We start from the raw sequence: 72089 nt of genomic DNA on the forward strand, positions 1-72089 counted from the left end.
TGTACACATTAATCTTACACAGTGCTGTATGTCAATTATATCTCAATAAAACTGGAATAAATAAATAAGTTAACTAATTTTTAAAAAGTACTTTGTCCTTTGCTTTGCATATAGTATTAGTTAGGGTTCTCCAGAGAAACAGAACCAATAGAATATACACATATACACATATATATAAATATATAAGAGGAGATTTATTGTAGGAATTGGCTCACACTTATGGAAGCCAAGAAGCTCCACAATCTGCCATATGCAAGCTGGAGAATCAGGAAAGCCAGTGATATAACTCAGCTCATATCCAAAGGCCTGAAAACCAGGGGGCCATTAGTGGAAGTCCCACAGCCTAAAGCCCCAAGAATCAAGAGCTCCAATGTCTGAGGCAGGAGAAGATGAAGTCCCAGCTCAGAAAGAGAGAAAGAATTCACCTTTCTTTCACATTTTTTTTCCATTTGGGGCCTCCAGTAGATTGAATGATATCACCCACTTTGATGAGAGCAGACCTCTTAACTCAATCTACTGACTCAGATGCTAATCTCTTCCAGAAAACCCCTTACAGACACACCCAGAAATAATATTTACCAGCTTTCTGGGCAACCCTTAGGCCAGTCAATTTAACAAATAAAATTAACCACCATGTATAATATTTTTAAATGGATAAAAATTTTTATCAGAAATTTTGCAAAAGAAGATACATATATGGCCAATAAACACAAAAAGATGCACAATATCATTAATCACCAAGGAAACACAAATTAAAACCTCAGTGAAGTACTGCTTCAGACTCACTAAATGGCTAAAACTCAAAGACTGACAATACCAAATGTTAGTGAGTAGGTAGGGCAACTAGAACCTCCATGCATTTCTGATGGAGGATGACAAATTGTTCAACCCCTTGAGAAAACGGTTTTGCAGTTTCTTATAAAATTAAGTATACATTTATTTTGTGACATAGCAATGCCTAAGTATTTACCCAAGAAAAAAAGCATGGCCACAGAAAGATTTGTACACAAACACACTAGCGTAAAAATGGAAACAACCCAAATGTCCAACAAAGGGCGAACAGGTAAACTGTGATACATTCATGTGATGGAATACTACTCAGCAATGAAAAAGATTAAAACTACTAATACATGTTACAACATGGATGAATCAGACACAAGAGAAAACATGCTGTGTGAATGCATGTAAATGATGTTCTAGAACAGACAAAATTAATCTAGAATGATACAGAGCACATCAGCGGTTGCCTGGAGGGAAATTTTGGAGGACTGCCTGAGAAGGGGCACAAGGACACTTTGAAGGAAGATGAAAATGTTCTATATATTAATTGATGTGGTAGTTACACAAATGTATTCATTTGTCAAAACTCAAGTGGCTTTATTGCATGTAATTAATTTTCTCAATAAAATTTATTTAAAATATATATACATGTTACATGTATGACAGAAACATGCTGTATGCCAGACTTTGACACAACATTGTAAATTGACTGTACCTCAATTAAGAAGAGACACAAATGAAAAAATTTTAAGTAAAAAAAATTTTAATAAAAACTTCTATATATATAGAAGTATATATACATGTTGTAGGGTTCTGATAATTAATTTCCCTATCATCCCCTAAAGAAACTAGTGAAAAGTCACACTCACATTTGGACACGAAGATAAATTCAACTCAGATTTTTCTTTTTCTTGTGTTGTTCGCATAGAAGGATCCTCTTCCGTTGGGTTCTCCCCAGTCTCTGTCTCCCGCTGGCCTGCACTGGCACGCCATGCTCTTGGATGAGGGACTTTATCTAATTCTGAAAACTCCCAGCCTCTGCTTAGGACAACTTTTGGATTTGGGAGAGTGAGAGTCACCTTCTGCTCTGAGTATAGAATCAACTGAGAAGAAGATACTGGAATCAGACAAACAGAGCTTTGCTAAGGCTGAAAAAGGTTTAGATCAGTGATCAGCTGAGGCTCCTAATATTTCTCCCTCCATCAAGTCACGAGCCAACTAGATGGTCCTGGTCTTTTGCACAAGTGCAGACCTGCCCCTTAAGTTGACCCCATAGAGGAAGTAAGATCTCTGGGTCCTAAGCAAAGCTGCTCCAAAAGAGAGAGGACCTGGATGGGGCTGAGCTGTGCTCTGTCTTCATTACAAATTATCCAGATTCAGGTAAATCCTGGAGAGGAAGAGGAGGAAAGGCAAGAGGCCAAGACCGCAAGTTTTGCCATCTGTAAAATATAAGGGGTCATGGCCAGGGGAGCAGGGAAACAAACTAGCAGCAGTGCCTATCTCTGTGGTAATTCCGTGTTCTATTCTTTCAGAGACAATCTCAGTTTAAGTCTTCGGTCATATAGTAATTACAGACGGCACCCCTTTACACCCTCAAAGGGGCCCCTGCTTGGACAATTAATGGTACAGTCATGCTGCTTACCAGTCACACAGAAGGGAGATTGCTTTCTTCCAACGCTAACTGCAAGTGCCTCTGCTTCTTACCGATCACTTTCTTATTTCTGAGGTCCCACAGCTCTTTCTCTCTGGGCGGGCACGCAATCGACTGCCTCCAAGTCCTGCATGCCCTGCAGGGTCAGGAAGGGTTTGTAAGTCTTATTTTAACCAGTCATAAGGAAAGTCCTTTGGCAAATTGGATCCAAGCTGAAAATAAGTGACCTACTGGGCAAATTCACAAACAACCTTGATCTTTTTTTTTAAAATTGAAATAGAGTTGCTGTACAATAGTATGTTAGTTTCAGGTGTATTACAAAATGATTTGACATTCGCATATGTTATGAAATGATCGCCATGATAAGTCTCCTGATCTTTCGTGAGCATTACCACGCAATGATTCTCTGTTCAGGGTTTTGCTGTTTCACTTTTTCCCTGTGCTGCAAGGAGGGCTGCACTGGAAGAGCCACAGGGATGCAAGTGACAGGGGTTCTGTCCTTGCAGAGCTTCCAGTCTGGACCGCTGTGGCAACTGGGTAACTCACACCAGAGGGCCTTGGAGCTCAGAGAAGAAGGGAGATGTTCCAACAGTGGATATGGAGTCTGTTTCTGTTTTGTAAATAAGTTCATTTGTGTCACTTTTTTTTTAGATTCCACATAAAAGTGATATCATATGGTATTTCTCTTTCTCTTTGAATATGAAAAGGAAGATATATATGTATAACTGAATCACTATACTGTACACCCGAAATTAACACATTTTAAACTAACTATAATTTAATTTAAAAAAATATGGCTATGGAGAGGCAGCGTGAGGACACAGTATGTGGGCAGGGCCTGAGAGGTGAGAAGGCTTTCTGGAAGCAGAGAAGAGTGGCCTCTAGACTCACACGTTCAATATGATGGCAGCCCCTTGGGTCTTCCCTGCTACCCTCATCCTTGTCCAGGACTTCAACCCCTCTCATAGGATGTGCTCCAACAATCCAAGGTACCATCCTCTTGTGCATTCTCTGCACTGCTGCCAGAGCTATCTCCCTGAAAACACGTCTCTGGACATTCTACTCCCCAGCTCAAGAACTTGCAGCAGATCCCCTTCAACAAAATGGTGAAACGCCCACCTGTTGGTGTATGCTCCTCCTTCCAATTAAGGAAGTCCTCACTCTCCAAGAATCAGCTCAAATGCTCCCTCCTCTCTGCAGCCCTCTCGGATTTCTCCAGGCTGCAGGAGCCTCAGCCTTTCCCGTTCCCTTGTTCCACTTTAGTCATACTTGTGTTTGGAACTCTCACCAGGCTGCTTTGTCCTGTAATTCATTGGGGTCGTATGCCTCCCACTCTTTAGTGGGTCTTGCAGACCCACTAAGACTGTGTCTTTCATCTCTTCATCCCCAGGGTCCAGCCAAGGCAAGACTCAGAGTAAATCATTAGGAATTTCTGCTTTGTCATGTAGAGAGATCCCATGCGACAGCCACCCACGTCTTCTCAGCACATTACTGTCTCCTTGCCCTGTGCCCCATCCAGGCCCAAGGCCCCAGGATGGTGCTGTCAATGAACTGCCAGGCCTTTCTTTGGAGATGTTTGTAGGAGAGCCACCTGGCCCTCCAGTCATCATTTTGTCCCTTGGATGGAACTAGAGGAAAAAAAAAAAAGAAATATATTAGTTTACTCCTTGATCTTTGCTCCCCTTAAGCACAGCCAAATCTAAAGTGAATATTGATGACTCTACAAAGCCCAGTGTTTGGTATTCACTGAAAACCATTGTGTATTCCCTAAATAGTTCGTTTTGTTTTCAAAAGTTCTAAAAACTCGCTGTATTGAAATGCATGTTGTTGCATCGATTTTTCTAAAATACACCTTGTTATCTTTTCTTTGGTAATTGGTGACTGGTAATGACTTTGGCAATTTAACATGTTCTCGCAGACACTTTTTCCATTCCCCTGGATAACTGAAGTCAGGAGCGAGGGCCTGTCTGTCAATCTCTGACGCCTGTCAGGCGGCGTGATTGACGGCTTTTGGTCCCACAATAGAGACCATTTTTGCAGCCCTCGTTCTGTTATTTTCCCCTCCTTTAATACTTGTGGGGGATGGTGTTTGCTTTATAATCTGCGTTTAAAATCCAACTTGGAATGAGGCCAGCTCCAGAGAAATTATCACAATGTCTTGTTAGCTTTGCATCAGGAAAATTCTCCAGAGGGTTCCTTAAGCTATGATTCCACCTTCTGAAATTACCTCTGCTCAAAAATCTAAGCTTCGGCCTTCATCCTGATCCCTTCAAATTCCTGGAGAAAGGCCGAGGGGGGTCTGCCCAGCCATGCTCTAATAGAGGCCATGACCAGGGGGCCGTGAGCATCTGGAGTGGAGTCGGGCCAGCTCCCTCTCCCGGGACCTCCGTGTATAAGCCTCCACATAATGAATGTGGGTCTGAGCAGCGGAGCTCAGCAGAATGGAGAGAGCTCTGGGTCTGCTGAGCAATTAGATTCCTCAAAAGCCAGAGCAGGCAGGAGCCTCTCCCAACTAAGAGGAAGCTACATTTGGTTTTTGCTTGCCACCATCAGGTCATTGGACCATCTGAACCTTTTGGAGAAGCCACTGAAAAGCAAGAAGTGTCAAGGATTTAAGTGATGACATGTTTTTCAGTGGTTGTGATTAGTTTGGGGTTCACAGATCCATCTTGGTATCTGATGAAAACTACAACCTTTGTCCCCAGAAAAATGCACATCCCTTCATGCTCAGATCTTGCCTACAATTTCATGCGAAGCCACCTCTACCTCCAGGATCCGTGACCATCTCAGGTTAGATCTCCTGCCCTGCGTGAAGGTGGTAGCTCGTGATCTTAGAGAGTTTCACGAGTCTCTCCTGTTGGATACTGATCTGGAGGCTGACTCCTCGGGAAAAGTCTGTATGAAGCCAACTCTTGGAGTCAGTGTCCTTGGTGGGAGCTGCCTGTGAGTGAGTGTGGCTGGCAGGAAGCCCAGACCTGTTAGCATCCACTGCCAGGTGATTAGTCTATCGAGACTCTGGGCGGTTAGGAGAGCACTAACCAGATTCTATACAGCAAAGAAGGAAGACTGGAAATTTGGTCAAACTGAGAACCAAACCAGTGTTGGGGAACTGGAGAAGGAAGAGGCTGGGTAGGTCAGACGATGGCCAGTTTCCATGTCACTTACAGAAAGAGAACTTCAAGAACTAATTTGAAAGAAGAAAGAGAGAGAGAAAGAGAAAGAAAGAAAGAAAAAAAAAGAAAGAAAGAAAGAAAGAAAGAAAGAAAGAAAGAAAGAAAGAAAGAAAGAAAGAAAGAAAGAAAGAAAGAAAGAAAGGAAGGAAGGAAGGAAGGAAGAAAGAAAGAAAGAAAGGAAGGGAGGAAGAAAGAAAGGAAGGGAGGAAGAAAGAAAGGAAGGGAGGAAGAAAGAAAGAAAAAGAAAGGGAGGAAGGAAGGAAGAAAGAAAGAAAAGAAAAGAAGGAAGGAAGGGAAGGAAGGAAGGAAGGGATGGGAGAGTAAGGGAGGAAGAGAGAAAGAGGATGGGAAGGGAAGGGAAGAGAAAGGAAGGGAAGGGAAAGGAAGGGAAAGGAAGGAAAAGAGAAGAAAAGAAAAGAAAGAATTAACTCTGCAAACTCCTTCTGGGTCCAAGCCTCCCTTTTCTGTATGGCCTGGCACATCTTGGGAAAAAAATGGCAAGTCTTTTATTTTTTTTCAGTTAAAAATGCTTCTTTATGACATAAAGCTGGCAAGTCATTCTCAAAGAAACCGAGCCTCATTGTAAAAAAAAAAAAAAAAAAAAAAGTCCAAAATTTAGTATCTTTCCCTTCCTGTGTTCCATCCCAGCCAAACTAGTGTCTACATGTTGTTCCAGGTCTTAAAAGCTGGGAAGTTTTTAAGGGAATGGGTCTCCCTTTACTCCCCATACCTCCCAGCTTCTTGATGTGGGTTCAGAACTCTTTGTAAAAATAGTAATGTAGGTCATACCTAGCCAGTACCATGAGCTAGGCATCTCATCTTCCAAACTTGAAGCAGGTAGGTGCGGAAGGCAGAATAATGACCCTGCAAAGACGTCTGCCTTCTATCTGCAAAATTTGTAAATGTGTTACTTTGCATGACAAAAGGGATTTGGCAGATGACATTAAGTTAAGGCTCTTGAGATGCAGAGATTATCCTCATTGTCTGGGTGGGCCCAGTATCATCTCCACCACCCTCATAAGAGGTGGGGAGAAGGGCCAGAGTCAGAGAAGGGCATGGGATGATGGAAGCCATGGTTGGAGTGATGTGGCCGTAAGCCAAGGTATGTGGACAGCTGAAAGAGGGAAGGAAGGAATTCTCCCCTAGAGCTTCCAGGAGGAATAACTCTGCAAACATCTTGATTTTAGGCTCGTGAGACCCATTTTGGACTTCTGAACTACATGATAATAAATGTGTGCTGTGTTAAGCCACTCTGTGGTCATTTGTTACAGCGGTCATAGGAACCTAATACAGTTTGATAACACCGCTCATCCCGCATCCCATATTTTTACCCCCATGGCCGAGGCCAGGTCTCAGTGAGGTTTTATGACTTGGCCCAGAGTTATGGTACTTCCAAGCATCCACGTCTACACTCGGTTCTAATCTATCTGGCTCTAAAACCTCTTAACCACCCGACCACACTGCCTCAGTGAGCTCCGAGCTCACTGTCAGCCGCATCCTCCACCACCTCCTCCCCGACCCTCTGTACTCCAGCCAAGTTCATGTCTTTCCTCCCTCCATTCCCTCTGCCTGAGCATCCTTTCCCACTCGCCTTTCCATTGTTGACATCTCTGGACCAGACTATGACTACCCATCAGAAGCGCCTTCTCTCCCCGTCTTAGTGAACCAGAGTTCTCTCTACCCCTACTTCATCACAGCCCAGGTCACATTAGTGTCAGATCAAGAGGGGCCTGTGGACATTCTGCCTTCAAATCAAAATCCCCCAGGGTATGGCTCTGAAATCTGCATCTTTATGCACTAGAATGTACATTTAAGAACCATTTGTGGTTATTTGCCTCCCTGTTAGAATATGAATTTCACAAGGATCTTTCTTTTCCAGTTCTTTTCTCTGCACTGGCCTGTGGTGATGGTTAACTTTACATGTGAACCTGGCTGAGCCACAGTGCCCCAGTGTTTATTTGGTCAAACATTGTTCTGGATGTTTCTGTGAAGGTGCTTTTTGGATGAAATTAACATTTAAGTCTGTGGACTTTGAGTAAAACAGATGCCCCTCCATAATGTGTGGACCTCAGCCAGGCAGCTGAAGGCCTTAATAGAACAAAGACTGGCCTCCCCTGGATAAGAAGGAATTCTTCCAGCAGACAGCCTTTGGATTCAAACTGCGACTCCCTTGGGTCTCCAGTCTGATGGCCCATCCTGCAGATTTTGGATTTGCCAAGCCTCCACAATCATGTGAGTCAATTCCTTAAAATGAATCTCTCTATAGACATAAATCTATATAGATAGATAGATTTATATGTGTATAGATATATAACTATGGATACACACACACATACACAAACATGTACACACATCATGTAGGTTGTTTTTCTGGAGAACCCTAACTAATACACCCATTAATAAGCGTTTGTTGGATGAGTTCAGGGTGGGGTTTATAGATGGCCTTTGTAGAAAAGCTCCAGTAAAAATTTCTTTTAGACCCAAAAGACTAGCAAGAATTATTTCACAGAAGATCTAGTTGCCCAAAGTAGATGGGCACCTTCCGGTGAATCAGGATGCCTGAGAAAATACATTTCTTTCATTGTAAGGAAGTGTCTACAAACCAGGGCAAAGCTGGAGGCAGATGCTCAGGGATGCTAGTCCCTCTGGTGCGGGCAGAGGGGTGGCTCAAAAGTGAGGAGGAATTCTTGCTATCTGTGTGTCCTGGTGCCAGAGTCCATGAAAGCAGCTAAAGGATGGTGGAGACTGAGGTCTGGGACACTCAGAAGCCCTGGGATCCCTGATCACAAAACAATTCTCACCATGTATTTCAGAGTTTCTAATGATGCTTACTGAGTGGCTGCTCAAAAACCGGAGTTGCAGGCACCCTGAGAAGCCATCTCAGGTTTCTGGTAGATCTCAGAGCAGTTCATTCATTGCTTCAATGAGATATTTATGTGCCTCCTGTAAGGTGGCACTAGGAATACAGAGGTGACCCAGACACAAAAGGTCTCTTCCTCCATGGATCTTATTTCCCAGTGAGGTGGGCATGGGGGGGAAAGGACAGATAAGAAGCAAGTCAAAAATACACAATTAAGGCAGTTTCAGGCCCTGTAAGCCTCACAGGGACCACACAGTATGGCTGGTGGTAGCGTCCAAAGGTGACCCCGCCAATCTCTCTGGTCCCACATGTCCTTCTAGAACCTTGCCACAGCCCCAAGAAGAATTAGAGTCGAATTCTCCTCCCCTTGAATCCAGGAAGGCTTGTGTGAAGGTGGCAGAAGAGAAGCTGTATGACCTCCAAGGCTAGCCATAAAGACACTGCTGCTTCCACCTTGTGTGACAAAGCGTTTGCCCTGGAGCCCTGAGCATCATGAACGCAGACCACCTACCCTGAGGCTGCCATGTGGTAAGGAAGCCCAAATCAGCCTCCCGCAGGAGACCACATGAATCAGCCCTCAGACAGCACAAACAGAGAGGGAGGGAGGCCCAGCCAGCCTCCAGCTGCTCCTGCCCTCCGCTGTTCCTGCTGCAGCCCCGGTTACTACAACTGCGTGAGGGGTCCGCAGCCAGACGGCCCAGCCTAGTCCCTTCCAGCTCCTGACAGACAGAAACCATATGAGATACTGGAATGAGCTGTCGTTTGAAGCCACTAAATGTTGGGTTTATTCATTACACAGAAATAGACAACCAGAACAGAGAGTGACTGGAGGAAAGGGACTACCTTATATCAGGAGGTCAGGGAAGCCTCTTTTGGGAGATGATGTGTGATCTGAGACCTGAACCATGAGAGAGCAGCCCTGGGAAGATATGAGGGAAGAGCATTCCTGATGGAGAGTGTGCAAAGGCCCTGGGGTAACAATATACTGGGAATTTCACAGAGGAGCAGGAAGGTCAAGGTGGCTGGGGCACAGTAAGTGAGAAGAGAGTGGATGGGGAGAGGTTCAGAGAGGTAGAGAGGGCAGATCACGAGGACCTTTTAGGCAGGGGGACCTTGTGTCCCAGTTTGTCTGGGACAGTCCTGGCTTAAGTTATTGCTATAACATAATTATATGGCCACCCAGCTTGTAGGCCATTGTAAAGAGCTTGGACATTCAGTATGATGGTTTGGCTTTTTGGGTTTCTCTTTTTCTTATGCTTTGCAGTCGCTGGGCTAATCCCTGTCTTCCCCCGCCCCCACCCTCACACACTCCGTCCTGAACCTGAGATAACAGCTGTTTCCCTCTCATGCATCCTCTCCCAGCCTTGCTGTTACTCCCCTTTATTCTCATCGACTTTGGAAACAGCCGCGTCTGATTCTTCCACGGTCCCGGACAGACCACCGTGCCTGAAACTTAACGAGAGGTGTGAAGTGACTGGCTGGAGGGTCCATTTAGAGGCCAAGATCTAGGGCCAAGTTCTGGACCTGCTGTCTCTGGACTCTGTGGACTTAGGGGGCTTGCTCTACCTCCTTGGGCCCTGAGAGTCTTATCCATTTAAAATGTCTACTTCACAAGGTGGTTGCAAAGAGAACAGGGGACTCTCAAGAGTCGGTTTCAAGTCTGAGGAAGCCCAACAAACAAAAGGGATATTAAATCAAATTTCAAAGGTCGTGATTGGACACGAAGAAGAAATGCCTGATGTTTGGGGAAGGGGTAAAATCCCTGGCGTGGTAGAAGGGAGGTTCATTCTGGAGACATTTAAGTTGAAAGTAGCTGGCTGCCTCCCTGGAGTGGTGTCTATACTCCGCATCTAGAGGCTGAAGTCTGGAGAAGATGCTCTCAAGACCCTATCTGTTAACTAATAAGTTCGTGTCTTTTTTCCAACAGGTCTGGATTCAAGTCCCAGTTCTCTCTCTCTTGCTGGCTTTGTCAGCTTGGGCAGAGTACTGCCTCAGTTTCCTCATCTGTAAAATGGGGGAAATAATAGTACTTACTCTTGGGAGGTGTTGGGAATAAAATGAAAACGCGAATCTCTGTGTGTCACATATATAAGAGCTGCAGGGTTGCCAGCTTTCTTTTTCCTGCTGACAGCATGCCAGGCCCTGGTTTCGACCCTGGGCAGGGTTCAGGGAGAGGGGAGCAAATACGAAAGTATTTCCAGTGTAGTCATGAAAGGGAGGCAAGCACTCTACATCAGCTGCCTTCACACATTTACATCAATCAGAGGGTTGCGGCAGGAAGGCAGGTACCCGCTGGGAGATGGAGAGTCACTCTCAGCCCTTCATGACTCGCTAGGACTCAGTTTCAAGTCCCATGAAGTCTGGCTGAGTGTAATTTCCCTGAGACCTCCATGTTCTTACAATAACCACCATTTCTACCTTATCTGTGCTGGATTTCTGCTCCCTTGTAACCAGTGATCCCTGGAGAACACAACAGTGTTAGAAAGTCATCTGCATTTTTAGGGAGCCCCAGGGAAAGTGCAACTGATTACTTCCTGTTGGAGCTGAGGGAGGTTGGGGGCCAGGAGCTTAAAGCTCAGGTAGGAATTGGACTTCCATTGTTTGGGGGTGAGACGTCTGTGGAGTTAAGAGCATAGTCCAATGGATGGAAGTTGGAAAATGCTGGTCGTGTTCAAAAACTGAGAAGTGGTGCAATCCTTCAGGAATTTGGTATGTGTGATAGATAGTGGGGAGCCCCAGGGCTGGAGAGGTGAACAGGAGCCAGGTCCTGCAGATCTAGCTCACAGATTAAAGAGCTAGGACTTTGGGAGAGGATGATATAGCTCAAGTGGTAGAGCGCATGCTTAGCATGCAGGAGGCCCTGGGTTCAATCCCCAGGACCTCCTCTAAAAGTAAATAAGGAAACCTAATTAGCCCCGAAATAAGTCAATAAAGAACAAAACTTTATATAAATATATGAAATAGGACTTTATTCATAGGAAGCAGGGAGTCACTGTGGATGATTTTTAAGCCTGGGAATTAGAGAATCAGGGGTGGTGAGCAGCCACTGAGGCTAGATGAGGGCTCCACAGCCCTGGACACAAAGACGGCAGAGAGAAGGGTGTGGCAGGGGCCTGGGCAGAGTCGGCGAGCCTGGGGCTAGTGCAGGGACAATGGACGTGGACGGTGGGAACGGATGGGGTTATCACCAAGGCCATTAGGAAAGGGTGCTCTGATAGGCCACCTGGTCATGTGACTACCCCCTCCCTGCTGGGGGAGAGCATCAGAGCAGCCCCCCAGGATCACATGGAGCGAGGGGTGAGTTTCCCAAAAGAACTGGAAGGAAGACCGTGGAAACATGTGCTGGGCAAAACCCAAACAAACACAAACCAGCTGTGTCAGCAATTTTGCTAGAACAGCAAATCTCGGGGCAGACCTGGGGCAGGTGGACAAGAAAGAAAAGGCGCAGAAGCTCAGCTTTATAGAAGTGATCACTGCAGCGTTATTTTTAGTCAAAAAAGCTGAAAGGCACTGGAATGTCCAGTAGCAAGGCACAGGTTAAATAAGTCATGGCCATCCAGTAACTGGAGCTGACCCCTTGAAAAGGAAAGGGCATATTCGAATGCACAGGCACGAGGGTACATCCATGAGACAGCAGAGCGTGAAAAAAGTGGTTACCGAACCATGTGTGTCACACGATCCTACTTATGCCACAGGGAGATGTGGCCTTTCTTTTTTTTTTTTTTTTCCCTTAAAAATTCCAGAAGGGCTGAGTCTTACAAGAACGACAATCACAGAAGAACAGCACTTTCTGGGAGCTCGGCTTGGGGTGAGGGCCCTGTGTTTAGACGGAGTTCAGGAGGGCACAGCCCAAAGAAAGCAAGGATGAGTGGGAGGGAAGCGAGAAAAAAATTTTCGCAGCTGCTGGGAGCGCGATGCTTGCGGGAGGAGAGATGTCTAAAGCTGCCTCTCCCAAAGCTGCAAAAAGCCCCAGTACCACCTTTTTAAGGAAACCAACAATAAAGATTCATGTTGCTCTTCAGGCTTCTGGAGTCCAGTCTGGGTTATTTTGGATGCACTGCTGGGCAGAGACTGGCCTTAAAGGCGTCTTAGGTATATTTGGGTCACATTCATATATATTTATATAAGCATTAAAAAAAGTCTGAAAGGATATACACCAAACTGTCAACAGCGGTTATCTCTGAAGGATGAAATGTCAAGGGACTTCTATTTCCTCTGCATTGTTTATTTTATTTTTTTTAAATTCTACCTGATCATGCATTATTAGGATAAACAATACAGATGTAAAGAAAGGAAAAAGGAGAACAAAAATCTAAATCAGACAAAGTGCACAGTAAATAAATACATGTTAGCTACAAGCATGCTCAGGAAACAGTAATTAAGTGACAAATTAAATAAAGCTCCTAACAGAGACCGAAATGAGGAAAACTCAAGACAATGAGGGAGCTCCCTCCCCACGGCCAGCCAGTGCCAGGCAGGGTCCTCGGGGCTGGGGGCGGAGGCTGGGGCTCCACTTCCAGGAAGGGCCTTTGGGTGGAAAACCTTTTCCCACAGGCCATGACCTGTTCCAGAAAAGGCTGCTGGGAGAGGAGCCCCAGGGCAGATTCCCCAGACATACTGGGTGGTTAGCCTGGGACCCAGGCTTCTCTCTTCTTCCCTTCCATCCTCTGCGCTCCCCTCTCCTCCCCTCCCATCCCCTGCCTTCCTCCCTCTCTGTAAATCTCAGTTCCGTTCAGTCAACATCCTGAGAGTCAGCTCTACGAGAGACCCCACTTCTCTCAGGAGAAGCACACTTGTCTTTAAGGAGCCCCCAGTTCAGAGGAGAGAGAGGCTCCACGAAGGCCCCGGGCAGCCAGATCCAGAGGACAAGGAAGGTGCCCAGAGAGTGTTCTGAGAGCACGATGTAGGTCAAGATCTCTCCCCGGAGGCCACGGGGACACTGGAGCAAAGAGGGAGGGTTCAGGCAAGTACATGGCAGACAGAGAGCGTGGCTGGGACCAAAGTTCAGGGGATGCCAGGAATGATGTGGGGCAAGGAACAGCAGGATCCAAATCCCAAGGTGAAGGGCCTTGAATTCCACACTAAGAGCTGAGACCTAGAGATGGTCATAAGTGAAATGAACCAAAGATAAATGCCATATATCACTTATACATGGAATCTAAAAAAGTGACACAAATGAAATTATTTACAAAACACAAACTCACAGACAGAAAGCAAACTTATGGTTACCAAAGTGGAAAGAGTTGAGGGAGAGAATAAATTGGGAGTAGCAGATACAAACTACTATGTACAGAATAGATAAACAACAAGGTCCTACTGTACAGCACAGGGAACTAACTATAATCAATGGCTTGTAACAACCTGTAATGAAAAATTTATGAAAATGAATATATATATATATATATATATATATATATATATATATATATATGTATACATGAGTGAATCACTATGCTGTACACCAGAAACTAACACAACACTGTAAATCAACTAGATTTCAATGTAAAGAAATAAAAGAGCTGAGACCTTATCTTCTAGGTCTGGGGGAACCTGAAACAGATTTAAATGGAGGTGACAGAGTCAGGTCTGCTTCGGAGAATAATGTCTGGAGATGATGTAGAGGGTGGTTTGGAGTGGGATGAACGGAAGCAAGCAGAGGGTCCCAGGGCTGCAGGACAGACCAGGTGTGATAAAATGAGGAAGTGAAGGCAGCAGCAGTGGGGATGAGAAGATGCGGAGAGAACCAGGCAGACCCTGGGCAGGGCCAGCTGTGATCTGGGGCAGAGACCAGAGCACTCCCGTCATTTAATTCACAGGGAGAACTCCTTATTGTGTGTCATTCATTCATCCTATTGTCTATCGTTCATTTATTTGAGAGACACTATTGAAGCCTTCTCTACGCCCAGCCCAGGCCAGTCACCAACATATGCAGGAACGGGACACAATCTCTGCCGTGGAGGTGCTCAGAGTCCAGTAGAGAAGGCAAATGCGATAGACTGAGTGTAAAAATGGCCCCAACTCTTCCTCTCCATATGTATCTTTTCGAAGTGACTTTGGAGTTCCTCTCACATAAGGTAGGGTCTGTATCTCATGCCGTGAACCCGGGCTGTTGTGTGATCTCCCATGCATGAGATCATGTGGCAATTCCAAGCCTAGGTCTTAGGAGCCGTAGGGGCCCTGCTGCCCCATCTCTTGGACCTTTGTCATAACAGCCCACCTGGAAAGAAGCCAGGTCTGCTCAGTTTCCCCGCTGGGGTTGAGAGAGTGTAAGAAAGCACAGCCAAGACCAGCCGAGTCCAGTCCCAACCAGCAGAACCTCCTAGATGACTTCGATTCATAAGCAACAATAAATAACTTTTTCTTTAAGCACCAAGTTTAGGGTGGTTTGTTATGCAGCCGTAGCGAACTGATAGAGTAAATCATAAACGGATTCTTTGCAGAAGCAGAGTGCAGAAGCTCAAAACCCGGATTCACTGAGGCAGCATGGACAGCTTCTGGTCTCATCCCATATTCACTTTCGAGCAGTGATCAGCACTTGATCTTACTCTAGGGAGACGATTCTTTGTGGGTCTGCTGCATTTCTGCCCACGTTGCAAGCCAAGGTACTAGCTGCCTTTGTTGGGGACGATTCTTTAAAGTCTGTCTGTATAGCAGACAGCCCTGGAAACCAGAGACAGTCTCTCTCCAGAGCCTAGGGAAGGTTTGATTGTTGCCCAATGGAAGATACAGCTCTCTCTGGGGAAAGTTCGATGAGACTTACTGCTCATTATAAAAGACTCGGGGTCTCTACGCTAGGGGTTCATTTCTTGTAATGAAGCCCACAGCACGCACCGCAGGTGCTAGCGGACTCTGTGTCACCCCACAGGAGCTGGAGCTTGGGAAACCAGCATGAACTCTGACACTCAGGCTACTGCTGTTGCTGTGAGTCATAAAGTTCTTGTGTCATCTCCCAGGGTCTCCTGTGCTCTGCCAGCATCTGTGGCACTGTGGCGAGCTCACCAGCAGGCTGAATCGCAGGCTCTTCATAGCTCTCGGTACTTATCCTTCCAGAAATATTTTCATTCAGTTCCACAAAGCCTTAGTGAGTAACAGGTTTTACTGAGGATGTCATGGGGAGACATCAGAGAGGTTTACTGCACACCACCACGAAACTTAACAAAACCCCCCATGACACATTTATTGCCTCCCCTCAGCCCCCCAAACTTCCTCTTTGGCCATCAGCTGCCTCTTCTCCCCATGGGCCAACCCCCTAGTCTGCCCCTTAGATCTGCACCCAATCCCACCCCAAAAGTCTTTCTACAGCTCTTCCTTTGCTCAAACAGGGAAATTAGGCACAGCCTCCCCCAGTTTTCCCAGCCCAGCCTTCCCACTCCCATCACCCACCACGACAAAGAAAGGACCCAGCTTTCTTGGAAGGTAGGTGGATAGCACAAATAATAAATCACTTTTTTTTCCACTAATATTTTTTCTAACAAGGGTGGAAGAAATGTATCTATATCCATCCCTGGAGACCAAGGGGACACCTGAGTATAGAGGGCGGATTTGGGCAAGGACACAGCAGACAGAGAATGCGCCTGGCACCAAAGTTCATGGGCTGCCAGGATAAGAGTAGGAGGCGTGGCAAAGAGCAGCCAGATCCAAACCCCAAGGTGGAGGGCCTTGAACGTCATGCTCCAGGTACAAAGGAGGGAAAAACTATCTCTGCCTGGCAGATCTAGTAAGGATTTGAAAAAGGTGACACTGATCCCTGAAGGATGAGTAGGTTTTCCAAAGACAGAGAGAGAGAGAGATTGAGATTGAGAGAGAGGTCTGGGATGGGAGGTGCAATCCCAGAAAATCGCTGGGAGTTTGCAGAACAGAATGGCCCATTGAAACCGCCGTGAAACGTAGCCCGTCTTCGCATGCTGGGCACATGTGTGAGGTTCTTAATATTCACACATGAAATATCAAAGCACAAGGACTTGTAACCAAAGGAAACACCCACTAATCATAGTTTTCGCCAGGAACACCCTAACTGACATTTTAATTAACAAGCTGTTCTCCCCCCACCAACTCCGTTTTTAATATAAGGACTTCTCGTTGCTTTAAATCTAAAATTAATTAAGTGAGAGTTCTCCTCTGGAGTGGAGTCTATGGCTCATGCTAAATGGACGGGAGTGATAAGGTAAGATATATAGCTGGAAGCGGGGGGTGGGGCCTGGAAAACTCTTGGCTTCCGCAGCTGAGGCAAACCCAACAGGCGCAGCCCACCTCCTGCCTGAGGACCTGAGGATCCTGGACTTTTTCCAAGAACTATTCCATTTGAATCTGTAGCCCAGCTAAGACTTGGGCTTATAGAAGCTCAAAACCCAGTTACAGATGATTTGGCCCCTGCCTGCCTCACTAAGCTTCATCTGACCACATTCCGCCTTGTTCACACAGGCCAAGCCACACTGGTCTTGCTGTTCCGCAAACCTGGCAAGCTGGTTCTCACCTCCAGGCCTTTGCAACTGCTCTTTCCCAGGTTTGGGACACTCCTTGGTAAAATTACCCCAGCAAGTCTCAAGTGAGCGGTCATCTCTCTCTCTCTCTTTCTTTCTTTCTCTCTCTCTCTCTCTCAATACCTTTTCTAACAGCCCTCTCTAAAGTTCTAACCAGTCCCCCTCCCTGATCGATGGTCTTCATGGCACTCGCCAACACCTGAAACCAGGGGTCATTTTAAGTGTCAACACTCTGGCTCCCCCTGCTGGGACGGCAGCCTCCGGAAAGCAGGGGCTTGCTCCTGGTTCACCTACAGCACGGGGATGCTCAGCCACCACTTGTCGAATCAGCGGAGGGAGGGACACTCTCCCTTCTGCCTACAATGCTCTCCCCCCTCCCTCCTCCTCTCCTTTCTCCCCAGCTCTACCTGGCTGGCTCATGCTCATTCTTCGGGTTTCCGCTTACATATATCTTGACCCTTCTAGATTGGGTCAGGCCCCTCTCTGGAAGCATTTTATACCGTTATAGCAGTCATCATAACTACAATTAACAATGGTTCAAATTGATTACTTAAGGTGTATCTAGAATGTAATCATCATGAGGGCAAGGAGTTGATACGGAGTTGACTCCATATTATCAGTAGCTGTTATTTTATTAGTATTTTAATCATCATCATGATGCAGGGTTTTTCTGATCCAGACGAACAGAGGGAAGATCTTCCAAGAGAGCCTCAGACACAGCCCCGCTCTCACTGGGACATGTGATGGTGTTTGGAGACGCCAGGGGAAGGCACCTGTGTGATCTGAGTTAAGGCCTATAGTACAAGGGCTCTTGACAGAAGCATCCTTAAGTAAATGCTCCCCCGAGGTCCCTTCTTGCTATTGAAATTGGTTCCTCCAGGCAGTGAGTCAGCCACAGAGGAGCTCATCATTTTGAATATAACATATTTTATTTACCTATTCTTCTCCTGATCGACATTTTAGGCTGTTTCTAACTTTTTGCTGTGACAAATAATTTGGTAATTGTCCCTTCACTCTCCTGCACCAGCAGATCTCTTCTCCTCCACTGGATTGTTCCTACCAGCCAACAAACATGTTGTCATTCCTCTCACTGGAAAAAAAAATGGTAATAAAAAAACCACTTAGTCTTTCTGTGTCCTGTTCCAGCCACCACCCCTTTTCTCTGCCCCTCTTTAGAGCATAGAACCTCAAAAAGTTGCTTGGGCTCAGGGTCTCCATATTTTCTCCTTCTTCTTTTCCCTTGAGTGCACTCTCATCAGGTTCTCACCCACTACTCCACCGACACAACACCTGGCAAGGTTGCCAGTGACCTCCACGTGGCTGAATCCAACAGGCAACTCTCAGGTTCACCCATCCTCCTTAATCATCAGTGTCGTGTGGCATAGTGGATCGTGACCTCTTCCTTGAAAACTCTGTTCACTTCCTTTCTTCGTGGTCCTTTTCCTAAGAAGGGCTATTTCTTCTCAGTCTCTTTTTCTGATTTGTCTGTAATTCCTCAGGCTCCAAACAATGGCAGGTCCAGGACTCCTGAGACTTCTCTTCAAGATCTACTGGTTCTCTGGACGGTCCATCTATCCGTACTAGCTACATCCATACTGTCTACACACTGAGGACTCCCAAGTTTCCACCGTCCACCTGATCTCTCACCTCAACTCCAGCCTTGAAAGTCCAGCCCCCTTCTCAACACCAACACTTGAATACCTAAGAGGCTTATTAAAGGTCACATGCATGCGCGCGTGCGCACACCCACACACACACACACACACACACTCACAAATCCTGTTACCTGCGCAGTCTCCCCCACCTTCACAAATGGCAGTTCCATTCCTGCAGGTGTTCAGGCTAAAAGCCACGGGTCAGCCTGGACCCCTGTTTTCCTCTTACACTCCGTGTTCAACCCCCCAGCCAATCCTGTCACCTCCAATACCTACCCAGCATTGATTCTGGATACATCTCCACTGCGAGCTGTGTCATTCCTCACCCGAGTTATTGTGACAGCCCCTCATCATGCCCTCACCCTAGTCTATTTCCAACACAGCCATGGCAGCTGGAGTGATGTTTATAAAGCAAAACTCCCCAAGGACTCCCCATCTCACTCAGAGTAAAAGTCAAAATCCTTGTGGTGACTGACAGGGGTCTACATGAGCTGGGCCCTGCCTACCCGCCCACCTCATCTCTTACCACCCTGCCCCTGCTCTCCCCAATCCAGCCACTCTGACCTACTGGCTGTTCCTCAACACCCGCTCCCACCTCAGGGCCTTTGCGCTGACTGGTCCCTCCACACGTAGCCATATCCACGTGCTTCCCCCTGCCTGGATGTCTCCTCATCAGAGAGACCTTCCTTAACTGCCCGATGCAGAATGGCAGCCCCTTCCCCGGGGCTCCCTTCCCACCTTACCTGTCTTCACTTTCCTCCACGGCCCTTATCACCATTTGACATACTCTTTAACTTATTCATTCATTGACTGATTATCACCAGTCTCTCCCCAAGTAGAATGTAAGCTGCATGAAGGAAAGTTTTCCCGTGAATTTGGTTTACTGTTCTATCCCCAGTACAGCCCATAGCAGGTGCTTAGTGAGCACTCGTGGAATGAATGAATGAATGATCATCTCTGTGTGCATCTTTGGGCACAGACGGGTTTCTCCAGCTCAGATGCAGAATAGAACTGCCCATTGACAGAATTCATGCATTTTCAGCTTTCCTGGATACTGCTGAGTTGCTGTCCAAAGTACCTGGCAGTGAACTTCCCATTTTCCCAGTTCTTCTCCAACACTTGAAATTTTTGCCAGACTGGTGGGTAAAAGTGGCATCACGTTGCTTTAATTAGCATCCTCCGATGATGAGTGTGAGGTCGAGTGCCTTTTCTTGTTTCCTATGACTTGATTTTCGTCTTCTTGCCTCATTTTTTTTCCCTCGGGTTGGCCTCAGTGCCCTTCTGACAACTGAGAAGTTCTGTTCAGATGCTCCCCAAAGTCCAGGCCCACCGTGTCCTCTGATGCAGTTCAGCAGGCAATTATGCATCAAGCAGCTCCATAGGCCTGGCCCTCGTCTAGGTCCTAAGGCTGTTCTGTGAACAGCAGAGATCAGGTCTTACTCTCATGAAGCTGTGTGCTAGGAAGAGGAGGCAGAAAAAGGAACAAGGATAGAAGTGAAGGCTATAAATTCAGCCACACTCAGTGCTGTGAAGAAGAGTGACAGGTGGGAGGGGTTGCTGCAGAAAGCCTTTCTGAGGAGAGGATACTGGAGTTGGCATCTGGACGGTGAGATGGGGCCAGCAGTGGGAAGACCTAGGAAAACACAATGCAAGCAGAAGGGACAGAAAGCACAGGGACCCCATGATAAGCTTGGCAATTTTGAGGGAAAGGAAGAAGCCTGGGGGTGCTAAATCAAAAGGCTGGACATGCAATAGTCTAGGGAAGAACAGTGAAGGAACTGTGGGTGCCCAGGCCATCAGGAGGGTGGAGCCAACAAGGCTGGTTGGAGGGACGGAAGGGAACCACTGATGCTGGGAAGAGGAGGATGGGGCATGCGTGGAGCAGAGGAGGGCAGAGGACAGGAGCTGCAGAGCCTTGGGTGGCGTTGTAAGGCTTCTGGGCTTTACCCTAGAAACAACGGGCAGACGATGAACGCTTTCGTGTTGGGGAGACACATCCTCAGATTTGCTCCTTTAAGAGAAGCCACGTGAAGCATTAACTGGAGGAGGACAAAGGCGACTGGTCATGGAGACAGGTTAGGAGGCTGGAGTAGACACTGGCTAGTTCTACGAACCTCTGAAAGCCCATCTTGGATTTGGGGGTCCACCATTCTGAGCTCTGTGGGGAGGCAGGGCGAGGTCTGCACGCAAGAAGCTAAAACGATAGGGACTTACAGGGGATGAGCTGGGACAGCCACCTTGCTGCTCCTGCCAAGGGTTTGGGTCTGGAACCAGTGCCACAGAGCAACCAGGGCCACTCAGAAGTCATTCCACTGCGGGGGTGTGGCGTCTGGTGACATTTATCGAGACTATCAGAGGAGGTGCTTTATGTTCTAACACAGGCGTGGGCTGGAGGACACTGGGCGATTCGGGAAGGCCCGGCCCCATCTAAAGGGGCAAACACTGCTCAGCCCAGCAACTGGAGCCAGGCTGGAAATCAAGCCCCGTGTGGCCAGATCTTTCCATTTTCCAGAAGAAGCTGGGAAGTCAAATTTTTATGTCAATCTCCCAGTTTTTAATGCTGATTACAAATTAAAATTTTAAAAACCCTGCAGATTGGGACAGAAAGGTCAGACGTAACTTGTGGGCAACCAGTTGATAACCTCTCCTGATGTTTTAGCCTTTTGAGATCAGGAAGTCCCTCCTTCCTTCCACCTCACAAGGTGAAAAGGAGAGCACTTTAGCAGGGGACTGGGAAACAGGCAGCTGGTGATAGAAGCTTCTTGGTAAAAAGGAAGCAGCTGACCTGCCGCTCCCTACAGTATGGAAGTTCAAGGGCAGAGGCAGAGCTGAATCCAGAGAAAAGGTAATAAGTTGTGGCACCTCTAGGTTAAAGTACTGTAGCTACAGAAGGCCAGGGTGGAGGAGGGGAGTAAGGAAAACCCGGCAGGGAGACAGCCCTCATCTGTGGGTGGCCCTGCCCATCCCAGCAGCATTGTGGTTCCTCTGGAGAGAAAAAGGCAGCATCAGGCAGGAAGAGGCCACGACCTGCGACCTAGGCTTTGCCACCAATGCATCAAATGACCCTGGGCCTGTCGCCAGCCTCCCTGGGTCTCAGTCTGTCCCTCTGCCCCGTGAGGGGGTGGGGTTGATGAGCCCTAGGGGCATGTCCACCCCTGCCACCCTACGCCGCTGGGATACCCCCCCCCTACAGCTGCGGGATGAGCAGCCTCTATAGAGATGCCCTACGGGGTTGTGGGGGCAACAGAAGCATGCTGAGGCCCCCACCACCACCACGCACTGAGCAATCATTTCTGGAATAACTTCAGATTCAAGCAGCTTTTGTAAACTGCCCCGTTTAAATTAAAACAAATCAATATGCTTTCTAAAATTTAGTCTCAGCTAAACAGCTGTGACAGTTCATAGCAACCTGAACTTGAAATGAACCCACCCTACGTATAAATAAAGCCTTTGATGTCTTCATTAGTTTCTCACATGCCATTTTTTCACAGTCTATCAGGCTAAGTGCTTTGCAACTTATATATATTTTTGCAGAAGGAGTATTTAACCTTCTGATTAGTCACCGCAAGCAGCACAATGACAGAAACCCTGATTTTGCACACAATGAATTTATTGATAGATTTAGCCCATTAGCTGTATTTACCTGTCAGTTCTATGGACACTAATGAGTTGTTTTTCAAGGACTAATGAGAACTGTAATGGCTAATGGATGTTTACAGCTTCACCGCGCCGCACCATGTGATGCCGTGAGCACCAGCTCCCGTCCCTCTGAGTCTTTAATTGGCACCATCAGAGGACTCTTTAATTACATTTGAGCAGACAATAAAGATCCTGGCCAAATCAATGGGAGGAAGGCAGTGGGATTCCGCAGGAGACTGGTCACTCCGACGGGCACCAGCCCAGCGCTCCAGCCAGTACTCTGACTTCCCCTGTAACAAGCTTTGGCGGGAGGAGGTGCTGCAGAATGCCCAAGCAGGATGTGTCTCTACAGATCTGTCTCAGGTCATCGTCCCGCCAGGGGAGGATCGTCCACAAAGTGGTGACCCCTCCAGGCGTGGGGAAATCAGGCACGCTTGGAGTTAGTTAAACTTTTTATTCATCAAGGGCGCATCTTCAAATGGGATTCACCCAAAGATCGGCCCTAGCTAAGCCTTAGCATTAGCAAGGGAGAACTGGCTAATGATGAACTTACAAAGGCAAACCTGGTATTTGGAATACTCATTCACTCATTCGTGCATTTATCCATTTAGTCAGCATTTAGCAAGGACTCACTGAAGAGAAAATGCACCAAGAAAGGTAAAAGTACAGTGACATCTCACCAAGTAGGTGAATAAACAGAAAGAGCACCAAAATTTATGGAACGCTTTTAAAGAAGTGTACTGTACTACTTTCAATTGCCCAAAAACTCACTGCAGAGATACTATTTCTGTACCAAGGTCCCATACTTTCTGGACCTACTGCTACATGTTTCTGAGCAGAGCACATGCCAGATGGCTTAAGAACATCTTGTTCCTTTCAGTAGATAAAGCTGCTGTTGACCAGTTCTCCACAGAAAGGGCAGGGACCAGCCTGGCTGATCAATCAAATTTTCTATCAGATGAGGCTGATGAGAATGGGAGGAGCCTGTGGTTGGTTTCATAACAGGAGCAGGTTATGGGAATGTGAAAGAACTGAGGATGTTAAGTTGGAGAAAAGGGAACTGGTGTGATGGGTGGGTTGGGGAGATGCCACAGAGGGAGGACATCTGTTTGTTGACCCAGTGGTGTCACACAAAGATCACTGGGGAAAAGGCATAGGGGAGCAGCTATTTGAAGACCAACCTACCTGCAGGTGAATCTACTGCTGGATGTGCTTACCTACCAGCCTTGATTTTGCCCAGTGCCCTAGCCAAACCTGGGAGGGAGGCATCACCTTTCTCAGGGCTTCCTAAGGGTCATGAACACACTCAATTTGGTGATGAGGATGCTGCTCGAGACATTAGAAGAGCAGTTTCCATAGAGAAGTGGGGGCGGAAGCCAGATTGCACAAGGATGAAGGAAGGAGTGGGTGGTGAGGAAGTGGCAGCAGTGTGACAAGTTGAATGATGGAGAAAGATAGAGCAGTCACTCAAGGGGGTCAGGGGGACTGGAGCACGTTTATAAGTTTCTACGAAGACATCAACTAAAAGGGAAAGGTTGGAAATGCAAGAAAGGGGAGGTGACTGACGGAGTAAGGTCTCAGAGGTATCAGGAGTGGGGTGAGAACAGAATAACAGAAAGAGGAGGAGGCACTGGCCTCAGAACAAGAGAAGGACCCTACCTCCAGTAGCAAAGGGAGAGCACCGAAGATGCCCAGCATTTCTGAAGTGGAAAAAAAAAAGGAGAGAGAAATGAAGGACTCTTCACTCTCTCCTCCTTTTGCTCTTATTTCAGCCCGGAAGAGAGTGGAGAAGATGTGGAGCAGCCATCTAAAGCTCTCAACCAGAAGTCAGTCGGAAGAAACAGATCAGTGCTCCCCATAGCCATCTTCAGGAGACTCAACTAGCAAGGCTGCCTGGCTCCACGAAGGAAGGAAAAGAACCATCAGAATGGTTTTTCCAGAGTTCAGGACGATCGGGAGCCATGGGCAGTCAAGGGCACAATGGCTGCTTGGAGGCTGTGAGACTGTTGATGGAAAAGCTGACCATGGAGTCAAGGTTGGGAGTCTAGAGGAGGAGGATGGGTGAAGAGAATCAAGAAAAACAGCGGAGCAGTATAGAGCTTGTTGAGGAAGAAGAGAAGGTTTGGGAGGAATGAATCAGGATAGGGGAAAGCCAAGGGAACTGAGGGTTCAATAAAATTTCAGGACAGATCCCACTGAGGCTGGTTCAGTAACCAACAACTCACCCTTTCTCCAGGGCTGGGTTCCTCTAAGTTCCTGAGACCACCCTGATTGTGGCCAGGAAGCCATAAGCAGGCCTTTCCTTCCCTGTAGCAAACAGAGGTCAGAGTCAGTTGTCTTGACTCACTCGACCCAATATCTGGTGTTCTGGGAGTAAATTTCTGGCTTCCTTGTACCCCTAAATCACAGCCTTCCTCCAGGCTATGGCAGGGCTCCCACCTTAGTTTTCATGACAAATGCCCTGAGTCCTTGTTAGAACAGAAGAATTCCCAGATCCTAGTCTGTAGAAATAGACTTGCCTTGACCCTTTCTTTGCCTGAATCTTGTGGGTGTTTCCCTTAAGGAGATGCGATCTTATGCTAGATCCTCTCAGGCAGATACCAGAGAGACCCAAGGCCATTAACCAAATCTTGGAGCTCTCCTTGAGAGAACCTTTCAATAGTGATGTCCTCAGCTGCATCAAGCCAGAGTTCACATCTCTTTGTTTCTAAGAAGTCCCTGTGGGGATGATGAAGTCATGAAGGGCCATGTTGGAGGCACTGGGGAGGAAGCCTGAGCTGGGATTTGCAGTCACTAAGGAAACAGGAGGATGGTGAGCCTGAGGAGCAAGGGGCTTGGGATGGCCCATTCAGCCCTTCATTTGCACCTTTTTTTGGCGAGGGAGGTAATTGGGTTTGTTTACTTAATTATTTCTTAACGGAGGTGCTGGGGAACGAACCTAAGACCTTGTGCATGCTAAGCAAGCACTCTACCGCTGAGCTGTACCCTCCCCTCCACCACTCAGCAAGCACCTATTGAGCAAATACCACTGGGTGGCAAGTTCTGTGCTTACCGGGGGTTGGGGGAAGGGACCTAGGCAAGGGAGACGCAGCTCTGAAGAAAAGAACAAACTATATACGATGTGGGTGCTGTGGTGATGAATGGAGGGCAGCTATGGGAGGAGAGGGTGGGCTACTGACCCAGCCCAGTGAGGTCAGGGAAGGCTTTTGGAGGTGGGGGAAACAAGGGGAAGAGGAATCTCCACAAGAAAAGACAAGGTGTATTCATTCATTTATTCACTGGCTTTCTGTGTGAGGCACTGTTCTAGGGGTGGGTTCAACAGTGAACAAAGAGCCCCGAATCCCTGTCTGCACTGAGCTTACACTCTAGGGTAAGGGTGACCATGCTGTCCTCAGGGGACTGCACGTTTTCCAACACAATTAGAACGCAAGGTTTGACTGGGTTAGTAACAAGAGACAAGGGTGAGGAGGTGTGAGGGCTGAAATTGTAGGGACCTCGTATCCCATGATTGGGGTCCTGGGAAGGACTAGTCCCCAAAACAGGAGAAAGCTCACTGAAGAATCTCACACAGCTACGATCAGCATTTTAATTAAGCAGTAGTCAGAAAGGTTGAAGGTAGGTTAGCACGTGACATTGGAGACTAGTTAAGAGGCAGCTGGACTCTAAATGAGAAATGAGCAGGGTGGCAGTGGGGAGGGAGGGCACTCAATGATTGTGAGGGATTTTTAAGAGGTAGAGTCAAGAGAAGTGGGTGATCTTTCAGAGGAGAAAAGCAAAAGGAATTTGGGGTAACACCTGGGTTTACTACGTGGGTCCGTGGAGGGATGCTGGGACTGAGCAGAATTTAGAAGGAGGTGGGGAGTCAAGGGTAAAAGGATAACTTTTCAGACCTATTGAGTTTAAGCTGCTGAGCATTGCCAAGGGCCCATGATGGTCTTCAGGACGGAAGCCGGGGTTGTTGGGGGCTGAGGCCCTGGGAGGAGGGGGATGAGAGCACTAAGGGAGAGGGGTACAGGGCAAAGGGATGTGAGATGAGGACAGAGCCTGGAAGATATCAGCACTGAAGGGTTAGGAAGGGCAGAGGCAGAGGAGCCTGGGAGGGACCAGTTCCGAAGACAGGAGGAGATCCAACAACATTGGGCATGAGGCAGGAGAGACAGGCCAGGTGTCAGGGAGCTCAGAGAGGTCCGAGAAAGGCTGAAAATAGCCATTAGACTCGGATGAGAGACCATGAAGGCCTTCGTGAGATTGGTTTCCGTGGGAGTGAAGGCGAGAGTGGTGGGGAGCAGGGAGAGTGGAGTGAGGAAGTGGAAGCGGACCCGCCCTTCCAAGAATCTGGCTCTGAAGAGGAGAGAGAGAGAAGGCAATGGGGATAAATAATCATTGGGCTGAGGGAGGGAGGTTTTATTTTTAGATGAAAAATGTTCAGTTTCTTCATAATCCGAGAAGAACTCTCCAGGCGAGAGGGAGGGGAAGTGTGAGGTTGGAGCTAGGAGGCAGCGAGGAGGGGGGCTGGCAGAGCAGGCTGGGTGGGGAGCCGGGGTGGGTGCCGGATGCCTGGTTCAGGACTGGCCCAGGCAGGAGAGTGGGACAGACAGTCTACCTCCAGGATGGGAGGAAGGAAACCCAGTGTGTGATTGGGGATGGACAGGTTTACCATCAATCAGGGAAGCTGGAGGCAAGGGGATAACTGGAAGCAGGTCTCCAGTCACACATGGTGAGGGTGAGTCCTCAGCAGCAAATCTCTGGATGGGAAGGAAACCCTAGAACGCCTCATCTTGTGTCTGGGCACGGTGGCAGCCATAGTGGAGCCTCAGGACGGGGGTACACAATGACTCTGGAATCGAGGCACGGGGCAGGGGATTGAAGGCGGGTAGGGTGCAGCTGTGGCTGCTCTTGGTTCCCAATCCTTCAGTTTCTTATAGTTTCTCCTACCTTCTCTCCCCTCTGGCTTTGAAGCCTCCTAAAGCCCACCACAGCACCACAGAATCCCCCCCAGGCGGGAAACTCCAGGAGGCCCCCAGCGTAGGAAAGGATGTGGACCAAGAGACCAAAGCTGCCGTCTCCAGAGGGAAGCAGCCTGTGCCACGTCAGCGGGCCCAGCTGTTATCCACCTGGATGACAAAAGAGAATTTTGACTGGGAGAAGGAGTGGAGGGAGGGAGGACAGACGGGAGAGGGAGAGAAGAAAGAAAGAAACATCTATCTCACTTATACTTAGTGTGGGCAACCCACATCAGGTGCTTTGGGAATATTCACCTGTTTAATTCTCAACCCAGAATTTGTGTGAGGTGGTGTTATCCCTACTGTAGCAATGGGACATCCAAGGCTCTAGGTGGGCACTCAAGCCGCTGCAGAGAGGGGGTGAAAAGTTGGGCTTTTAAACTAGTCCTTCTTGCCTCTGGGGTGGGCGCCCCTCCCACAGCACGCACTGCCTCCTCCGGATGCTGCCTCTGCCACCCCTCTTAGACCTACACCCCCTGCACCACAGCTCAGCCACACCGCCGTCCCTCCATCACAGCCACTCAGATGACGGACCCCTGCCCGAGGGGCCTGGAAGGGAACAGCAATGCAGCCGCACACTGCTAACCCTAAAAAGGGAAAAGAAAAAGGAAGAGAGAAAAGCACTTGTCCTGGAGCCATAGACAAAGGTGAGCACAGTTCCTGGCTCTTAGACCCACAGCTGTGACCTTGGAGATGTCATTTCACCCCATAAGCCTCTACGGAACAAGAATCCCTACCTGATCGGGTTGTCAGAAGGGTCAAATACAATTAAGGGTGTGCTGGTAAACGTTAACAACCAGCTCTCAAAAGAAAGAAAGAAAGAAAGAAAAGTCCAGACACGTGCTGTTGGCTGATTTCCCTGGTGTAGGTATTCCCACCACAGCCGACGGCAAGCACGAATGTGACATCACTGAACGCAGAGCTGGAAGGAGACGTGGGGTAGCACACCAGGGTGGAGTACTTCCTCCAGACAGATGCGGTACTATTTCTAGAGTAGAAATGATAATAAGAGAACCTGAAAATAGTGTTGATTGCCTTTGTTTTAAATATAATTTATTTAAATTGTAAGTTTATATAATTTAATCTTTAATGATGGCTGTGTTTAACAACCGGTTCACAAAATGCCTAAAATGTAACCAGCTTCACAATATGCCTAAAATGTAACCAGCGGTTCTCATGAGCGGGCTCCCACGTACCACTGATGGAGGACCTCTATCCATGCTGAGTTAAGGGGTGGGGTTGGGATTCAAACCCAGTCCTCCTTCCACTGCACGAGGTTTGGGGTCAGCTTAGGTAGCAACGTTCCCTGCTTCTGTTGATCAAAGCCATTAGCAGTTTTTGTAATAACACTGCAATAAAGTCTGTTTTTGGAACCCAGTATTTCTTGTTTCTTCCCAAGAGTCAGACCACCAAAGTCCCTCCATCCACCCTCAACTTCCCAGAGCCTCAATTTCCTATCAAAATGAGCGAGCTGGATCAGCTAAACTTAAAACTCCCTTCCAGATCTGAAGTCCTCGGACCTGACTCCAAACATAAATGATGCTGGACGTTCTGACAGCTTCGTCATCGTGGGTGACGAGATCATGGCAGGAGTCCAAGGATCTGCTGAAGGGGGTCAGATGGAAGGCAGAGGCCAGATAGGAAGCAATTGTGCTTCCCTAAGAAGTTTCAAAGAGGTAGCTGAAAAGGCGACAAGAGACCACATCTTTGCATAGTGGAACAACACTGCCTGGGAGGGAACAGACTCCCTTGATACTGCTCCCATTAGGATATTTGTGATGACGGTCACTGCCTTCTCTGATATGCACCTCCCTCTGTCATCTATAAGGTGAGAAGGTTAAGCTAGATGGCATCTAACTTCTATTTACTGTGGGTAAAGAGATGGAGAAGGGGGGAAGGGTGTGGAACATGGGACCGCTGACATAGATGGGAGAGGAGGGGGGCCCAATGGCTCAGTACTCTCAGTCTCAGGAGTGGAAAGAGGGCGAGAGGAAGTGTGTGTGTGTGTGTGTGTGTGTGTGTGTGTGTGCACGCGTGCGCACGTGTGTGTATATGGTGGGGGTGAGTTTAACTTTGGAAGCCAGTGGGCACAGGGTTGACAGTATCCCTGCTGTCTTAATGGCACCCCAGCCCTGCAGTGGTCCCGGGGCCTGGGCACAAGGGTGAGTGCTGCCTGGGGATGCTAGAAGGATGCTGGGCTGATCTTCGTGGTGTTGCCATGGAACCCCTGGAGAACTGCAGGCTGGAAAATGACTGCGGGTGCAGCTCCATCTCGAAGGAGCCCGCATCACGCCTTTGGCAGAATATCAGGTGGGAGTCTCGGTACATACACAATGAGCTATTGTTCTTTGAGGCTTTACACGAAATCTGTTTCCAAGGTTTTGTGAATCATTTTGCTGCTGATCTTAAAAAAATAATAATATCCAAGTCTCAGTTGAGGAAGCCTTTAGCTGATTTTCTCCAAGAGAGGGACGTGAACCCGGGGAGAATTTGCTGCTGTGTCTTGCCTGCACCAATACTTGATCTTCCCACAACTGTCAGAAAAGCCTGTTTGAAGATTGTGATGCTGCCTGTGGCACCGGCCACCTCGGCACTGAGCCTCTCAGTCTGGGAAGCAAAGCCTGGATCTTGAGGAGGGAACAAAGACGTACACTGACTTGGGGACTGCCAAGGAAAACTGATGACAAGCCACTAAGGCCAAACAGCTGCTGTGTGACCCGGGCAGTCCCCACACAGGCCTGAGCCCTCAGGAAGGCCAGCTCAGGGGGGGCAACCCTCTGCAGGAGAGCAGTTTTGGCCACCCACGGTGTAGGAGCTTTTGCCTTTAAGTAATAAAGTTCTCCCTCTATCTGCCAAGAACTCACTTCCCAGAATGCACCTGCATCTCATGGCCAAGGAGTTTCCCGCTTTATCCCTCATTCATCTGCCTTCTTGCTCTCTGTCCTTCTGTCTATCTCCTGGCCTCCTGGCTGAGGTTTCCCTTTGAAAGCCAGACCACAGAAGGTCACATGAGAACAGCCTTGGGTGCCAGTTACCAATGGTTCATTGGCTGTGCCACTTAAAGCGTCCCCTGTTCCCAGGCAGAAGTTAGAGCATCAGGTCCCTCCCAGGCTGCCTACCCTCCTCTCACCACCCCCACCTTACAGCCGATCTTAGCAACTTGCTGAAGGAAATGCTAAGAGATGGAATCCACACCAGGCAGTGGTCCATGGGGGTGCTCACTCATAGGATGGTCCCTCTTTGTTCTGTTTTTCTAAATGGCAAGTGGGGGGCTTGTCTAGAGCCCGTCTGGCTCTGCTGCCATCATCAGTGTGGATGCTGGTCTCCAACCGCTGTTCTCCAGCAAAGGCTGCATCCCTTCACCTGGTCTGATTCTTGACTTAGAGATGCACCAGCTTTTGCGTCTCCCTCCCCTTCTGGACTCGAGCCCTGCCTCAGTTTCTCCTCTTTCCCCCAGAGCCCCAGTTCTGAAATACATCCCAACCCCAGCCCCAGCCCCAGCCCCAGGCCTCAGTCCCTGCCTCCTCCTACTGCCTGGCTCCTCTTTACAGATGGTTCCAGGGCTGGTTATTATTTAAGCGAGCTGCTTCTGGCTCACATGTTAATTAAAACCCGCTGTCCAAAATCTCTTGGTACAATTTGCAGTGTAATCTGTAGCCTCTAGTGCATCATTGTATCTCTATTAAAAGGGATTCTCTGTAATGATGCGGGGATTTAATTAGTTTCTTTGCCAATGTTGTAAAACACAGTGATAAACGAGCCAACAGGTCCGCGGATCATTATTCTCTTCAAGATGAGCTTATTAGCTGATTATGAATCATTAACAAAGTCTACACGGGATTTTCTTATCTAATTCAACACAATTTTTAACATTCAATGCTCAACATCCATTCCTCTCCACCAGCAACATTGGGTGGTGATTGCAATCTGTATGTATGGCTTCCTATTCTCGGCTTGGGTTTTCCCCCTCTTGGTATTTAATTTTAGATATATCGAGAGGGAGAACTCCATATACAGTCTCCAAATTTAGATACATGTTGGACACCATACTGTGATGAATTCAGGGACCCACTTTACGGAGGGAAACAGCCACCGTGAACTGGGAGCGTATGCGTGCACACTTGTGTATGTGTGTATGTCTGTACTAGAGGGACTGCCTGGGGCTGCGTGAGTTTCTGTACGCACGAATGTGCGTGCTTGTGTACTTACATGTGTGTGTGTCCACAGGCCTATGGGTGGTGCTCACTTGTTCAGTGTGCATCTTGCATATCCGTGTGAATGCATGCAAGTGCCTGTGTGCACACAAGTATGTGCACACAGAGGAGAGCTTAAGGAAAGAGAAAATTCTGGACAGGCTTTCAGACTGATGCTGTTCAACCTGTCTGTGAGATATCAGTATCCCCATAAAATTTCAGATGAGCCCCTCCTATCTTCCCAGCTTGGGGTCACTCCTCTTTTGGTCAACACACATCTGTGTCCCTGATGTGAAGAGAAGAAAAATAAGCATTATCAACATTGCAATGACCAAGAGACTCAATGTGGAGGACAATATACATGTGAGTTTAGCTGTCACAGCTCAGGTGGCCTAAAGGCCCACCAAGTTCACACCTCAACTTACCTGGGCCAGAGGGAGACAGGGAAAGCTAAGTCTGAGCATGATGGGTGTTACAGAGAGAACTGTGTCTCCTCAGAGTTCATGAGTCGAAGTCCCAATCCCTAGTACTTCAAAATATGACTGTATTTTGAGATGGGGTCTTTAAAGAAGTAATTATATTAAAATGAAGAGATCATGGTAGGACCAAATCCAGTACAATTAGTGTCCTTATAAGAAGAGGAAATTTGGACACAAACACACGCTGAGAAAAGACCTTCTGAAGACACAGGAAGAAGAAAAGCTGAGGAGAGAGGCCCCCAAAGAAACCAACCCTGCCAACACCTTGATCTCGAACTTCCAGCCCCCTGAATCATGAGCAAATTAATTTTTGTGGTTGAAGCCACCCACTCTATGGTACTTCGTGATGGCAGCTGGCATACTAATAAAGGAAACAGAGCTTACGGAGGAGAATTCTTCATCCAGCTGTCAATGCAGTGTCCAAAGGAAGGCAATAAGCAGGGGCATACTTCAAGCCAGTGTCCATTGGTGACCACACAGGTTAGCAAAGCACACTGGAGGACTAGGCAACAGGAAACGCCCTGGACGAGGTAAAGTGATTCCAAGTGACTCATCCATTCAAAGATGGGAACCAGCAAGCAGAGGTTCTGAGAAGACCTGAGTGGGGGTCAGGACCCAGCCAAGCCAATGGGGCATTAGGGCAGCTCATATCCCATTAGGGTTATGAAGTTCTGGACAAGGACACAGAAGTAGAACCCTGGTCATGCAACAGAACCAGTATGGTGAAAGTTAGGAAAAGGCTTTGCAGAGCTTTCCATAGGCCCACAGGAGCACAGTGGTTACCCCACAAAAGTTTGCTGAATGATTGAGCATAAGCTATCCACTGTTTCTGTATCAGTTAGCTCTTGCTACATAACAAAGCATCCTAAAACTTAGTAGCTTAGAACAACAACTATTTATTATTACCCTTAGGTCTGTAGGTCAGCTAAGCTTTCTGTTGATTTGAGTCTACTTTCTGCCAGTCTGGGCCAGGCTTGTCTGCTCTTGGCTGCACCTACTCATGCATCTGCTGTAAATGGGCAGTGGGCTGGGGGCAGGATGTTCTAGGATGGCCTCATCTGGAACAGCACAGTTCTCCTCCACGTGTCTCTCACATCGCTTAATAGGGTAGCCCAGGTATCTTCTCAAGTCAGAAGCAGGGGTCAAGACAAGAGAGACAAGAAATACGAAGGCAAGAGAGAACTAGCCTTGGAGGGTCCAAGAAAAAGCTGGTCTGGTGCATCATGGGGAAGGCGGAGGTGCAAGAGAAAACTTGGAAACCTACAAACACTTTGTGAGCCTCTGCCTATACTACATTTGCAAACATCACATTGGCTGTGGCAAGTCTTGTGGCCAAACCCAGTGTCCAAATAGGAGGGGACTGCAAAGTTACAGGGAAAAGGGTTTGGATACAGCGAGGCCATTAACTGGAGCCATTGGTGTCATTCATCTGCCACAGTAGCAAGTCAACAAATGTTTGAAGCAGAATTCAATGAGAGTAAAACTAAATCCAAACTCACTTGCTGGTGGCGTGAGGCCACTTATTCCTCCTGTCCTTGGTCAGGATTGGCTCAAAGGCTGTAAGAGCTGAGTCTGACTGTCTGTAGCTCGGCAGGGAGGGGCTGAAAATCACCTCTGCTCCACAGTCCCTGAGGCTATGCCTGGCACCCACCATGTACAATTGGAGTGCTATTAAATGTTGGGTTGTTGTGTGGGAATCCGAAAATAGGGGGGCGGTCTTCAGAGTGTTGCCCTTGGCACTCTTCTCACTCTGTATTCTCTGTCTGGACAATCATGTTCCCTTTTACCGTTTCAACCACTTTTGTCCTGCCCTCACACAGATAAGGACCCATCAGGAGCAGTGACTCTATAGGACAAGAACTTCTGATTGGGAATTGGAGAAGAAGGGGCAGAAAAATATCTTAGGAGTTACCCTGAAGTAGGTATCAGACTCTGAGATGCGCTGCAGTAATTTAGAAGCTTCTTCCAAGAAGTTCTGATAAATATCCCACCACCATCAACATGGAGGGTGGCAGATCTACGTAAATAGATGACTTACACATCTGAATCTCCAGCCCAAATTGTTCTCCTTAGCAACAAACCCCTAAATCCAGCTTTCTATGTGTATCTCCACTTGGATGTCCCATAGGTCACCAGAACAAAAATGGACTAATGCTCATTAAAATCTGACCCTCCTCCTAGGCACTGTATCTTGATGAATGGCCCCACCACCCACCTAGTCACTCAAGCCTGAAATCTGGAAGTCACCTTCAACTCCTTCTTCTCCCTCACTAATCCAACCTCACCCCATATCACCATAGTTAGCAAGTTTTTGTCACTTCAACCATCTACAGCAGCCTGAGGGATAATTCAAAAAATAAAACTATTCAGGTCATTCCCTTGCATACATCACTTTAGTGACTCCCCAGTGCCCAAGCATCTTCACATTACTCAAAGGACCTTACAGGAACTGGCACCCTGTGTAGCGTTCCAGCCTCAACTCTCTCCACTCTCCTGAGTGAATTTTATCTTCTCCATCTCTTTAAGTTCTTTTTTCCCCTTTTCCATTATAGTTTATTACAGGATATTGAATATTCTTTCAGTTCTTTAAAAGGCATCTTGGCTTTACCATGAGGCTTTTGCATGCATTAGTTCTTCTGCTGGAAATACTCACATCACCCTATATTGCCATATTTCTCCTTGTGTTTCAAATCTCAGCCCAGATGTCTCTTTCCCAAAGACATCCTTTACCCCCATAATTTTGTTCGTGTCCTTTCCAGTGGTGTCCCCTTTATAAAATTGTCACATTGTATTTTATGACTGTTTGCATCTCTTCCCCACCAGTCTATAAGCTCCTTGGAGGTAGAAACCATGTCTTGAACTTCAGTTTAGTTTCTGCATGTGGTAGAGTAATTAACACACAGTGAACATATAATAAATCATTGTTTGATAAATGAATGAAATCTAGGTGAGTCACATAGGATTAATTTACAAACCCCAGGGGAATTTCCAAGCTACTTATGTGGAATCTCTTTGAAAGATGCCAGTAGTCACGTCTCAGTTAAGGTTTCTACATCTGTAGCTTGATATAAACAAGGAACTCTTAATAAGCAGGGTGGCAATCAACTGGAAATCTTATTCTATATTCTCTGCTTATACAAGCATCCCAGTCCATGTCCAACGCCTAATAAAATCTTCTAGAATTATTGACTAAAATTTAAATATTATTCTACTTTTCAAACTTCCTGCTACTGTATTGCAAGAAGTTACTACATGGTGAGTGATAGCATTCACTGTGACCTACTTACATTTATAATGACTTTTAATTGTGGTGTTTAGCTTAAAGAAAAGGAGAAAAAATGAAGCTGTCATCTCTGTCAAATACCTCACAGGATTTTTGGAGGCAGATTTGAATGGGTGTCTTCATAGGACAGATTAGGACAGGGGAAAGATTTTGGCTCAACAGAACATCTTTTTCATGGGCAAAAGCAGCATAATGGGATAAATTCTAAAATGGACACACTGAAAGAATTAATGAAAGGTGATGCTTAAGAATCTCTCAAGAACATAGAACAAATAAATTTGAAAGTGTAAAAGAGCAGTTTAGAGACATGAAGGGTAGAAGAGAAGCTGATATTAGTCTAACTGAGCTTCAGAATATCAGAACTGAGGATTTTTCAGAATTAAAGGAACCAAAATTCATCACATCAAAAAAGATATGAAATGAAGATAATTCTACCCCTAGAAAGCCTACAGAATATCAAGAAGAAAAATAAAATCTTGAAAACTGCCAGAAGAAAAGACACATAATTTAGGTAAGTGCTAAAGGAAAATAATTGACAATCTTGAATTTTATACCCAGATAAATTGTCATTCAAAGTGAGGGGCAAAAAGACTTTTTCAGATGTGAAAAGGCTACAAGTTTCCCAACTCATTAAAAGAATTATTAGAGACTAAAGTTGCATTTCCAGCATGTAAAGTTGGAACTCCTATCCCCACAACAAAAATGCTGAACAAACTGAAAATCAATGACTTCTCTAGGACCCACTGGAGACTTAAGATCAAAGGACAAATTATGTTGGAATTTGGAGAGACACATGAATGCAAAGAATCACAACCAAGATCAGCTTACCTGGAGCAAAATCTGCTAGAGCCATAAACTAGTAGGAACACTTAAACAGTAACTTTGATGAATTTCTGGAGATGGAATGTAAAAGTGTCAGTGAGAAACTCTTCAGAGTCGCAGTCATAGGGACCTCACACTTTCATGGGTTTTACCTCCAGAAACCTTATAAAGCTGTCTTGGTTAAGAGCAAAAACAAAAATCCCATGTTTCTGGCATGGAGGATAGAATAGTAACCCTTCTGAAATAATGTCCAGAGCATCCTCTGTAACAAAGACCTACTCATCAAAGGAAAAGACTTTAAAAGAACTTTATCTGAAGAGGGGGAAGGGAACTTATCCAATTCCAGCCCCCTCTATCCTCCTTCCTGTCTCACCTGAAGGGGAAAGAAAGGTGAGATACAATTGTGACAGTTACAGCTCAGGGACACAGGCCCACTAAAGACTGAGACTTAATCATAGGATTATAAAACTTTCCCTTCCCCCTACACCTTCCCAGCCATCCATAGGGCTGCAGTATAACAGTGGATCACACAAATGAACTTATTTGCAAAACAGAAAGAGGCTCACAGACATAGAAAATAACTTGTGGTTACCAGTGGGAAGGGTAGGTGTGGAGAGATAAATTGGGAGTTCAGGATTTGCAGATACTACTATATATAAAATAGATAAATAGCAAAGTCCTACTGTATAACACAGGAAACTATGTTCAATACCTTGTAAAAGCCTATAATATGAAAGGGATATATATATATATATAAATCACTATGCTGTATACCAGAAATTAACACAACATTGTACACCTTCATACTTCAATAAAAACAAACAAACAAAAAGTGGGTCACAGCTGAAATAGCAGCAAGACAGATTCCATTTAAGGAGGAGGGTTTATGAAAACCCAAAGATAACAGGTGAGACAAAAAACAAGGATATTAGAAGACATTAAATCCTCTAACACCTACAGCTACAGTCAACACTAAACGCAACCCAACTCTGAGCCATATTATCATAAAACCTCACACCAAAGTCCTATTTACCTCAGTTCCTATTGCCTAATACGTCATGTTCTGCTTTCAACAAAAAATTGCAAGGCATGATTAAAAGCAAGAAAAGATGTGATCTGAAGAGTCAAAACAATTATCAGAACCAGAATAAGATATAGCAGAAATTTTGGAATTATCAAACCGGGAATTTTAAATAGCTATTAGTAATATGTTAAGGACCTAATGGAAAAAGTAGAAAACATGCAAGAACAGATGCGCAATGTAAGCAGAAAGAAATTCTTACAAAAAATGAAAAGGAAATGCTAGAAATAAAAAGCATTGTAACATCATAATTGCCAAAGTGTGGAAGCAACCAAGATGTCCTTCAGTAGATGATTGGATAAATAAACTGTGGTTCATCCAGACAGCGGAGTTTTACTCCGTGCCAGACAGACATGAACTATCAAGTCAAAAAAAAAAAAAAAAAAAGACATGGAGGGAATCTTACATGCATACTACTAACTGAAAGAAGCCAATCTAAAAAGGCTACATACTATATGATTCCAACTATATGACATTCTGGAAAAGGCATAACTATGGAGGCAGTAAAAAAAATCAGTGGTTGCCAGGGGCTGCTGGAGGAGGAAGAGAATAAGGAGCGGAGAGAGGATTTTTAGAGCAGTGACAATAGTCTTCAATACACAATAATAATGGATACATAAATCATCATATATTTGTCTAAACCCACAGGATGCACAACAGGAAAAGTGAACCCAAATGTAAAGTACTGACTTTGGATGATTATGATTTGTACAGTATATATTGTAACAAATATACCAATTTGGTGGGATATGCTAATAATGCGGGAGGCGGTGTGTATGTGAGGGAAATCTCTGTACTTTCTTCTTAATCTTGCTATGAACCTAAAATTTTTCTTTAAATATAATCTTTTTAAAAGCTGTAACAAAAATAAACAATATCTTTCATGGGCTCATCAGCAGACAGAATATGGCCAAGGAAAAAAAATCAGTGAGATTGAAGATACATAGACACTTTCCAAATTAAAATGCAAAGTGAAAAAAAAGAATAAGAAAGAAGAACTGAATATCCAAGAACTGTAGGACAATTTTAAAAAGTGTAATATATGTGTAATTAAAATACCAGAAGGAAAAAGAAGGGACAGAGAAGAAATATTAGTAATGGTCAGGAATTTTCGAAAATTAATGGCAGACACCAAAACACAGATCCAGGAATCTCAGAGAACACAAAGTAGAATAAATACTAAAAAAAAACAAAAACAAAAACAAACAAAATCTATCCATAAGCATATCATATTCAAACTTTAGAAAATCGAAGACAAGAGAAAATCTTGAAAGCAATAGAGGAAAAAATATGTACTACCTATGGATGAAGAAAGATAAGAATTACATTAGAGTTCTTATCAGAAGCCACAGAAGATAAAAGAGCGTGGAGGGGACTATTTAAACTGTTGAATGAAAAAGACTATCAACCTAGAATTCTAAATCCAATGACATTATTCTTCAAAAATGAAGAAGAAATACACTTTCTCAGACAAACAAAGCCTCAGATAATTCATCACGAGTACACATGCTCTGCAAAAACTGTTTAAAGAAGGTCTTTAGAGAGAAGAAAAAGGATGTAGCATCAGAAATTTGAACCCACATAGGGAAAGACAGATCCTCTCGCCACTTGTACTAGAAGTCCTAAGTAATGTAATAAGAAAGAAAAGGGGGGGGGGGGGAATATACAAATTGGGAAGGGAGAAAGAAAAATATCTGTTTTTGCAGATCATATGTTTGTCTATATAGAAAATTCCAAAGAATCAACAAAAAACTCCTGGAAATAATAAACGATTATGGCAAACTTACAGTATATAAGGCTAATATACCAAAGTCAATGGCTTCTTTATATGCCAACAATGAATAATCGGAATTTGAAATTTAAAACACAACATTATTTATAATAGTATTAAAAATAAGATACATAGATATAAAGCTAACATTCATAAGATCTATATAAGAATAGCTATAAAATTCTGAAGAAATAAATCATAAAAGATCTAAATAAGTAGAGACATTCCATGTTTACAGATAGCAAGACCCAAAATTAAGGTTCTTTCCAGTTCTTTCCAACTTAATCTGTAGATTCAACACAGTCCCAACCAAAATCTTCAAAGCTATTTTTGTGGATACTGACAAACTGAATTTAAAGTTTATATGGGAAGACAAAAGACCCAGAATAGCCAACACATGAAGAAGAACAAAGCTGCAGGACTGATACTACTCAATTTCAAAACTTACTATAAATCTACACCAATCAAGACAGCATGGTATTAAAGAAAGAATAGACACAAAGATGGAACAGAATAGAGGACCCAGAAATAAACCCACACAAATATAGTCTACTGATCTTTGACAAAGGGAGAAAAGGCAATTCAATGGAGAAAGAGTAGTCTTCTCAATAAATGGTGCTAACAAAATTTGATTTCCAAACTTTTAAAAATAATAATAACCTAGATTCAGATATTACACTTTTCAGAAAAATAACTCAAAATGTATCAGAGACATAAATATAAAATGTAATTCTATAAAATTTCTAGAAGAAAACACAGATCTATATGAAAAAATCTATGTGACACTGGGTTTAGCAATGAGATTTTAGATACCACACTAAAAGCATGATCCATGAAGGAAAAAACTGACCAATTAAACTCCATTAAAATTAAAATTTCTGTTATTTGAAAGATACTGTTAAGGAAATAAAAACAAGACAATATTTGCAAGACATATATCTATATATACAAAGAACTTTTAAAACTCAACAATAAGAAAGCAAATAACCTAATTTAAAATGGGCAAAACAACTGTACAGATACTTCACCAAAGAAGACATACAAATGACACAAGAAATATGTTCAACATCATTTGTCATCAAAGAATTGCAAATTAAAACAACAATGAGATACCACTATACACTCATTAGAATGATTAAAATTTTTAAAAATGTAAACATGAAATAACAAATGCTGATGAGGATATGGAACAACAGACACTCTCATCCTTTAATGACATTAGGTAAAAAGGACATTAGGTAAAAACTAAGAAAATCTGAATAAAGCATGAACTTAGTCGCAATGTATTAATACTGGTTCATTCATTGTGACAAATGTATCATACTAATGTGAGATGTTGTTAACAGGGGAAACTGCACAAGGTACTTGAGAAATCTCTGAACTATCTTCTCATTTTTTTCTGTAAACCTTAACTCCTAAAAAGTTAGAGTCTATTAAATAAACAAACAAACAAAAAACTATTAGCATATACTTCAGCAAGAAGGCAAGTGAGTTTAGAGGGAAGTTAATGAGCTAGGAAATAAACTATGTCAGTAAATTTAATTCACTATTAACTGAAAAAAAGACAATAATTTTGTTAATAATAGGGAAAACTATAATTAGAAGCAATAACTAAATGATAAGGGTGTTCAATTAGCAGCTAAAGTGGGTTTAAGTCTGTGTCATATTTTGAAAGAGGATAAAGATATCGAATGACTTGTAAATCTGTTAGAAAAATGTGTGCTTAAGTATATGCATATAACTATGTACAAATTCAAGGATAACTACTATAAAAATTAAAATACAGTCTATTTTCCAAACTGCCAAACTGGGCGAAAGGGTATAAAAGTGGGGAGAAATAGAGAAAACTTTTTCAATTCAGGAAGAGGATGAAAAGAGAAACGAAAAACAGAAAACACACACACAAAAAAGGTGGTAAAAAAAAAGTACAAATGTGTAAGTGCTTACAATGGACATTGTATGAAAGGTATCTTGTGCACACCCTCAAATATATCGTCCTCACCTGTCTCACAGACACTCAGCCTGTTACTTCACCACAACTACTGCCAAGTGACAGTCAACTCTGTGGTCTTGTGGCCAGAAGCCACTGCCCATTGTCTTTGCCTTCCCCGACTTGGATGACATTTTGTGCCACAGTGCATGGACTAGGTAACTCGACCGGAAGTTTGGGTGAGTTAAATCCCCAAGGGGTAAATTTTGACTAATTAGAGACAAGAGATAGGAAGAAGCCAACAGATAAATTCCTTCTACTTTCTTTTCTTTAATGGACTTACCCAAGGCATGAGTATGTCTATACAGCACATGTAGAAATGTACCAAGAGGCCAAGCAAGTGCACCTGTAAAGCAATTAGCTTTGTGAAGTCCTTACATTTGCTTTCCATCCTCCCTACCGTGCCCCTCTTTTCTCTCTCTCTCTCAATGCCCTGGAATTGCTTCAGTCACTGTTCTTAAAACAAATGTGAAAAAAACAAAGTCTACCTACTAAAATGGGTTATAAGGTTACATTTAAATCCAGCAAAATGCCTACAACAGACATACCTGAAATGAAATTAGTCAAAATAAAGGCATAGGAAGATATACCACACAATTACCAACAGCAACAACAGCAACAACAAAATGGTGTAGCCATATTAATATCAAAATAAAATTTAAGGTACAATACATTGCATAATTTATATTATATATAGTATACATATATAATTATGATTATATATTGTTTTTTAAAAAAAATCCAAGGAAATAAAACATAGAAAACAGCATAATATATTATATATTTTATATGTTATGTATAAATATATTTATAATATAGAATCATAATTGTGTATTATATTAAAGAAATTAATATATAATTATATTTTATATATTGTTAAGACAATCCACCAAGGAAATAAAGCAATGATGAATTTATATGCACCTGACAAAATTACCTCAAAATATACAACAGAGAAATAGACAGAATTACAAAGAAAAAAAATGAACCAAAAAGAAACATAGTAAGAGATTTTAACTAACTTCTATTGGAAACTATATATCAAACAGACAAAATACTATTAACAAATAAAAGTTTTGAACAATTAAATCAACACATTTTCTAATAAATGTAGACAGAGTCTTCAAACAATAGAGAAAATGCATTCTTTCCTAATACATATGAATCATTTACAAAAAACGACCATATATAACAGCAGGACACAGAGGAAATCTAAACAAACACCAAAGAATCAATATCATATAGACTATTTTCTCTTGTGACAATAAAACTAAATTAGAAAGCAGCCATAAAAGTTAATTCAAAACAAAACAAACATGTTGGAAACTTTAAAATACATTCCTAAATAACTCATTGTGCAAGAGGAGGTAATAGAAATTACAGAAAATTTGTACTATGTATCTAAATGTTGCATATTAAAATGATGTAGCTAGAAGAGTACTTAGAAGAGACTTTGTAAATGCAAATGCACTTCTTAAAATAAGAGAACGAAAATAAATGAGCCCTGCTCAACTCAAGAACCAATAAAAAGGTCAGAAACAAGATACAAGAAGGGAAATATTAAAATTAAAAGTAGAAATTAACAAAATAATAAATAAGAAAATAAGGGAAAAAGGTCAACAAGAACAAAAGCTATATCTCTTTAAAAAAAAAAAAAACTAATAAAATAGGCTTCCAACAAGATTGAACAAGGAAACAAAAAGAAAAGGCATAAATATCCAAAATTAGGAATGAAGGGAGGACATAATTAAATTAGACTTTAAATATCAGATAGAATGTGATTAGCTTTATATTTTTAAATTTGAAACCCTAAAGAAATTTCATATTTTTGGAAAACAAAAGTTACCAAAATTAGCTCAAAAAGAAATAGGAAACCTGGAGGAGGGTGGTATAGCTCAGTGGCAGAGCACATGTTTAGCATGAACAAGGTCCTGGGTTCAATCCCCAGTACCTCCATTAAGAAATAAATAAATAAACCTAATTACCTCTCCCTCACCTCCCCCAAAATAAAAAAAGTTTTTTAAATTTTTTTTTAAAAATAAGAAATAGGAAACCTGAATAAATCAAGTTACTAAAGAAATACAATAAAAACAAAAGTAAACCCTTCTCAATAAAAAGATCCACTCTTAAATGGACACTTGGTATGCAACAGAGGTGATGTCACAAATCAATAGGAAAATGATGAATTCTTCAATAAATGACACTGAGACAACTGGCCATCCTTAGATGCCCACATGTTTGTCATATACAAAAACCATTTCCAGGTAGATTAAAAATCTAAATAGAAAAAGCAAGACTTTAAAACATCCAGGGATGAGTGGGGGAATAGAGAAATGTCTTTAGGGTACAGAGGGATTTCTTAAACAAAGCTCCGTAAGAAAAGATAAATATTGATAAATTTGACTGCCTTTTAATTAAAAACTTTGTTCAGCAATAGCTACCATAAGCAAAGTCAAAGACAAGCTACAACAGCCACTTTGGAAAATGGTTTGGCACTTTAATAAAGCTGAAGATATGCATACCTGATGATTGAGAAATTTCTCTCCTAGATATTGTCTCTGGAGAAATTCTTATATGTGTGCACCAAAAAATATGCACAAGAATGTTCATAGTGATACTGTTTGAAATATTCAAAAACTGGAGGGGGAAAAAAAAAGACACCAGTAGGATAGGTGAACTGTGGAATGTTCATTTGATAAAATGCCTTCAGCAGAGAAAACGAGGCACTATAGCTACACATCACGAGGATTAATCTTACAAACACATGTTGAGTCAAAGAAACAAGACATAAAAGAAAAACTACAAAATGATTTCCCTTACATAAAGTTTAAAGTGAGCAACACTAACCCACAGTGTTTAGGGATGCCTACATAGGTAGCTGAACTATATGAAAAATCAAGACAGTGGTTATATCCAGGAAAGGAATAATGAATATTATTAGGAAGGGATGAGAGGGATTCCTGAAGCTGGCAGCTTTCTACTTCTTAAATTGAGTGGTAATTTCCATGAGTATTCACTTTGTAATTATGGTCAATATTTATGACTTAAGCTCAAGCCACAGTACAAAAGAGAATACCTTTGTAATTCATGGGACCAATAAATGATTAGCATCCAGAATAAACACACATACACAGACACACACATACACACACTCACACACACATATTTTTAAGTCTTCAAATCAATAAGAAAAAGGACAAAGATATGAACATATAAATAACATCTGCTGATAGATATTCTATAGACATCCTATTGATATATACTAAATATACATATATGATTTTTGATCTCAGTAATAAATTGAGGAAATTCAGATTAAAGCCATGATGAAATATCATTTCATAGCCATCAGACCAGCAAACATTAAAAGCCTGGTCACACCAAGTATTGGAGAATATATGGAAAAACAGAGCCACTTACGCTTCTGGAAGTGTGTCCAGGGGAGCAATTTGGCCAACACTGAAGGACAGCATACCCTGTGACCCAACAAGAAAGTTTTGCCTTGTGCAGAATGAGTCTTTTATAAGAGTATTTTTATCAGTGCCAGTGTTTGCAATAGCTAAAAATTAGAGACAACTTTAGCGTTTCAAAACAAAAGAAGGAAGAAATCGGAGTACAGGGACACAATGTAGTTTCATATAGCCACTAGACTAACTAGAGCTTCAAGTATCAAAATGGAAAAGCCACTTGTAGAATATGCAGAGTAAGACACATTTTATATAAACTTTGAAAACATGCAAAACACCACCACATATTGTTTATGAGACATACATATGTAGCAATGGTAAGAAAATATGCATGAGAAAGATAAACACTGAATTTAGGGTGGTATTTGCCTCGGGGGAGGAAGGCAAAAAATGAGATCGATGTGGAGCAGCACACAGAGCTTCAATTATATCTGAAATATTTTACTGGTTTTTAAAAAGAACCGAAGCCGAAAGAAAAGAATATCTATCATTTGAATTCACCAGATCAACAAATTGAAGTAGAAAAACCATAATTATGTCAATAAATTTAGAAAACCCATTTGATAAAATTCAACAACACTAATTCATGATTTTTAAAAACCTCTTAACAAGCTAGGAAGGAAATCTTAAACTGATAGGAGTTATCTTCCAAAAGCCAGTAACAAATCTCAGACACGAGGGTGAAATGTTGAAAGTATCTTTTTTTTAAAGTCAAGAACAGACAAAGATGTCTGCTTGTCCTAGTTAGTGTCATATAAGGGCCGGGAGAGGGAAAGAAAGGTAAATGTAACAGTGAGATAACTTTTCATGCTTTATCAGTTTGGCAAAAATCAAAATGGCTGATTCCACCACAAGTTTTGGAGGATGAAAAGAAGAAGGAACTCTCACTGTCGGTGAGGCTATAAAAGGACACATCACGTTGAAGAGTAAGTTGTTCATCCCTGGTTCAAGATGTTCATGTAACATGATCTAGCAATTCCACCTTTAGATATTTTGATAGAGAAAAATTAGAAAGCAACCTAAATGTCCATGAATAGAGAATAAATAGATCAAGGGCAGCTCATTGATACAATGAACTACCACATAGCAGCTGAAATAAATGAACTAAATTTTCATGCATCGATGTGGTTAAAGTCTCAAAAACAGCTAAATAAGAAACATCCGTTGCAAAAGTACACAGTATGGTACAATTTTAAGAACACAAAAAACAATACTATATGTTGCTTATGGTTACATATATAAGCATTAAATGTGTGAAAACTGGTATGAGTGATTTTTTTAAAAAATGACTTTAAGCTAATGGTTACCTCTGGGAAGGAAAGAAAAGGTAGAGATGTTAGCTACAGCTGTGATTTTTCTTCCTTAGGAAGAAAAAAGAGAAGGCTACAACAAATAAAGCAAAATGTTAACCTCAGTTCTGAATGGTGAGCTATGAGTGTCCCAAATTATTTTCATCTTTATTTCTGTATGTTTGAAAAAGTTTGTTAAAATGATTAATTAAAAAATAAGATAAAAGATCATGGCCCAATGGAATCTCAGAATTGAAAGAAAACTCAGAAATCAATTAATCTAACTGCACCATTTCCCAAGAGTCCTCCAGTCTCGACTTGCATGCCCCTGGTGATGGGGAGCTCACTACCTCTAGGCAGCCCACTTCAGTTCTGGACAGGTTTGTCTGTTAAATTGTAATCTTCAGATCAAGCTAAAGTCTGCCTCCTTTTACATTCCCTGACTCCAGCACCGGGATGGTAGTTTTACCCTCACATGCTCAACCCTTGGACCCTGGACCTAGTTCTGTTATGACTTCCTGGGTAGGACTTTCCAGTCTCTTGCTGTCATTGCTCCATCTATCAATTGCATGATTTGAATGGACACTCTGGGCTCTGAAATCTAAGAATTCTGTAAGATAAATGTAATTTCAAAACTTGGGCTCAGTAGAAACTTTGATAAAACATAACCACTTTATTTAATAAAATTCACCTCTTTAAAAAGTGTGCATAGTTCTTAAACTAAGGCTTAGGGGCAGGGTATAGCTCAGTGGTAGAGCATGTGCTTAGCATGCACAAAGTCCTGGGTTCAATCCCCAGTACCTCCGTTAAATAAAATAATGATAAATAAATAAATAGACCTAATTACCAACCCACCCTCAAAAACGTTTTTTAAAAATAAAGAACAAACATCTTTATTAAAAATATATATATAAGGCTTAACCTTCTGTCCTAAAACTTGTCTGGCAAGCTTGCTGCATTCAGCAAAACTGGAGATGCAGTGCACAAAAAGAAACCCTGGCCAGGACAGCAGAGTGGAAATACTCCAGAGACCAAGGGCCAACTTCCCCGTGGTAAGGCTTGTGGTTTCCCAACAGCCATGTGCATCCCAGGGCCCGGTGTGGCTCAGTGGAGAGGACCCTCCCAGCTTCTCTTCAGGGGAGGCCTTGTAGCTGGACTCCTAGGGACAGCTGGGGAGGGAGTGCCTTAACTTGCTCCTTCTCTAACTTGGAAGTCCTTCACATCACTCAAGACCTCTCTGAAGCCGGCCCCCACATCCTGCAAGAGAATGAACTTCTCTCTCCATGTGTCCTACATTTTTAACATTGCGCTGCACGCTTTCACTTAAAAAAGAAACTCTCACATCTTGCTTACTAAGTCCAGGCACACTTCTAAGTGCTTTACATATGCTGACTTATTTTGGTGGGTGCTGTTATGAATCCCCATTTTACGGATGAGAAAATTAGGGCACAGAGAGGTTGAGACACTTCTCCAAGTTCACACACGTAGTTGTTAGCAGAGCTGGGGTTTGAGTCCAGCCAGTCTGGTTCTGGAGTCTGTGCTTTCTTTCTCCTATGGTGCTAGGCTGATTGGAGTCCCTCTGAGCCCTCATGTTTGAGCTGTTTGTGTACATGACTTACTGCCTCCAGCACTTCCTCTGTTTTGTACCTGCTTTCTCTCATGTGGCACTTTATTATGTACATCTTTCCATGCCATTAAATATTACAGGCATACCTCATTTTATTGCACTTTGCTTTACTGCGTTTCACACACGTTGCGGTTTTTTTTTTTTTTTTAATCTATTGAAGGTTTGCGGCAATCCTGCATTAAGCAAGTCTATAGGCACCTTTTTCCCGACAGCATTTGCTCACTTTGTGTCTCTGTGTCACATTTTGGTAATTCTTGCACTATTTCAAACATTTTCATTATTCTTAAATTTGTTAGGGTGATCTGTGACCAGTGATCTTTAACGTTACTATTGCAAAAAGACTATGACTCGCTGAAGGCTCAGATAGTTAGCATTTTTTAGCAATAGTGTTTTTAAATTAAGGTTTGTACTTATTTTTTCAACATAATGCTATTGCGTGCTTGTTGGACGACAGTAGTATGAACACAACTTTTATATGCACTGGGAGATGAAAAGGTCATGTGACTCACTGTATTGCGATATTCACTTTATTGCGTTGGTCTGGAACCAAACCTGCAGTCTCTCTGAGGTGTACCTGTATTGCACAACATCATTTTCAGTGACTACCTATAATAGAAAAGAACAAATCTGATTCCATATTAGATCTGTTCCTTTGACTTTAATCTTGTGCTCTGTTTCCTAGGCTTAGTCTTGCTGGTTCTGCGCCTGTTGTAAAAGAATGTTTCCTAGAGCCTGAAATACATAGGATAGTCTATTCTCAAGGTTCTGAATTTTAAGGATATTAACACTTTTCTATTCATATAGAGATAAGATGCAGAATAGAAAATAACGTTAGCTTTTTGAAACAACGTTGGAGATTTTCAGCGACACCATGATCTGACCCACGTGAACAGCTCCAAGAACAATGGATTCCAAGAACAAAGAATTCCTACACCAAGAAGTTTACAACAACCAAACATACCCCCTCCCCTTTTTAATATAAAAGGAGCCTGAATTCTGACTTGGGGAAGGTGGTTGTCCAGGACATTAGTTAGCCTTCTTCTTGGTTTGCCAGCTTTCCAAATAAAGTCGCTATTCCTTGCCACAACACCTCATCTCCAGATTTATTGGCCTGTCGTGTGGCGAGCAGAACCAGTTTGGACTCGGTAACATACCTAGTAATTGACTGTAATATGTAACCAGCCTGATAATTGGACACTTAACTAGCTTTCACTTTTTCAGGACCATCAACAGTGTTTTGGTACATACATTTCTAATTAAATCTCTGTGTGCATCCTTCACTGTTTCTTAAGGATCTGTTCCAGAAGGAACTGTGGGATCAAAACCCCTGCAAACTTTTAAGACTTCTGATACATATTGCCGAGTTACCCCTGGAAAGACTCACCAGCCGTGAATGGGAGAAACTGTTTCTTGCGGCTTCACCAGCTCAGGTATAATCACACTCTAGGAAAATAAGCAGTCTGCTTTTGCTATGGGGGAAAAGGCATATTACTGTTTTAACTTACATTTCTCTGTTTATAATTAAAACTTTCATTTCTTATTAACTGTTGGATTTCATCGTCTGTGACTATTGTTGGCCTATTATTTAAGTCATTTTGTTCTTTTCCTTACTGATTTGCAGGAAAAGAAAGCGAGACCGAGAAGTAAACACTTAGATGATAACAGCTCCTCTCCGCAGGCAGACTGTGGATTCCTGGGAAGTGCTGGGCCCAGGTATCTGTGCAGACACAGTATAGGGGTGTGTGGCCAGGAAACTCTCATTTTAACAAATACATGTCGAGGCAAAGCAGTAAATTAGTCAACTAATACTAGCTGCTAAAACAAGCATCCCTAAAATATCAGTGGTTTAACACAGTAAGCGTTCCTGTCACCCTCATGCAAAGTCCAATGCAGAATTCCCTCTGGTCATCCCTCCTGAGGGGCTCAGGAATTCAGGGGGCTTCCATCTAGTGCCTCCTTGGAGTCCTCACTAGATCCTTTGCATCTGGTTGAAGGATGAGGGAAGAGAGAGCATGTGAAGGATTGGGTGCCCCTAATTAACCACTCTGGTCCGGAAGGGATGCACATCACTTCCACTCACATCCCACTGCCCAAGGTAGTCACACGGATGGGAAGTTAGCACGTGCAGCCCCTAGCTGGGCAGGTGCTTCCCAGAAGCAGCTGTGCGCTGTGGAAAGGGAGCGTGAGTCTTTGGTATTTAGCAGTGAACAGGCACCAAAACTTTACATCCTAGTGGGGAATGGAGACAAGGGGCTATGAAAAAGAATGTGCTAGAGAAAGTGCCGTTGGGGTGGGTGAGCCTGGGGGCAGTGGGCTCAGAGAAGGCTTCCTGGAAGAAAGGGCATCTGAGCTGAGAACCAGGAAGAGGTGAAGGAGAGTGTGCCAAGCAGAGGAGGGAGATGCAAAAGTAGGGGGGGGGGAAGCATGCTGTATTCTAGGAAATAAAAGAAATTCAGAGAAGACTATAGGGAGAGGGAAGCAAGAGATGGAGCTGGAGAGGCAGGCAAGAGCCAACCAGACATTCCTTCCACCAACAAATATTTACTGTGTCTGGTCTATGCCAGACATTGTTCTAGGCAACAGGGACAAAGCAGAGGATCCAAGAGTCCCAAGATCATGAGGGCTTTTTGAGCCAGAGAATGGAGGCTGGACTTGGGCCTAAGGGCAAGGAGATCCCCAGATTTGGGTCCCTCTTACCAAGGCCTTTGGTGCAGGGACGGGGTGAGCCTGCATTCTGCCGCTGGCTGCATCCCGCAGAGGCGCGATGGAGACATCAGCACTGCAGTCTGGAATTGGCAGCTGTGTCTGGATCCAATTTCCGGCATTTGGGCAGGTGCCCTTTGCTGCGGATGGATTGTTTACTCTGCCATTTGTTGTAATCATTCCTGATCTTTTGCTTATTGTGTCAAAGATAAACACCGCTTGGCTGATCCCCCGGGAGCAGGACGCCTGTTCCACGGGGCTTTGTGAGCCATCGCTTCGCACTCGAAACAACCTGTTATTTCCTCTCTTGAAAGAGGCTCATAAAATGATAGATGAATCTCCAGTAACTATAATACCTTCCTAATGGTTAGAGAAACTGGAGCCGTCTAGCTGGAGCGCAGTCTAGAAGAAAAATACGAGAGTTAGAAAGACAAGCTTTAAAATATAATGGTGTCGTAATGGGCAAAATGAAACACATGGATGCTATTAGAATTCTGCCTGATGCATCTTGAGCACAGCATTAGCTGGAGAGTAGCCCTCTCCGCCAAGAGCCCCCACTTTCCCCAGGGTGGATACCATAATAGCGTTTGTTGAATGACTAAACAATGACAGTGTTTACTGAATGGCAAAATCCACAAGTAACTGTTTACCAGGCAAGTGATAGATGTGTTCCTAAACATAGTGTGGGCCCCCTGAAGGCCCTGGAGAAATGCACACTGATTAAATAAACAGATGATTCTAAATGCTCAACCAACAGGGAACTCAAAATCATGGGTATTTACCAGGCTTCAGGCCCAATGTTGAGTGCTCTGCGAGGAATAGTTCATAGACCTCCAAAGCCACACAGCTAGTGGCTGAAACATGTGGTCATTAAAACAGATAAACAGGAAGACACTGAACCCCAAAAAATGCATATGTGCAAAATAAAGTTCCAAGGAAACCAAGAGAACTAGCATTGTTTTCCCCTGACTGCAACCCACTTTAACGTGTCCCGTAATGGTGACTGCCAGGTATCCCTTTGAATTTTACTTAGCTCAGTCATGGCAGGTGGCATTATCCAAAAAGATGGCCACAACAATGTCCCGCCTCCCACATGCTCTTCTCCGGTGTGGCCTTGGCACTGTCCCATCAAAAGATGAGTGGGGCCTCATTCTCCTCCCTTTGCATCCAGGTGGGCTTGTAACTGCTTCAACCAATAGCGCAAAAGGGAAATGATGCTGTAGGACCTTAAGGCCAGGTCCTAAAAGGTGAAACAGTTCCACTTTTTCTACTAGAATATTTGCTCTCGGAGCCCTGAGCCACCAGGCAAGAGGCCCAACTCCCCAGAGGCATTCCAGTCCTGAGCCGAGTCTTTGTGGCATCCCAGCCCCCATGCTAGGCCGGTGAGTGAATGAGGCTTCAGGGGATTCCGGCCCCCAGCCTTTGAGTTGTCCTGGCTGAGGCCCCAGATAGCGTGCAGCAGACACAAGCCATCCCTGCAGCATCCTGCCCCTAATCCTGACCACAGAGCCCACGAGCATAAAACTACTGTTTTAAGCTGTTAAGTTTGGAGATAATTTTGTTACACGGCAGAGTCGTGTCCCTAGAATTTCATATGTTGAAGTCCTAACCCCGAGTACTTCAGAATGTGACCGTATTTGGAGATAGGATCTTTAAAGAGGTGATTAGGGTAAAACTAGATCATTAGCCTGGACCCTAATCCAATATGACAGATGTCCTATAAGAAGAGGAGATCAGGGCACAGCCTTGAACAGAGGGAAGACCACGTGAAGACACAGGGAGACAACAGCCATCTGCAAGCCAAGGAGAGAGGTCTCAAAAGAAACCAACGCTGTTGACACCTTGATTTCAGAATTCCAGCCTCCAGAACTTGCTACCGAGTCCAGACTCATTCTGCTCACTGCACGACAGGCCAATAAATCAGAAGACAAGGTTCTGGGGCAAGGTATGATGACTTTATTCGGAAAGCCAGCAGACTGGGAAGATGGCAGGCTAGTATCCCAAAGAACCGCCTTCTCCAAGTCAGAATTTGAGGCTTCTTTCATACTAAAAGGGGACGGGGTGTGGTTGGTTGTTGCAAACTTCTTCTAGTCTAAATCCTTTGTTCTTCCAGCTATCCACTTAGGTCAGGTCACAATGTTCCTGTAAACCTCCAACAAGACAAATGTTATTCTCTGTTCTGCAACTTTCTATCTCTATATGAATGGAAAAGCGTTATACCTTTAAGGGTCAGAGCCTTGAGAATGAGCTCTCCTGTATATTTCAAGCTCTAGGCAACATTCTTTTACAAAAGGAGCAGAACCAGCATGACCAAGCACAGGAAGCAGAACACAGGGTTAGAGCTAAAGGAACAGATCTGATATGGAGTCAGATTGGTTCTCCCCTGTTACAAACTGTGAGAAAAGAAGTTTCTATTGTTGAAGCCACCCAGTCTCCGGTACTGCGTTGTGGCAGCCCTGACAGCCGAGTACACATGGTCATTGTAAGCAAACCGTCAGTTCACATGCACTGGGCCTTACTCCGGGCCAGGCCGTAGGATGAATCTGGGGGTGCTTCTGGAGCTCTCAGTGGAAAAGCGGAAGGACACATAAGCATTTAAATTGTGTAAGCTAAGGGTCGAGCCAGAATGCTATTTGTTGTCTGGTTGCCAAGAGGGATGACAGATCCATCTGGAGGGGCAGGGGATGCTTCTGGAAGAGGTGATGTTCGGGCTGGGCCTTAAAGGAACACGGAGGGTCACTAAGCAGAGAGAGGGGAAAGGAAGTCCCAGGTGGGGGACTGCGCTGAACAAAAGCACAGTTATGTGAGAGGGTCTGGGGGTGAGGGCAAAGGAAAGAAGTCCCTTTCCTTGTGTTTCCTGGGCAGCGTCCATCCGTGGAGATGCTAAGGGAGCAGTGAGGGGGGTGGGGAGTGCAGCACAGAGATGGCCAGGATAACTCACAAAGTGCCTTGAAAGCCGTGCCCTGGAGTTTCCCGGTTATGTTTGCTGGGTCCCCAAAGCTGAAGGACCCAGAGAAGGCTAACAGGAGGCTTGTGAACAGAACTAGGGCTTGAAATCCAGGAAGGAGGGAGGTGAGCCTCCACCAGTCCCTGTTCCCAGTAACAGGTGTGCAGTGGAAGAACCTCATCCCTTCGCCTCCAAATCTCCTCTAGGGCTGCCCAGGCCGGTCAGCCGGCTGGCGGGGAGCCGGGGGTGGGGCCGTGGGCAGGCTGGAGCCCCCATGAATATACATGATCCCGCCCTGAAGCCCGGCTTCCCGCGGAGCGTTTACCAAGCTTTATCTTGACAAGGTGATGTCCTTCAGCAGAGGACATTATATGGCTCTTAGTTCAGCAGTTCTGTCAAGTCCGAGGCAGGCGTTTGATTTCCGCTTCATACATATGCTTAGGTGCTCGGAAAAGGCTGCGAGGAGAGGAGCGGCGAGGCCAGCAAGGGAGGTCAGCCCCAAGGAGGACGGCTGGGGCTCTCCTCGGGGCTGCGTCCGGCTCTGACTTACAGCTGACTTTGGTTCACCCTGGCCGTGGGCTGCATCTTAACAGCCCTAACACTCGGCACAGCAATCAAGCCAAGTGCTGGCCAGGGAGACCTATCGGGCTCTGCCCCTGGCCAGCTGGGTAACTGTAGAGAAGTATCTTTCCCTCTCTGGGTCACAGATCCCTCCTCTGACAAATGGAGGAATTGCATCAGCGGTCAACAAACTTTTCTTTCTTTCTTTCTCTTCTTTTTTTAAGCAGCCAGACCCTGATTTCAATCATAACTCAGACAAATCCTAGTACAACTGCCCAGATTGAAACAGGCTAGGCAGTTACCCTTCCCCTCTTCATGGTTTCTAACGCCCCTGCAGAATCCCCAGGCTGCACAGAATTCAGATGGAGAAACCCTGCGTTAGGTGGCTTCTGCATGCCCTAGGCTGACATCTGGCGAGGTGAGAACCCCTTGTTAGTTTCAAAACATCCCATTGACCCCATTCAGGAGGGCAGTTGTACTTTTAGCAGCCCCTCTCCCCGATCAAGAACGCTAACGTTGAACAAAAATGACTGTGGGTTTCTTGGAAACAAATCAAGTAAATTTATATTTTGTTTATTACAGCATCCATATCAATTTTTAAATAGCAGTTTATGGAAGTTAAAGGTGTGCTCAGTCCACAGAAGCATTTCCCAAAGTATGTTTCTCGGGACATTAGTCCTTGTTGGAGAGCGGTTATGAAAGCTCAGTGGTCACTAGGATCATCTGGCACGTTGGAGAAAATGGTAGATGTCTAGGGCCCCATCGGGGAGCTTCCGATGCAGGATCTGAGGGTCGGGTGGGGACCAAAGCATGCATTTTTAAGAAGCTCCTTGGGTGGTTTCTGATGCAGGTGGTTTGAGACCCACCCTTTGAGAAACTCTGAGCTTCGATGCTCTGGTTGAAAAAAAAGAAAAGAGAAAAGAAAGAAAGAAAGAAAAGAAGCATTCTTTGGTTAAATAAGATTAGAAAATGCCACCCTCTCCACCCCTCTTGGAGCATCACAGAAGCACAATAAAGGGATCTGAGGAGTCCTGCAGTTTCTAAACTTATCTGACCACAGAAGCCTTTTTCTCTGAAGTAACACCACTTACTTCTGGAATATGCTTTGAGAAGCGCTGGCTTATTAGCAAGGTTTGATGCTACACATGTGAATTGGGGGTTCTTTGCAATAATTTCTTGACCTATTCAATACGTGTTAATTCTGTCTTCTCTGTTAGCTTTTTATGGCTCCAAATCAAGACAGCTCATGGGGAAGGGAGAAGGCCACTGGCCTCTTTTCTTTCTCCATCAAGAAGACCAGCTCCCTTCCTTAGACATATGTGATATTTACGGAGCCCTCCGTATCAGACTTACACCCTGTGGGGCAGGCACATTAAAAAGCCTCTCCCTGGTTTTACAGTGAGCCTGGCAATATATCAGAGTGATGGAGGCATGAAGACTTTGGAGTCGAGTGGATTGGGGTTCAAATCCACTTAATAACCACTATGTGACAGTGGGCAGACACTATGCCTCTGAGAGCTTTCATTTCCCGGTCTATGAAATAGAGATAATACCTAGCTCATAATTTTGTTGTGAAGATCAAATGAGAGAACAGAAGCAAAGTATTCAGCACAGTGTCTGGGACACAGTAAGACGTGGTAACAAGGCTGATATGAGCATTTCTTACAGCAGCAACAGTAATATGAGCACATACTTATGGGCGGATGAGAATGGGCGTGGTGGAGGTGACCCAAACCAGCTGCAGATTCCCGGATTAAGGCAGTGCGCAGTGAAATCCTGGTTATACGTTTGTGCTTTCTACCTAGGCTGTTGATTCTCAAACTCGATTGTACATCAGATGGTGCAGCTCAGGTGTGACGCTCAGACCAATTAAATCAGAATCTCTGGAGTGGAACCCAACCAAGCATGAGGATTATTAAAATCTTCAGCCCTAACTTTTCTTCTGATTTCAAAGCTTATATATCAGTCTATTTCACATCTCTCTTGGATATCTCAATCTCAGCATATCCAAGACTATCCTGGGCTCCACTCCAAATCTGGACCCCTTCCACTGTTCGTACTTCCAGTGAATGGCACCAGCCAGCCACTTCCAAAAGCCAGGCTCAGAAGTGTCCTCCTCGATCCTTCCCTTCCAGTCACCAGCTCCTGTTGAGGGCTGACTGTTTCAACGTCTCTTGTCTTCACCACTATCTCTCATCCAGTCCGAGCCACCAGCATCTCTCACCTGGACCACTGCAATAGCATCCTGACTGGTTTATACATATCCACTTGGGTATCCCTCCAACTCATTCTTCTAGCTAGAATGACCTTCTCTAAATGCAAACTCAATCATGCTGGGCATGCATGTGTCCACGTGCACACACACCACACACACACATACACAAATGCCCACCTCCCGTTGCTTATAGGAAAAGGACCAGATTCCTTGTCTCCATGTTCCTCTTTGCTCCCTGCTATACAATACTGGCCTTAACACCCATCCTACCGGCCATGCTCCCTCCCTCAGCAGAGACCTTGCAGATGCTATTCCCTCTGCTGGAAGCACCCTCCTATCCCTCCTCCCTCATGAGCTCCTACTTAACCTTCGGAACTCAGCTCAGCAGCCACCTGGAGTCCCATGGCCAGGTCGAATCCTCCTGCTCTGGGATCTTCCCAGGACCTACCTGCCCTTCATTCCACCTGTCAGAGTTGCAGAGAAATTTTTGTCTGTGTGACTATTTGATTAATTTCCAGATCTGTCCATCTCCTCCCCACGCCACCAGACTGTATGTTCCTTGAAGGCAAGGCCTGTTTCCATCTTGCTTGACATGGTTTGAAGTACGTAGTAGCCACTGCATAAATGTTTCAGTCCCATTCCTGTAATTCCATTACAAACCGCTTTCCCTTTCTGGGGAATTCTCCCATCTGCATTCTTACTGGTGGGCTTTAATGATGATTCCCAAAGAATGTGGAGTCATAGGTATGAGTTTTAATTAACTCCAATAGGCATTTAATGTAGATTTAATAAGACAGTTATTGTATGTTAATTAAATGTCAACTGATTGCTAAAAGGTTTTTGCAATTATTGAAGTTTACTAATTATCTAATAGATAAATCAGTTTCCCATGTAAATATCTAGCATCTACATAAGCAATAAATATGCCATTAGATTCCACACATTAACATATTGAAATTAGAGGTTAGCCCCTCAGGGAATTCGAGAAACCGGTGTCCAATTCAGAGAAGGAAGGTACCATCAGCTCATAGTCGTGATGCCCCGTCCTCTGGGAGACAGTGAGAAACCTGGTTGCGAAGCTGAGCTGGCTGGGAGCTGGAGCCAGTTTTAGGGATGTTTACTTACCACGCTTTCCGAATGCAGAAAACTGGTAGCAGTTTTGGTTTATGTTAGAAAGGTTTCTTTACGCCCTTGAGGCTCTATCTCATTTACTGTAAAATGGGAGTCGGGGGTCTGTAAGGCTTTCTACCCCCAAGTGTCTATGAGCACTGATGGCCGATATATGAGCCCCAGCACACAGTGAGCGTACTGTGGGGTGGATGGGAGCGCCCCTCTGTTTCCAACTTTACGACTCATGGCCCAGCCTTGGCTCCTCCACCAGGCTCACTGTGTGACTTCCCTCCCCAGCCTCAGTTTCCCAGTCTGGAACACCCACCTCACATGGTTGCACAGATGAATTGAGGCAGGTGCCTGAGTGAGGAGTAGAGAGAGAAGGATGCAAGGACAAGTGAAAGCAACAGGGATGTTTCAAAAACACCTCTGTCTATGGAAAGCTGTCACCTCTCAAACCATGTGCCGGGGACTGTGTCAGCCACTGGCAGTTGTTCTCCCCTTTAATTTGCATCCACTCTCCAGCTTGAGGTAGTTCAAATCATCCCATTTTAGAGATGAGGAAAGAGACACAGAGAGGCTAAGGAATTCGCAAAAGGTCACACAGCAAGAGAGTGGCAGAGCCCTGAGCTCAACTGCTTGTTCCTGTCCCTCCTGACCTTTCCCGCTCCACCCTTGCCCCGCCACTGAGGGTCACTGGAATCCTTCTAAACACAGCCCTTCTGAAATGTAAATAAGAACTAACTCCAGTATTCATCCTATTCCAGGAAGTCTTTCTAAGCACTTCGCATGTAGAATCTTTCTTAATTCTTGCAAGAAGCCTCTGAGGTTAAGTACTGTTATTTCACAGATGAAAAAACAGGTGGCACAGAGGGATTTATTATTACCTTCCTTAAGGTCACGTAGCTAGTCAGGGCCAAACGCAGCATCTGAACCCAGGCAGGAGGTCTGGCTTTAGACACTGAGCTAGGGTGGGGCCACCCCTAACACTGGCAGGGCCCCAAGCAAGAACACAAATGGAGGCCCCCTCCCCATACCATGTGCCTGAACGTTTAACACTTGTAAATGTGTTGAAGGAACTACCTTGACGAATGAACTTCACAAGGACCTGGAAGGCCAGATTTGCATTTAGATTCCCGGACTCAGCAGAGAGCCCCGCACACTGCAACCTAGCTGCCTTCATTGTCCGGACACAGCACTCAACGCCACAAACAGCTGCCTTTTGACGACACCTCACAGCATGGCCTGCTGTGGGGGCAATGGGTCCACACAGGTCCTGGAGGAGGATGTGGACCCTCTGGGGAGGAAACTCTAGGGTCTCAGGTACCTGGAACATGATCTTCATCTAAAGGAGGAGGAAGGCTCCCAGTGGGCCCTTCCCTGTGGATTCCTCACCCCCGAGGAGGGCCAGAGCCGCTCCCTTAAAAGCACGGGGCTCCGGGCAGGGGCCTCTTCTCAAGTCAAGGGGACGGAGGGGAGCCACACTGCCCTCCAGCCCTGCCGTCCTGCCCATGCTGAGTGGAAAAGCCGGGATCTGATTCCTGACTCCTGAGCCTAAGTGCTTAGCAGCTATGTTCGAAGGCCCTAGAAGATGGCCCAGCCTGCATCGGGAGTCCTCTCTTGTCTGAGGGATGGGCCAGCGGTAGGAGTGCTCTGCCTTCAGAGTCAGACACAGGAGCGCTCACACGGACAAACACCAAGGGATTGAGCAACTCACTTCAACCATCAGAGCCGCAGCTTCCTTGTTTATAAAGTGGGGTTAACCCTAGCTACTTTATTTTGAAGTGTTGCTATGGCAGAAAATGACAGAATGGGAAACACAAAGTATAGTACCGGGCACATACTGAATTCTCAATAAATGTCAGAGAGAGACACACACATTTCTCTCTGTCCCAAGAAGACCATCAAGACTGTCTCTTAGCAGCTGCAAATTCTCACGTGGAGTCCTGAGATGCTCTCTCTTCCCATCCCCATCTGGCCTCCCCAGCACCCTCTCCCCTACATACACCACCCAGCTCCCAGACTCCAGCAAGCTGAGGTCCCAGAGCCAGAGCACAGCCCTGTGGGCACCTCCGCAGCCCTTCAGGGGTCCTGTCTGAAGCCCTGGGTATAAGGAGTCCCGTTTGCAGGAATTCTCTTCCATCCTGAGAAAGGGGTTTCTTTGGAAAATCCTCTTCCTTTCAGTGGCCAGTAGGAGAGATGTTTTTCAGCCAATGAAAACTCACAGAGTAAATAAAGGGGGGCAAACCCCCCAAAGGGCTCCCAGGACCCCTGGGGTCAGAAGCCAGGCACTGCATTTATGTGCAAACAGAGCCGGATTAGGGATTAGGGATTATCGGAGTCCCGAATTACATGCAGCTGCCTGGTCTCTTTGTCCGGAGGGATCAGGGTGATTTCTTGGTCTCCCCCTGCTCTCCCCTCCCTTCTCCTCCCCTGTGCTGTCAGAAGCAGAAGGCAGGAGGGACTCGCACTGCCTGGTAGGGGAGGGATGAGGACGGGGTGGGGAGAGGCAGGCCTCCGATCAATAGGCAGCCCACGTGGCCCCGCTGCCGATGGGATCGATGCACCTTCCTGCTGATTCCTGCGCATCCCTCGGGGCGGGGTCAGCAGCGAGCTCAGCACCTTGCCCAAGCTGTCTTTCTCCCTCGCAGCACCTGGCCCTGCCTGAGAAGGGGGCCAGCCCAGACGTACAACCTCAGCTGTAGCCGCCCCCATGAAGCCGGTCCTTGTCCTGGCCAATCACGGCAGCTTCAAGTCTACTCTGCAGACTTGAGCGGGGGCCCTACCCCAGGTGACTCAGCTCCAAGAGCAGGGATGAGAGCACTGGTCTGACTCCCGGTCCCGGACTCCAGTTCTACGCTGGGATGTTTGCCCTTTGCAGCCAATGGAAAGCAGGCCAGAAATTCAGTGTAAAAGAAATTGGGGGGAGGGGGTTTATTTCTACTAAATGCTAATACAGTAGCACCAGAATTTTTTATATTAAACACTTAAATGACCCTTGCAGGTAGTTCTGGTTATCCCCATTTTATTTAATTTTTTTAAACACATTCATTTTGTTTAATTAATTTATTCATTTAACAAAGGTACTGGGGTTTGAACCCCAGTCTTCGTGTGTGCTAAGCACGTGGTCTACTACTGAGCTATATCCCTCCCCCGCTGGCTATCCCCATTTTAAAGCTGAGGAAGCTGAGGTTCAGAGAGGTTTGGGAGTTTGCCCAAGGCCACCCAGCAAGATGACAACATCAGGTCAATTGCCCTTGGATTGTCCCCTACTGCCCTGAGCCCTGAGGGTTCTGCAGCCAGGCCGACAATGCTGAAGCCTGCTGAGAAGTCAGGACAACCCGTATCGGGCACAGCACTTGGGTCCAGTGTGCCCTGGGGTCACTGCTCCCCAGAACAACTCCAGGGAAAGAGCCCATCCTTGACTAGACTCCGTGGTAAGGCATCCTTGGGTGTTCCTGCCCAGGGGACGAGAAGGCTGGGGGTGACTGGGGCCAAACAGCTTTTGCACAGCAGCAGAGGGCTGTCACCCCTGTCCTGCCCCTCAGCGGGGTGAGATTACAGACCCTCGCCGAGGCCTATGGCGAGGAAGCACTAAACTTCTAGTTAGGAATGCCTAGATTGGTGGGAAATTCACCTGCAAGATCACGAGCAGGAGACTAGTGTAAACCAGGTGCCAGGAAAATTTTGTAAAATTGTGTAAAGTAAAACTTTTTGCCAGACAGTAAATATCTGAGGCTTTGTGGGCCTCCCACAGTCTCTGTCACATACCCTTTACTTTTCTTTATAATCCTTTAAAAAGGTAAAAGCTAGTTTTAGCTCATGGGGCAGAAACAGGCTGGAATTGGCCCTCAGGCCCCACAGTTTATAACCCCTGGTTTAACCTGTCCCCATCAGCTGGGGCTGAAGGAGGAGTCTGGGCCTCTGTCCCAGCAGTTTCTGCTCCTGTCTCCTAGGGCTGAGCTTCTTCACGTGGCCGTCTAAATGGAAGGGTATGTGCGGAAATATTTTTAACTGAGCGCATGGCTGCCTCGAGCCAAAGACAAGATTGGTGCCGGGCACAGGCTGGGAATAGTTGAAGGCAGGAGTCAGAGCAGGGCCCAAGGGGCCGAGGCTGGGGCAGGGGGCGGGCTGGGCAGGGGCTGGGTGCAGCTGTAACAGAGCCAGACCTGATCCCCACACTCTCCCCTCCACTCGAATCAATAACTATTTGAATTTCTTTCATCTGAGCAGGGATAGCAACACAGGAAAGGGAAAAGGCATTGATCCTTCCCAGCTGCTGCCAACACCTCCCCACTGTTCTCGCTGCTCCCCTCCTACCACATCTTGCCATCTGGCCTCCCCTCCCCCAGGCCTCTCCATGCGACAGAAGCTCACCGTCCCACACTTACACATGCACGGGACCTCAAAAGCCGCTAGCAATGTGAGGATGTTTGGGTCCCCACATCCAAGTGGTGTACACAGGAGGACTCCATCTCTCCGACCTCAAGACCAGACAAGCCTGGGTGAAGCCCCACCTCTCTGGGCGGCCTGGCCTTTATCCCCTGTGCCTACTCCCCCACCTTGCTAGCTTCAGGAATCCATTTTCATATTCATGAATCGGAGAGACAAAGCAGGTATCTCATGTGCGAAGTGTGATTTCAGATTCAGCCAACATCAGAGTGGTCCCCTGAGGTGTTAGATAATGGATTTCATGGGGAGAGACTGGAGGCAGGGAGCATGGTTAGAGGAATGAGGCAGAGGGACCAATGGGAGATGATGGAGCCTGAAAATAGAGTACGAAGAAGAGGGGATGGATCGAAACATATTTGTGATATAAAATTAGTAGGATGTGATGATAGGAGGAGGGAGCGGGAGGACTCTGGCATGACCCCCAGAATTCTGGTTTGGGTGAGTGCGTGGCATGTCATTCACCCACAGGGGCACCGGGAGGAGAGGTGGGTTTGCAGAGAAATACGGGGAGCCTGGCCTCAGATATGTGGAGTTGGAAATGCCAAGGTATCATGAAAAGCAAAGGTCTTAAGGATCGTAACGTGAGCCTAAATCTCAAAGGGCAACCTGCACTATTAATATGAAGTCGGGCATCCTCATGTCTCCCACACCTTCTTGTAAAGCCCTGGCTCCTTTGAGACCCGTGCCATCTGGGCTTTACTGCCCTCTCTCTTGTTTCAGTTCTCTGCTGACCACTCTTCCTCATCCAGGGAAGCCTTCAGACCCTGAATCCTGGTCTTTTTTCTATCCAGCTCATTCTTGATGTCTTGAGTGTCCAGATGGGCAGTCCCTCCCACACGCTGGCTTGATAGTTCTTCCCTACCCCCCATTATTTTTTTATTGAGGTATAGTTGATTTACAATGTTGTATTAGTTTCTTGTATGCAGCATAGTGATTCAGTTTTATATATATATACACACGTATATATACATACACACACACACACATACTCTTTTTCATTACAGGTTACTATAAGCCATTGAATATAGTTCCCTGTGCCATAGAGTAGGACCTTGTAGGACCTTGTTGTTTATTCTGTACATGGTGGTTTGTTTCTGCCAGTCCCAAACTCCTAGTCTATCCCTCCCTCCCTCATCCCTCCATAACCATAAGTTTGTTTTCTATGTCTGTGAGTCTCTTTCTGTTTTGTAAATAAATTTGTTTGTCATTTTTTTAGATTCCACACGTAAGTGATATCATATGATATTTGTCTTTCTCTGACTTACTTCACTTAGTATGATCATCTCTAGGTCCATCCATGTTGCTGCAAATGACATTATTTCATTCTTTTTTATGGCTGAGTAATAGTCCGTTGTATATGTGTACCACATTTTCTTTATCAAATCATCTGTTGATGGACATTTAGGTTGCTTCCATGTCTTGGCTGTTGTAAATAGTGCTGCTATGAACTTTGTAGGGCATGTGTCTTCTTGAATTAGAGGCGGCTTGATAGTTCTTGATTTCCTCATCTCCAGTTTCTTCTCCTCCACATTTGCCACTTTTGAGTCCTTGTCAACACCAGGAGCTGCAACCTTTCTAAAATCACTATTAAAAATGGCCATTCCCAATCAAAACATATTACCATTCTAGTTTCTCTCCCTGAGTACCTTTCTTTGATCTCACTGAGACCTCAAGCCATTGGTGTGTCCACTTTCTTCCTATCCCTAAGCTCCCTATGAGTATCTGTCTTCAGCTTCATGTAATGGAAATCCAACTCCAGTAGCTAAACCAAATAGGAATCTATTTTTCCTTTCCTAACAAGATTTGACTGCTTGAGGAAGACATCCAACTCCTTTCGTCTTCCTGGTCTGCCATGTTTTGAGGGTAGCTTTCATCTTCGTTGCATATTGACCCCAGTGCTTTGCTCCTCCCTGCAGCCATGTCCTTCATCACGTGACTTTGCAGTTCTTCCCACCAACAGAGAGAAATACGTCCCCACATCTTGGCTTTGGGTTGCCATGTTTTGGCCAATAGGAAGAAGCAGAAAGTGCCAGTTCTAAGCCCAGGTCTTAGGAGACTTTGTGCATTTTGAATTGTTCTCTTGGGCTTCTTCCATTGCCCATAAAAAGAACATACCCCAGAAGGAAGATAAGAGACGCTTGGAGCAACATCACTCCAGCTGCTGCAGCCTGAGCTATCAGCTGGGTTATCAGAATTGTAGACAACCAGGTTAGTCATGAACCACGATGTTTTGGGTGATTTGTTTTGTAGCATTATTGTGGCAACACTTAACAAATACACTCATAACTCAAATAGTAGCCTCACCTCCAGCCTCTCCATCCCATTCTCGGTATGAAGAAGGACAAAGAGCAGAAGGCACATCCCAGATGAGCTTTTCCTCTTTAAAAAAGCCCACAGAAATCTTCACCCAGAAGCTTCTGCGTATATCTTACTGGCCAGAACTTTTTCATGTGGCCACTCTAAATGTGGATGGGTAGGGAAGTGGGTATTTATGAGTGAGCACATGGCTGCCTCAAGCCAAATCAAGGTGCTTTTGGTACTTGACTTGACTTCCCTGCATCTAGCTTACATTCCTTAGTTTGTCATTATAGTCCTTATTTTATATGTCCTCAACTCCCTTGCCCATCATTCCAGCCATTACATTGACATGATAAGAGCCCAAACTTGGATGAACCCAACTCTCTCTCTTCTCTACAACTTGAGCGAAGAGGCTGAATGCATTGAACAAATGATGTAACTAGACAGCCTGGAGTCACCATGAATCAATGACCACCTACCTCAAAAAGCAATGCCCAGAACTCTTACTATGTTTAAGTTCACCCCTACATTTCCCACCCTCTTTATATCTTCACTCTCTTCAAATTGTAAATCCCCCCTTCATACCCTCACTCACAGCAGATAAATTTCCTTATAGTTTGTAAGAGGCAGAAACCACCAGACTGGGAATTTCCTCAACTTCCCACCGCCAGATCTTCTGCTTTGCTGGTATTTAAACTTGACTTATCAACTTTTGCACAAGGTTCCTATGGCTAAACCTATGTCTCTTTGCTGAGGGCCTCCCAGGACTCCCAATCCCAATTAGATTATACTTCCTGGATTTACAACCTTATAGCACCCTGTTATTTCCCTATTATAGCATTTATCATCATTATAATTATATAAATCTTTGTGTAGCTCTTGCTTATTGTCTCTTATCTCATTTATGCGCTCATTCACCAAACACGTGTTGAGTATCTAGTATTGTTTTAGATGGAGAGACAGCAATGGACATGAAACTTACATCTAATCTATGAACTCCAAGAGGGCAAGGACCATGCTTGTCTTTCTCACCTATGTTTTTACCAGTGCCTGACACCTACTGGGAGCCCTGGAAATAGTTGTTGAATCACATGGTAAGGAGGTAGTTAAAACCAAGAGTTTAAGTGAGCAGGTAGTGAGTACACACCATCATCCCAAGGGAGCACTGATACTTAGGGATACGAAGAAAGAAACAATAATCTACCAATGACAGGAAAGAGGAGCAGCCAGTCATATACAATGTCTCAGAAGCTAAGGGGAGAAACAGTTCGCAAGAGGAGGAGTAATTGACTGCCACAAAGGCAGCTGCTTTGTCTCCAGTGTTGTGAGGACTGAAGCTGGACTTTTCTTAAGAAGAACGTTGATGGCCTTTACCAGAGAATAGTGATGGCAGCCAAAGACAGACTGTTGTCAGCGGGGGAGTGCACCGGTGTTGAGGAAGGAGACTCATTAAGTGTGAAACAGCAGCTCTCTTAGGAAGCATGTCCAGTTTGTGGAGGGGTAAGTTGAAGAGAAGATCTCACTCAGATTCATAGAGACAGAAGAACTCCGTCTGCAAACACTTAATGAGCAACTACTATATGGTAGACATTGAGTTAGTCTAGGGTCATCAGTAGAATCCCTGTCTTCAGTGGGAAGAGATAGAAAATAAACACTTATGTAAGGAAAAAGATCATTTTAGGTACTAATAAGTTCTAATTAAGAAGATAAAATAGAAAGAATGAGCCAGAGGGGTGAGGGGTACAGCTCAGTGGTAGAGCACATGCTTAGCATGCACGAGGTCCTGGGTTCAATCCCCAGTACCTCCATTAAAAATTAAAAAGTTAAATAAATAATCTAATTATACCCTCCAAAGCCTTTAATTAATTAATTAATTAATTAATTTTTTAAAAAAGAACTATCCAGAGGATGCCTGGAGGGCTTGTACTAGCTCAGAGGGTTGGAGAGTTTCTCCAAGAGGGAAAATCTGCAAAAATTTGAGATAGACACTTCACCAAAGAAGATATGTATGGAAAGACACAAACACACACACACACACACACACACCCCACCATTATTAGTCGTTAGGAAAATGTAAACTAAAACTACAATGAGATACTATCACATACCTATTGGAATAGCCAAAAAAACGAAAACAAAACAGGCAACACCAGGTGCCAACAAAGATGCAAAGTTACTGAAGCTCTCATACATTGCTGATAGGAATGCAAATGGTGTAGTGACTTTGAAAACCATTTCAGCACTTTCTTATAAAATTAAGTATCACTTGCCCTATGAACCAGCAATCTCATTCCTAAGTATTTATGCATGAGACATGCATGAAAACTTATGTTTGCAACACCTATATGCAAAAACATGTATGCAAGTGTATACAGCAGCTTTATGCATAATTGCTAAAAAATAGAAACCATCCAGATGTCCTTCAATGAGTGAATGCATAAGCAAATTGTGGTATATCCATACAAAGGAATACTACTTTGTAATAAAAATGAACATACTACTGATACATCTGTCCACAAGGATGAATCTCAGATACATTAACCTGAGTTAAAGAAGCCAAATGCAAAAGGCTACATACTATTTGTTTCCATTTATATTACATTCTAGAAAAGGCAACACTGCAAGGAAAGAAAATAGATTAGTAGCTTTCAAGGGGCTGAGGATAAAGGGAGTGGCTGACTACAAAGGAAATCGGGCAGGCAAGATGATGGAAATGTTTTGCATCTTGATTGTGGCAATGGCTACACGATTATACTCAATTGTCACAACTCATCAAACGACACCCTCAATAAGGTATACTTTACTGCATGTAAATTATATCTTAACACACTTGTCTTTTCAAAAATGATTTCTAGATCTTTTCAACCAAATTGTAGCATCCAACAGAAGTTGGTTTCATGAAGAAGGGAGGAAGGGAAGGAAGGAAGTAGATGGATAAGTACATGGAAAAATTGATTGATAGATGAGTGGTGGCTGGCTGACTAGCTGACCAGCCAACTGGACAGACAGATGGACCATCATCAGAGTGGAGAAATGGGTTGGGCTGGACAGGACAGAGGACAAGCAGTTGGGGCAATGGCAAGAACACTCACTGGACTCAGGGTTACACTACCTGGGTCCCAGCCCCTAGTGTGTGACGGGGCAGATCCCTATTTTCAGTCATGTAAATGGGAACAGTAATCATCCTCTCCCAGTTGCCCATAGTTACTCACTTAGCAAGCTTTTATTTAGCACCAGCTCTGGACCAGGCATTTCTAAGTGCTTCCCCTATATTAATTCATGTCATGCACGCAACATTTTCTTTTTTTCAAATTGAAATATAGTTGATTTACAATGTTGTGTTAATTTCAAGTGTACAGCAAAGTGATTCAATTATATATATATTCTTTTTCAGATTTTCTATTATAGTTTATTACAGGATATTGAATATAATTCCCTGTGCTATACAGTAGGACCTTGTTTATCTATTTTACACATAGTAATGTGTATCTGCTAATCCCAAACTCCTAATTTATCCGCCCTGCCTTCCCCTTTGGTAACCATAGTTTGCTTTCTACGTGCACACAACACTTCCAGATTCTGTTTCACAGAGGAGGAATGAGGGTACAGATAAGTTGAGTGAATTGCCCAAAGTTACTCAGGGAGCAAGTGGGCGAGCCCTCAACATGATCCTACCACCCCACCCTAACATGAGAGTCATCACACCCATTAACATTAGGTTAAATCAGATGAAATCGCTGATATTCAGCCATTTCCGACTTACAAAAGTGGCATTTTACCTGGTTCAACCTAGTAACTAATAATCACTACTTTTTATTGAGTCCTGCCCATGGGCCCACTGTGCCCCAGCACTTTGCATGCATCTCATTTCATGTTCTCAAAAAACACTCTTAAGCGATCCCATCTTACAGATGAGGAAACTGAGGTTTAGAAAGGCAGGCATCTTGTATGCATGCAGACTGTCCGTGACCTCAGAGCACAGGGCACCTCTGTTTCCTGTGGGGAGGAGCCAGGTGCTAAGTCTCTCACCTCCCATTTCAGTTCCTGGAAGTCCCAGAATCTACCCTTAGTCCTTCCAAACTTCTCCCACTATGCCCACTGCCCACGGGGCTCAACTGGTAAAGGAGAGACAGGCCAGCACAGAGCTGGACTGCTTTTATTTATTTATTTTTTGAGAAGTTTAGGAGTTTCTAAAATCTTTGACCCCATCCATATTTCAGGATCTGATAGGTCCAGAACAGACGCCTCCTTCCTTCCCCTCGCCTTCCCTCCAGGGCTCTGCAGCCTCTGCAAGGCCAGCCTTCTGTGCCAGCCCAGTCATGAAGGATTTAAGCATCCGGGCAGCCCTGTTTCAGCAGCTGGGTCCTGGAGCCCAAGCCCCAGCCCCAGGCTGCCCCCAGCCCAGCTTTGGATGATGACAGGGAGTCACCCTCGATGACAGCCAGCTTCTTGTTCCTCTGCTGCTGCATGGCTGGGGTCTCGGTGTGGGGACTCAGACCCACCCCCCGACCCCCGCCAAAAGGCTGACCTCTGCTCCCAGCTTCACAGGGCCTAAGCCCTGGCCCAGCTGAGCTGCTGCCCCGACTCAGGGCTGGAGGAAATGGTTGTTGCTGCTATGGCAACAAGGCTTTGTACTGTCTGCCCAGAACAAAGAGGGTTTTCTTGTCCCTCTTTGGGTCCCAGGGTGGGAGAGCTGCTGTTTAAGTGCAGAGGCTGGGAGGATGCTCCATCCTCCTTTGCCCAGCATACTGAGAGCACCAAACAGCTAAGAAAAGCTCACTTCATCCCAGCCACTTTGGATGCTCAGAAGCTGGGAATGACAAATCTCCAGCCCTCCTCTCTTCCATGCAGACCTCTGAGGGGCATTTCCACCCTGGGCCTGGGGATGCCTCCTTTCCTCTGGGTGGCTGTGTGAAAGAGAATGTGGAGAATATAGAATGCAGCCCCTTTCTCAGGTCCAGAGAATCAAAGATGTGCTTGCTTGAAAGTATCCGAGTCCATTCCACTCAATATTCAGAGAGGGGCAGGCCTTCTCCTTAGAACACACAGCCAACATTTATCAGACTAAAATTACCATTTCTGCTGGCTCTCAGTCCAGTTCTCAGCCCAAGCATCCCACCTTCCCCACCAGGCACCAAAGCTTGTGATTCAGCCTCAGTGTCCCTCCTTCAATTTTCAGAGCAACCAGGTGGCTTCTGGGTACTCACCCTCACACCAAAGATCCCTGGGGGGCCCACAGTGCTAGATCCACAGCCAAATGATGACCTCTGAGCATCCAGCACAGGCCCAGCTCTGGAAGGTCATCAAGGTTAGGCAGCAGTGATTCCTAAGCCAAGACATTCTTGGGGACAAAAGAGCCACTGAGGCCAAAGGATGGAAATTATGGGCTACACTTAAAACTGTAGACTGAAGAGGGGACAGGATTCAGAAATGGAGTAGGAGGTCAGGCCTGGCAGAGACCAGCGGGAGCTGAATGCATCTGGGTCTGAGGCAGGCGGCTGTCCCCTCCAGACCTTACCTGGTTGCACCTGCTGTCCCCCAGCCACTGATGGACGATGCTGCCTGCTTTTGGCACCAGTCGAGAAAACTCTGCTGGGAGCCCCTGTTAGTATCTAATTTCAAATGCATGGTCAGGAATTGATCCTCTTCTATGATGTTTCTCTGTTGTTTCTAAGTAAACGGCACAGCGAGACATCTTCCTGGGCTCTTGCGAAAATAGCAGACCACTGTGAAACAGAAGAGCGTGGTTCTTGCGGCGTCCGATGTCCTCCTCGGTCCCGACAGCTCTTCCACTCAAGTGCTTCGTGACTTTGGACGAGATTCTTCCCTGGGCCTCAGTTTCCTCATCTGTTAAATGCAAGGGTTAAGCCAGAAGTTCTCATAACTCCCTCTCAACCCTGTCCCAACTCTGAAGATATATGGGGCCAGGATTCCAGTTGTTTTATTTGCTGTTAAAATGTAAATGATTTGGGTTTGTTTGTGGACCCAGTGTGTTAGTATTTAGCTAGGCTGTCTCAAATATTTATATAGGCCTGGCCTTTAGGAAAGGGGGGAAAAATATATACATATATACATACACACATAATATACACACATACACCTCTTCTCCCTGAGTCAGCAGCCCACTGGCTCCAAAGTCTGAGTTCAGATCCTGAAGCCACTGCTTTCTGGATGCACATCCTTGGGCAACCTCTCTGGGCCTCGGTTTCTCATCTTACAGAAGACAGCTGCCTGCATCACTGGTGACCATGCCTTCTGAGTCATGGAGTGTATAAAGGTCTCAGCACAATGTTTGGCAGATAGGAAACACTCGCTGAGGGAGTGTGACAATTAGCACGTGTTTACTAAACATGTGAATGAATGAGTGAGTGAATAACTGAGGAAACCGTGGGGTGAGGATGCTTTGTTTCCAGCGCCCAGCACCTGCAGCTCAGCCCGGGACAGTATGACTCTGGGGTGGAACTTCCGTTCCTGAGCTCCCCTGTGGGGTCAGACTGAAGCCACCCTCTGCAGATTCTGCCTCAAGTCCCACCCTGGGGTGGCGCCATCCCCTTCCTTGCCCCCGCTTCTCCCTTCCCATCCTGAAGTGCTCAGACCTGCTTCTGGATTCTCTGACCCAAGACTCTTGGATCCAGGGGTGTCTTCCGGCTGCAATCCCAGAGCAGTGTGTGGACAGAGAATCACAGAAGAGCCAGCAGGTGGAGATGGGTGGGTGGGTGGGGGGGGGTCACAAAAGTCCAAGTAGGAAAAAGGAAGTCCTGTTCTCTGAGGACTGTTCATCGCCCTGTGGGTGGGCCACACTCAAAGACCCCAGGGGCGGTCACATGACCCAAGCTTGGGCCGATGTGTTCTCTCCTGAGAACTGGGACTTGGGAGTGAAGGCCAGCTAGTTAGTTTCTTCACGTGTCTGGAACTATATAGTGGGTAAATGACCATCAGACGGGGGTCCAGAGGGATGGTCAGCAGGGATTCTGGACCCAGTGGCACAAAATGGATGCAGGGCAGGACCTCAACATGTGGACAGAGAATCAAGGACAGGATGGTTGGGAAGGAGAAACCAGCAGCAGACGGGGAGGCCAGCAGGGACACGGACGAGACAGAGACTCCCTGATAGAACTGGGGGCAAATGCCTGCCTTATATTCAAGCACCCAGGGACTCAGGGAGAGTTTGGGAGGACCCAATGCTTGAGTCCTGGGACCCAGTCTCTAGACACCAACAGACCCTGTCCTGGGGCAGAGCCTGGAGCAGAGCGAAGTCTGTGAGTGGGGACAGAGCAGCCTCTGGTGCAGACAGGCGGCTCCAGGGCCAGGTCTGGTGGGGAGAATGAGGGCCACCCCATCCAGACAAGACTTCCCGGCCGCCTGGCTCGGGCTGCCTCCTCGGCCCTCTGGGGTCCTCAGCCCAACAGCCTCGAATTATCCTGCCATTAGTGGTGATCCATCCCTTCTGAGCACTGTGCCATTTCATCACACCATCTCAGCATCCAACATTAGGAGATAACTGCGCTCACAACATATGTCATTACTCATTAAGGGACTTTTTCTGGATTATGGCTGGGGCTTAATGACTTGTTAAAGATGTTTAACACTTACAATTTTGTTTTTAATTTAGGAAGCAGCATGATCAAACTGCGCCCTGAGACTCTCCTCGATTTGGTGAAATCTGGAGATGGGCCGGCTTCGAGGCTGTCTGTGCAGGGGAGGTGATCTTAAATTGAATTGCAGCCCTCGGAGGGGTGTTTGCCCCGTCAGCGGCTGCCAGGAGCTGACATGTTAATGGGGCTGAGGAAACAATGGGTTTCAGAGGTAATTGCTGAAGCAATGACTTCCAGGCAACATTTGACTTTAAAAAAAAAAAAGTGTTGCTGCCACTGGGAGGGGCCGGGTGGGGGCTTGGCTGCGGGCTCGGCTCCTGATTCCAGCCCTGTCTGCTTACCTGCAGAGCTCAGGTGGGCCCGCACCCCACATGGCCCTACGGGCCAGCTCATCTTCCTTTCCCACCGGCTGCTTTGTGCTGCCCACCGTCTACCGAGGAGTTGTTTCCCCTGGGGGCTGCCCGGCAGAGGAACTTGAAGAAAGGGTTCCTGATTAAGCATGCCACAAGAAGATGGGCTCTAGGGGGAAAAGAAGCTGAGTCAATGCTGGTCTCCACCATGCTGGAGCTGTCTCCAGGCTTTGGGGTAAATGACGTTATCTCTTGAGGCCTCTGTGGCCTCACCTGGATGACTCACCTGTATAGATTTGTGGTGCGATTCAGTGAGATGTTCTGGTAAAGCACTTAGCTCTAGATCCGGGCCATCGTAAGTGTGCAGCCAGGGATAGGCGTGGCCAGCATTCAGCGAGAACTGTCTCATCCCCAAAGTCTTTGAATCCACCCAGCAACCCTCAGAGGTGAGAAATCTTAGGCCCATTTTACAGATGAGGAAACTGAGGCTCTGAAAGCTGAAGTACTAAGGCCAGAATCCAAACGCAGGCAACTGTCTCCCACATTCTCAGCCAACCCATTAGAGCCACTGCTATCCAGTCACTGCTTACTGGTTAAATGACTCTGGGCGAGCTA

This window comes from Camelus bactrianus, chromosome 13, assembly GCF_048773025.1.
Source record: "Camelus bactrianus isolate YW-2024 breed Bactrian camel chromosome 13, ASM4877302v1, whole genome shotgun sequence".
In the NCBI taxonomy this organism is placed as follows: domain Eukaryota; kingdom Metazoa; phylum Chordata; class Mammalia; order Artiodactyla; family Camelidae; genus Camelus; species Camelus bactrianus.